Consider the following 72,089-nt stretch of genomic DNA (forward strand, 5'->3'; position numbering starts at 1 on the left):
TCAATACTGTTTAAATTATTTCCACGTTTAAGCAAAACTTGTTTTTAAAAAGTGCAGAGCTTGAAGGGAGAAGAAAATTATTATCGTAATTGTTAATAGCCCCATAGCAAGTATTTTAAGCCAAGTGGAATGCAAGTTCTCAGCATACTTATGTTATATAGAAGATCCTTTTATTCTTAGTAATAAAATATGCATAAGTAGCTAGTCCTAGTGTTATGTAACTGCATCTCAAACAAATATTGGAATTACAGCTTTAAAGCAGGGTGCCTAAAGACTCATCTCTCCCTTTAAAAGCAAAGAAGATATCAGCAACTTGCAGAGGAGTAGCAATGCTCATTTGTTGCTTTGCTACAAAAATCAAGAGTCTTGTGGTGCCTTAAAGACTAACAAATTTATTCTAGCATAATCTTTTGTGGACTAGAGTCTGAGTGGACTCTAAATCACAAAAACTTAGGCTATAATAAGATTTGCTCATTTTTAAGGTGCCACAAGATTCTTACTGTTTTTTCTCAACAACTTGGTTGCTGATCATAGCTGGCAACGTCAGTCATGATTAATCGTTTTTTTTTTTCTAGTGACTCATCATCAAATAAGCCTTACCTAGACAATATGTCACAGTCAAGTGATCTGATAAATACCCGCATCATCAGTAACACAACTTCTATACTCTTGAGGAACACAGTAAAGCTTTTTTTATTGTTTGAATTTCGGTTACATTTAGGATGAACACTCACAATGCAATCCTATCAAAGCAAATGGAACATACGGTAGTCTGTTTATTTTATTTTATTTTATTTTGCCTGCTGGGCTTATGTAAAGATTACTTATCTATTATTATAAAAATAATGAGTAAAAATATATAATGAAGTAGGATCAAATTTCAGTAACATCAGTTTATTCAGATTTCGTATTAAGCATTTATTTAGCAGGTGTGGTGGTGGGGGGTGGGACCTCCTTCAGCGTTGTATAGGATCAGAAGACCAAGCAGTCAGCTTCTCAGATGGTTCTAGAGTTCTCAGTGTTTGATGAGGTAATGATACAGATATGAAAAAGCTATATAGTCACAGCATCGAATGGCTACGTTTATTCCCAATTGGTTAAGAGGACTGGGGGAGGGGAGAAGACGGCACTTTCATGTTTCTCCTCCTGTGTTGCCAGAGCCAGGAACACAAGGTGCTTCACTTATGGAGGAAACTGTAGTGCAAACAATACCAATCATTAATGGATACAAAAGTCCATTGAATTCCCTGCTTCAGTTCCAGTCACGTGTGTGAAGTACGTTGGCTAAATTCTCAATCTCTCTGCTATTATATTTGCATTTGCTACATATTCTTGAACGCCCCTCTTCTTTTCACAAACTACAAACTTGAAGAACTTATACCACTAAGCGTATGGTTCATTTAAGTGCATTTCTGGCCCTTCAGAATGAGAATAGCAACTGTTTCAAATTAAGAAAAAGGGGGACTAATGGGAAAATAACTCCAAACATGATTTTTTTAAAAAGAAACAAGACCCAAATATCTGAACTTTGTGAGAAGACACATGTAGATCAAGAGATTTTTCTCCCTATATCCAAATTCCACACCAGGCTGGTCCTCCCATCACAGGAAGAGTCACCATTGTTTTTTCAAACCCGTGAGCATATTTGAAAAAAGAGGAAGTGTTGCTGCCCCCATGAATGCACTGCAACTTGGTATGCTCCACAACCATGCACACACTGCAACCACATTGATGACAATCACACACACAGAGACATACACTCACTTTCCCACTGCTAGCGATTGGGCATGAAAAAAATGCCTTGCTTCTTTTTAGGCTAGAGCTTGGGGGGCAGGATATCTTCCTAGAGAGTTAAACTTCCTTCCTGAGCTGCACTATCCAAGAAGATGGCCCATACCCAACATTTACACCTGGGGAAAGTGTTCTATTGAAGCCAATAGAAGGCATTTCCCAAGCCTAACTGTAATGAGGGAGCAACTGTTGGGGAATTTGGTGATCCTTTCTTCGCAGCTGCAACCCACCCCTCAAAATAATCCCATTCTAATTAGGCTTGTGAAAAGCCTTCTCTTTTAGTCAATATAATAATTTTCTTTCTAGCCTAATTGTGACGCAGGGGACATTTTTGGCGCGCTAGGGTCACACCTGGAGAAAGATCCCCCTGCTACACATGGTGCAGTAGAGCTTGAGAAAAGCTTTATATTGGCTACAATAGGAACACAGGAAGCTGACTCTGGTCCATCTACGCAGGGTTTCAGGCAGGGGTTACTAGTGGCCCTGCCTGGAGATGCCTAAGGACTTTTTGCATGCAAAGCAAGATGCTCTACCACTGAGCTATACTTCTTCTCCAAAAGATGTTTCTCTCAAGTCCAATTTCAGCAGGGTGGGGCAGAGGAAACAGAAACCTGAGGGCACAAGGAAAGGCCCCGTGGGCACCCACAGGTGCTGTATTGGTGATTCATGCAATAGTTTTATATTTGATTGGCAGGCTTAAAAGGTGGGTAGCATTCAGCTATTTTTTGTGATATATACAGGGTGAGTCTTTTAAAAGAGGCCCCATGGAACATGTGTACTCTGTATCCATGGAGCCTCTTTTAAAGGACTCACCCTGTATATATCACAAAAAACACACTACCTGGCTTTTCTGGCTACTCTCCCCATAATGGTAAAAAAAAAAACCCAGCAACTTCTGAAGACTTTTTGTGAAAAACCATAAGGTTCATTGCTTAAACCTCTCTTTTTGCACCCAATATTAGCAAATACTGGAACAGCTTCTCTTCCAAAGTCATTAAACTGAATTTGGGCTGAACTTAGTAACTTACACACACATGTGCTGGTATTTACACACACATGTGCTGGTATTTCTGCAGCATCAAGGACTTTAGACAACAGAACTGTTGTGTCTTTGTAATAGCAACTTGATTCTACAGATAAATGAGGAAAGAGATGCACAGAACAGGTCTTTTCATAAGATATTTCATAAGAACATTTCTTTCATAAGAAATAGCACTAGCATGTGTATCTGTATACTCTGTATTACAGACAGTGTACAAGTCTGTAAAGTACAGATTTTCCATGTATAGCAAGCCTCCTTTAGGCTACATACATCTTTATATTTATCCTCTTGCTTTACCCTTACTGAAAGCTAACAATTTACATTTTGGAAGTTCTAAGAATGAACATTTCTGGATGCACAAATATATCTGCAAAAGACAGTTACAGTACTGCCATTCTTCATTTGACATCTGAACAAAAGCCTACTGGGGAGGAGAAGGAAAAAGCTTTATTCTGAAGGGGTTTGGGATCAAGACCCTCCCACCTGGTGAAGTTCTTATTAAAACAGGTTTTACTATTTTTAAAAGTGGGGACATGTAAAACCAGAAGACTTTCTTGCATGTATTATATAATACAGGAAGATGTAACTGGATCTTCTAAGCACTATGCTTATTCAAAGCAGGGAATACTATATAAAACCTGACCTTTTTGCACCCAGATATTAGGCAGACAATTGGGGAACTTTACAGTTCTCCAAATACTGAAGCTGAAGATAGAGTCTTACTGCAGACAGTGTTAATAATAAGAAGTGGCTGTAGTTAAATTAATTTCTAACTGCTTATCAGAGTTTTTTATGAAAGGGCGCACAGAGGAGGGAATGGAGTGAAATGATGAAGAAAAAGAAAACTGTACATAAGATTTCTTACTAGAGAGTGTTCCAAGTATTATTCTTTTGAGAGGGGGAAGACAGTACCCTACTTAATGGACCTAATGTACTGGTAACCTGGAGAGCTGAAATGGGAGGAATATGCATGTGAAATCAGTGCAAAGGAAAGTTGCTGTGCATTTATTTGGTGGGCAAAAGTCCTTTTCAGAAAATAACTAAGATGGTTGATTTAATGTGTCATTTTAGCTATGATGGCTTCATAATCAGCATCAATGTAAGGATTAAAACACCAGCAAAACTGGGTTGGTGAGCAAAAGCAGATTTAGGTTTAAACGGCCTGTATGTATTAACACACATATTATCAAGAGATTTGTGTGTGAGTCACTTATTCAAATATGCAAAATGTCAGGAACATATAGCACTAAAATGAAAAATGGAAGCAGCTTGCAAGCTTTGGCACTCAACTGTGCAGGCAGACATGCATGTGAAAACACACTCACACTCACTGTTTGATTTGTGGGTTACAATCTGACAAGTTGTTAAACAGAAAAGACACAAACAAGAATGAGTTGCTTTTCTCACACTGAGTTCTTATTTGATCCCCCCGTCTCCTCCTATACTTGATTTGCTTCCCCAATGTTCCTCAAACCCATTTACTATCAACAAGTCAGGGAGTTCTCGCCAGACTGTCAATGCCTATTCTTTCAAGGTCTTGGCTCTGTAGGACAAGTAAGGTTTTGAGCAGCATGCACAATTCATTTGCAGTCCACTCTGCATAGTCTTTAAAATTAGCAAGCTAGCAGGGAAAAAGAGGAGTGAAACATTGGCGAAAGCCTTTCAAACACAGATGGCTGAGAGGCAAAGGTCTCCTAGCAGAGGAGACAGGATGACAAACTTTTAGTTCAAGTGCAGTCACGCTGGATGGAGGCGTCTCCAAAGAAGTTGTCCCAAAGCAATCCAATTCCTACCACAGTGGGTCTACAAGGCATAATCCAGGAGAAACAATCATTTTTTAAAGGCCAAAACTACTTTTCTTCAGCAATTGTTAATAGGAGTATAATAAGATGCAGCAGCATTTTTAAACCAAGGCTCAGAAAGAAGCTACTTTCACTCTGAAAGGGAAGCTACACTAGGCTTGCATGGTTCTCCTCTGCACCAAACTCTGCCATCCAAAGTACCATTTTTCCAGAGACGAAGTAACATGGTAATAATGATCTACCTACCTGCAGAACCAGACATACAAAATGCATTCAAGCCCTCCTGCCCTGGAGAATTAAACTTAACTGCATTCAATACTCAGCTTGTGCACCGAAACCGTACCAATTTATGAAATGCCTGTTTGAAGTCTTCATTGGACATGGTGTAGATGATGGGGTTGATTAAGGAGTTAAGATATCCCAACCATGTGAAGAAGTCAAAGATGGCCATGTGAAACCAGCAAGCATCTTTACAAATAGGCAACACCAAGGTGATGATGAAGAAGGGAAGCCAGCACACAATGAAGGCTCCTAGAATAACCCCTAAAGTCTTGGTAGCTTTCCGCTCTCTGGCGGCAGTCAGCTTCTTTTTTTCCAGCAGTGCATCAGACACCTTCACTTTGACTTGGTTCATGTACACAGGAGACCCTGTTTCACTAGAAGCCTCCGAAGCTTTGCAGTTTATGGACGTGACTGATGACGTTGAGCCCGGGGAATCTGTTATTAGGTGGGCTCGGGTTAACCTTTTGCCTGTGTTCTTTGGTGTCTGTTTCAAAATCCGAGACCTGGCTTCCACGTAGATCCTTCCATAGAGGATGATCAGAAGCAAGGTGGGGAAGTAGAAGGCCCCCACCGTGGAGTAGACGGTGTACAAGATGTGATCCGTGTTCACCACGCAATCTGCCACCTCTTCTTCAGCTTTTGACTGGCGCCAGAACAAAGGGGGCATCGAGATGGAGATGGAGAAGACCCACACCAGGGCAATCATGACAGCCGCCCTCTTGGGAGTCCTTTTAGTAGAGTACTCCACCGCATCCGTAATGGCCCAGTACCTGTCCAGGGCGATCACACACAGATGGAGAATGGAAGCAGTGCAACAAGTGATATCCGAAGAGAGCCAGATGTCGCAGACGATCTGGCCCAGGGTCCATTTCCCAGTCACAGTGTACATGGTGCTGATGGGCATGACAAGGATGGACACCAGGAGGTCCGTGACAGCCAAGGAAGCGATGAGATAGTTGGCCGGCGTGTGGAGCTTGCGGCTTTGGTAGACGGTGGCAATGACAAAAGCGTTGGACAGCATGGTGGCCAAGGTGATGAGGGCCAAGATGATGGTCAGCACCACCTTCCAGGAGAGCGGGGTGCCATCTTGGTAGGTGGCGCTTTCTTCTGCGCCGCCGCTGCCACTGCAGTTCCTGGCGTGGTGGAAGGAGTCATTGGTGTGGAACACATCCACGGAGGCTGGGCAAGGTCTGGGCTGCTCCATGCCTCCACAGAGAGGCTCTGGACCGACGGGGCTGCGGAGAGAAGGAGGAGGAAGGAGGAGGAGGTGGAAGAGGGCAGCGCCCTCACAGCACGCTACATCTCCAGAGAAGCCCGCGCGCCAAATGTGAGCTGGCAGACGGGAGTCTGGGCGGATGTGCGGGGGAGGGCATGCGCGCGGGGCTCACCCAATGGGGACGCCTCCCGCGCCCGGGCGGACAGGGTCTCGCGCCGCCGCCATCACGCGCTCGCCCGTCCGCCTACCTTCCTGCCGGCGCCAAGCCGCCGCCGCCTCAGCACGTGCGGGCTTCCAAGCGAGGCCATCTCGGGTGGTGGTGGCGGCGGTGGCGGCGGCAGTCCATGCCCTGGTCGAGGCGAGGCAGCATCTTCCCACTTTCGCGACGGCAGCAGCGAAGCCGGCGGACGGAGAAGTTGGGAGCGGCGGCGGCTGCGGCGGGAGTAGGAACCCACACGCGGGCTTCTCGGAGGGCGGGAAACGGCGCCACGGGCGGCCAGAAGCCTCTTCTCTTCTTCTCCGCGCCTCGCCCAACAACTTTTTCCAGGCGGCGGACGGAAGAAAAGTAGGCGGCAAGGCGACCCCTGTGTTGGGAAATGTTCCCCGGGTCCGTCTCTCTCTCTCTCCCAGGCCAGGAGAGCGAGGGTCCTCCCGGCAGACGCAGCCGGCGCCTCAGTGAGCGAGCGCAGCGCCAGCCTCGGCTATATATACGCCGCCCGCCGCAGCTCCGCTCCGCTCGGCGCGAGCCCACCTCGGCAACTCGTGGCCGCTCTCGCCCAGCTCCGGCTGCCGGCCTCTCTGCCCCGCCCCGCCCCTCTCGGCCCCGAGAGGATCCCGCCGGGTCCTAGCGCCCTCCCACCGCTCCTGCCACTAGAGGTTCAGCTTTCCCCTCGAACCGAAGCGGACTTGCTTGGGATCGCTAGTTCGCCTTGTCTCTTTGCTTGCGCCTTCTTTGGACGCGGACGCCTGACGGGCTGCCAACAGCATGGGGCACCAGCGACATCCAAGGTGGGGCAAGATGGTGATGATGGTGTTCAACCACGAAGAGGTCGCTGCCGTTAGATGGGGCGAAATGGCCCCTGGCCTTGAGGGCTCCTTCGTGCAGGGTAGGTTTATCCACAGCTCCTAGCCGTAGCCCATCGTGGCTAAATGGAGCCTCCAGTGTCAGGAGCAGTGTCGCGCGCGGGAGAGGTCTGTTGCCCTCGCGTGTTGTTTGTGGGTTGCAGGATGCTGGACCCAGATGGGTCCTTTATCTGATCCAGCCGGGCTACTGCTGTCGTGTCTGGATCGCTCTTTTCTTTTTTGTGTGCTCCTGCCTGATCCACAGTCCAATTATGTCCTTTGCGCTTTGATGTAAACCAACTTTACCCCGTTGGTTCCGCTGGCTCGACTCCAAGCCCTTCGGCTTTTAATTGGGCAGCGTCGCGAATCGGGTGGCTGCTCTTGCTGTTTTTTGGAAGGGGGAATTCTCTGAAAGTCTTCCCATCGGCTGAATGGGAACTGCTTTTATCTCCAGCCGCGGAGGGTTTGCACGCACGCCGAGTGCAAACGTAAGCATTCCGCCTTCCTCTGCCCACCCACCCGCGCTTTGAAATCTGCAGTCTAATGACAGGCATTTATGGGGACTGGCAGAACCAGAGAGCATGTACCCAGGACAGAAGCTTAATAATACTCCTCGTTCTCTCTTACGCGCAACACCCGATCCCCATTATATGAGAGTCTAGGGAGACTTACTCTTGAGTAAGCACGTTTGGGATTCCTCTGTCTTTTCGCTCACAACCTACTCAGGCGCCTCGCAAGTCGCACTTGCCTTGGCTAGAAGGTCCAAGCTCTAAGCTCTCTGCGTTTTTATTTCGACTTCCTCTCATTCTGGGCTGGTTTTGGAGCCCAAGGCGGTTTGCAATGGAAACAAATATATAACAGCAGTTGGCCGTTAGAAACAATTGCATGGCCGAACGAAGACGGCGTGCGCGCCGCCGCTCTTTACGCGCCTTTACTCGGAAACCAGGGTCGCTGGGGCTTTTCCGTAGCTGTGCGCGGATCGCAACCTCCCTTCGAGGGTGATTGCAACGCACGTGCAGAACCAGACCTTCCTCCTGAGCTCTGTTCACACGCAGCAACAGTGCACGTCTGGCTGAAATCAACAGGCTGAGAAAGGCAGGAGGGTTTCTTTCTTGGGCTGCGGGGGGCGTCCAAAAACTCCATGGAACCAGACTGATGAGAGGGCTCCGGGCCCCCGGGATATCCTCAGCTAGCCTGCCTTTGGCAGAAGTAGGAAAGCAATATTTATCGTCGCCTACAAAGTGCTCTACCTGTGTGTGTGTCAAGCAATCTTCCAAACTCAGTTGGTTAAAGCAGGCACCCCCAAACTCGGCCCTCCAGATGTTTTGGGACTACAACTCCCATGATCCCTAGCTAACAGGACCAGTGGTCAGGGATGATGGGAACTGTAGTCCCAAAACATCTGGAGGGCCGAGTCTGGGGATGCCTGGGTTAGAGCGTAGTGCTGATAACGCCAAGGTTGCAGGTTTGATCCCTGTTTGGGACAGCTGTACATTCCTGCCTTGAAGCGGGTTCGACTAGATGAGCCTCTTTACAATTCTGTGATTCTATGATCTGGTCAGTAAACGCCGGAAGAGCAACAAAATCCGTGACTATGGAAGCCTTTATCTTTTCCCACCGCCCGATCTTGGCAGGGAGGGAAACAGCTCGGCGTGCTGACTGCAGAACCGCGAGCTTTTATGGACTACTCAGGCAGTGCTGTTACGTGTTTACGGTGTGGGTTTTTTACAGTCCGAAATGCGATCGTTAAAACATTATTGCGCTGCGTCTCGGAAAAAAGGCTGCCCCCTCAACGCGTTTGCTCAGGAGTAACTAACTCCTACCGAATTCCAGGGGGTTGAATGCGATCGCACAAGTCCCGAGCTCCACCCTACAAGCGAAGAAGGGACGGATCTTGGTAGAAGTGGCGAGTTGGAGGTTCGCGGCAGCCACGGGCCAGCTCGTTCCCACAGGCTTGGGTGGCCGCTTGCATTGGTGGGCGACAGATTGCCTGAATGACGCGAGCAAACAGGGTGGAGAGGGAAGGTTCTCCTCCCGGATTTCTGTATTGCATGCGTGGCGCACGCACATCCCTAATCTACCGTCATCACCTTTACAAGGCAAGTGATCCACGATGCATCAGAGAGGTGAGATCTGATTCCGAGCCCAACTGAATTCTGGCACTAAAGTTGGCCGTGGGCATGGAGTGTGTGCACTCAGCAGTGAACTGTAGGCAATCACAGCTCCCCTTGCGAACAAACCTCCCTTTCTTGCTTTCACATGTTATGCTTTCTAGGTGCACTTAAAAGTAATCCGTGAAGCGGCCCTTAGTTCGGTAGAAATGTGTTCCCTCTCGCCATCAGCGGTTAACTGCTGCCAGGAGCTGTGTTTTAGGTTACAAAACTGCCCTCGGGTTTCCTTAAGGCACCCCAGGGAACCAGCTCTCTCCCTGATGCTTCTGTTCCTCAGGGGAGCCGCAGACCATATTATACCATGGCCTTGTCTGTGGCCATCCTATCGCACATTCAGCTGGTTGCTCATTTTGCCTGGGAGCCCCAGAGTATCCTCAGTGTCACCCCACCTTCTAGGCTCACCCTTTGTTGCACTTTCCATCCAGGGCAGGTTAACAGCTTTGGTCCGGACAGCATTGTGAAGGGGCCCTTTTACTCGTGCTCAGAAAGAAACTCTAGCAAGCCCTCGTTCTTCTTTCAGTGTGAAGTATGGTTTCCTGCCTCCTGAAGCTCAGCACCAAAGGAAAGCAGTTTAACTTTGCCCTTCCTTTTTTCCTTGCTTGTTTATTGCTGCAGCTGCTTTTTTCTCCTTTTCCAAAATTCTGTAGGACTTTTGTGGACCGTAAGCCATAATATAGTTAGAACTGCTTGAGCCTTGCTTGCCTCAACACAGTAAAATGTCCAAAGTTCTCTCCCTTATCTCCTCACATTTCTAAGGAAAATCCACGAGCCCCTTAAATCCGTGCATGTGCTCTTAAATGGGCTTAGGGTGCAATTCACAAACAGAAGTCTTCGTTTTGATGTAAGCCAGTGGCACTGCTTCTAGAGTGAAAGATTTGAGTATCATACCCTGGCACCTCTGGTTTCAGCAAAACTTAATTCCCATTCAGAATGCCCAGATGGAAATCATTAGGAAGTTAGTCCCACTGGTTATAGTGGCACTTACATCTACCTGATAAATGTGTACTTAAGCTAGACCAGGCAGTAAGAACCATCAAGCACAGTGTGGCTTACTTCCAAGCAAACATACAGAATTGTACTCTTATGATCTCCAACCTTAATGCAAGCTGATCTGAAAGTTGCAGCTGATGTGATTTTTCTGGACTGGGTCACATCTGGAACTGGGTTGATCAGAGCTGAGGTGGGGATTATCTATTAAGTCACAAGGCATCTCCCTGAAATGGTGAAGTTAGCAAATTTTTGACACCCCCTCCACCCCACCCCACCAAAATTACCTTTATATGATAATGTGTATTATTTCAAAATGTGATAACGTAGCCCTGCTGTGTTTGGGTCCCTTCCTGCTTATTCTGGGGCCCTGGACTTCTGCTCCCTTATTTGCCCTGAAGGCCCCACTGTGCTGCTGATGTAGATCCCAGCAAGGTTTCCTTTAAAACACACACACACACACACACACACACACACACACACAAATGGATCACAGACCAAAAATAGGAGAGGTTTGCTCCATGTCTCTGTGGCTTTGCAGCAGCTGGTAAGGGAGCTGTCCAGCAAACAGAGCTCCTGAAATGTCAGCACACCCAGTGTGTTTCTGGAGGGTTGGGGCTGACGATACAGACTTCAGTCTTCTCCTAGGAAGAAGGCAGAGCTTCAGAGATGCTTAAACACCTCGGCTTAAGCTTCAAATACTTGTTTGTGAAAGCATCAATCCATCTTCATCAGGTTAGGAATGCTATGGGACTTCTACAACATGCAGCTTCTCAGAGCTTCTGTTTGGGTTAACTGGGGTATGTTTGTGCTTGAGGGCAGCAAGCGTATTCTCTCTCTACCTCTGTGAATCAACATCTAACATGTGATACATACCCAGTACGAAGATAATAGACATCTTTGAGGTTATGCAGGGTTGCTTAGTGTCCTCTCAAACTTGGGCCACAATTCATCTTGCGCCGCATGGGGACTGTCATTTTAAAATGCAGCTGATACAATAATTTAGAGTCCCATTTGTGTGGCTAATGCCTTGTGACCCACACAGTGTTTTTCTCTCACATGGCACCATTAGTATCAGCTTTACAAACTTAGATCACTCCAGGTGCTGGGATTACTAATGGAGAACTAAGTTTGAAGGTAAATTTGCAGTGACATTATTACATTCTTAAACTGTAGCCAAAATCTGCCCTACAGCATGCTAACAATGGTAATCAAGAAAGATGTGTTAAACATAACTGAATTAAATCAAAGGAAAAAATAAAGAGTGAAAGCACACACAAGGAAAATGAACCCACATTCCCAGTAAGTGATTTATGAAGAAATTTTATTAATTAAAATTTGGACATAATATAGCTTGTGGTTGTTGATTTACGTAAGCAATTAGGTGAATTTGGAACATGGCATAATTCAGTAGAGAGCCAGTGTGTTGTAATACCTAGATGGGTGGGGGAATGTGCATGCTACATGGAAATAGTTTTCTCAAGGATTGAAGATTCGTGCCCAGGACAATTTTCAATCCATACATAGTCTTGATCTGGCTGTGGCATAAATATTAAATAAGATACAAGCAAAATTGAAAAAAATCCCCAAGCTCTGGGAAAATGGAAAAGATAGTTTTTTTAAAAAAAAATCAGAACACCTGAGTTTGTTTTCGTTTAAAAAAGAGTCAGGTATGATGTATTGCAGAGGACTATAAACGCATCTTATTCATGGACCCAATCATGTTTTAATTAAAATAATATGTTTCCCTAGAACTCAAAACTTATATTATATCTGAGTCTCCAGATGGAGACTGCATGTTTCAAAGTTTATTCATCAATAGGCAGTGTTGAAATCTCATCCATTGTTGCTTCAGGCCATATTTTACCTTGACAGTAAGACGTTCTGGCAGAGGGTTAATTTGTTACTAAATCTTTCGTAGGAAGAAAGATTTCAGAGGTGGTGATTTATTAATCTATAATAAGCATCTTCCAATATAGTTAAAACAAGATAGAGGGGGACATATTCATATCTCTCATGGACCAAAGAAATTCTGATGTTGTTGTAAATTGCAGGACCAAATGTGTATTTGACTAAATATTGCAGCTGCTGTTTGCATAGTTAAAAAACCCCAAGCACAACAGGACCAACTTGCACATCCATGAACAAGGAAAACTGATCAATATTAACTGTGAACTAAGAATTCCCTCAATTAAAGAGAAGTTTCCATTTTGAATGTTTTTTGGCACTTAATGATAGTTTAAATTTCCATCTTTAGCACCTCTACTTGGAACTAAATTCAGTTTCTGCTCTACATAAACTAATTGTGGCTTGGCTTAAGAGGCTATTTTGCATGAGCATCATTTAAAACACCTAACTTCATCCTCATGCCATTCAGTAAAAAACCCACATATTAGCAGTATGTCTGAACTTAGAGATTTAATAATAATAATAATAATAATAATAATAATAATAATAATAATAATAATAATAATTTATTATTTATACCCTGCCCATCTGGCTGAGTTTCCCCAGCCATGCTGGGCGGCTTCCAATCGAGTGTTAAAAACAATACAGCATTAAATATTAAAAACTTTCCTAAACAGGGCTGCCTTCAGATTTTCTGTGGAGTCTTGCAATTGTTATAAATATAATCCAGTATACATGAGATTGTATATATAACCAGCTGGAGTAATCATAGGAAGAAGTTAAGAGACCTAGGCCTCATTAGCCTAATAATGAAGAAGTAGAAAAAAATGTTTGATTGCATTCTATAAATAGCAAGAGAGAGGGGAGCAAACTCTTAAGGTGTGTGTGGGAGGGGTAGGTTAGAAAGTCAGCTCCATGCTATGTTCAAAGCATAAATTCAGCACTGGGCATCATGTGTTGGTGCAGATGGGTATCTTTTCCCCTTGCTCCAACATTGCTAGCATTTGGTAAAGCACAAAAGGCATTATCATGTTCAGAAGCACTGCAAAATGCAGGGGGGGGGGTGGAGAATGAAAACAGGGTGATGAGTGGGTTGAGAATTCAAAAAGTTCAGTGGTGATCCATGGGGTCAAAATTGATTTCTGAAGGCTTTGGGAATATCCCCATCCTCATAGAGTTGTTTGTTGGCAGGTGTTTGATACTAGGAAGGGATATGAGTTAGACAGCTGTAGTAGGTACAAAAATGCCAGTGACCATAGTCAATTCATATTGAAAACACTGGGTAGAATTCGTCCTATCAGAGCAAGCATTGCAACTTGACAGGTGGAACAATCCCCTCTGCCCTCCCTCCCCTTATATGCTGTTCTGCAGGTTCTCTACCCCAGCAACTACCCCAGCAACTGATTTCGGGGTGGGGGGAAGCCCTATTGTGCGAGTAGAAACTCTCATGCAGACAAAGGACTTGTTAAGTGAATCCTGGCTGCTATTTCCTGTGCATCTCTCCTACAGAACACTTCTTCTTCTTCCTCTTCTTCTTCTTCTTCTTCTTCTTCTTCTTCTTCTTTGGTTGAAGTCAATAAGCTGTATCCTATTTGGCCACTTAATCTTCCCAACACACCACTTTCCTCCATTATTTCATCAATCTGACTAGAGACGGTATATTGGGTGTGCCTGCTTGGAACACCACTAAGAGGCTAGGAAGAACATGAAGCACATCTGTCAAGGGCAAACGTTTTCCATAGCATTCCATTCTTGTTAATAGTTCTACATAGCTTTTTAAAAAATGTACTCAGAACATGTTTTCTTCATTTTGTTTATCCTTCAGTCAGCCCCATCAGGTCAGCCACTTTTGTTCCTCTTTTACAGAAAATAAACTGAAGCTGAGATTATAGCTCACTGTACAATCCTTTATACACAATACTTGAGCTGTACAAACCAACAAGTGTACACTCCTGCACATAAATCTTTGTCCGTGTGTAAAGACAGATTGTACCTGTGTTCAGTGTAACATATTACAAAACCTATTGTCATTTCTCAATGAGTGTTTGGCTGGGCAAGGCTGACGCAGTGACTTTGTTGTGGAACAGGTAAGAAACATGTGGAGATCTCTACTAAAGTGTAGTGGCTAGGAGGCTGAAACCTGCAGTTTCCCAGTCAAAATCTCATCTCTTACATGAAACCATTATGTGGACTTTAGCCAAATTAATATCTTCAGTCTCAGTTCCAAATCTGCAATATGAAGATCGTAACCTTCATATTGTAGTAACCATCTCTGCAAGGTTTTTGTAAGGCTCAAAACTAGATAATCTTTGATGGCTACTAAAACTTCCACCCTGAATCTCAGTTTATTGTACTCAACAGCACTTCATTGGTTTCATTTTGGTGTTTTGTTTTGGATTTTGAGGTTATTAATTTCTTGGTGAATTTTAATATGTATGTATGATTTTATTGTTGATTTTGTTGTACAAATACTCTGAGAGATATTTTACCTAAAAAGTGGTTAGGGGTTTGGTGTGTGTGTCACCGGAAAGTGTGGTAGATTTCCCTTTCCATTACCCTGACCTGCCTTGGGGCTTTTCTAGACAAATGCTTTATTGTAAAATGAATGCACAGTTACAACTCAGTTGTTTCAGAGGATCTAAAAATCTCTAACAATCACACCTGCTGTGGAAAACATCTGCATCCAGGGATCAATATTTATTATGTTTTCAATGGGGAAATGTCATGTCCTTTTCTAGCTAGTGTATCAGATGATATAGTGAGTTCAATGTGGGGGAATGTGTCTCATCAGTGTCAGTGAACCGAATGGTTGATACTCCTTCATATTTGTGCCTTTGGTGGTGGTGGTGGGTTTAAAAATATCTATATCTAACACAGGTAGATGGAAATAGACACATATATTCTGTAGTAACTGATTACTCCTCTATTGTAGCATTTAAGTGCAGGAGTACACATTCTGCATTTTAAAAATTAAAGAGATATGGCCATAGCTCAGTAGGAGAGCATCTGCTTTGCATGTAAAAGCTTCAAGGTTCAATTCTCAGCGTTTCAAGGTAGGGCTGGGAAATACGGTATCTCTTCCTGGAATCCTGGAGAGCCACTGTCCATCAGTGTACACCAGTGTTCCCCAAACCTGGGTCTCCAGCTGTTTTTGGACTACAGTTCCCATCATCCCTGACCACAGGTCCTGCTAGCTGGGGATGATGGGAGTAGTGGTCCAAAAACAGCTGGACACCCAAGTTTGGGAAACCCTGGTGTACACAATACTAAGCAGGGCAATACTTGCCCATGAGGCAAGGTGAAGTTACTGTCTCAGCCAGCAGGATCCACTGGGCCAGCAGATCCTGATGTAGTTCTTTGTTCTTCCTATGCTCCTGATGTAGATCTTCACTCACATCTTCTTACCAGGCGGGGCAGCATTTAGTTGTTCACCTAAGGCACCACAATGTATTGGGCTGGCCCTGATACTGAGCTATATAAACCATTGAAATTATTCTGTACAAGGCAGCTTCCTATGTTCCTAAGTGGCAGATGGTAAACCTCTGCAGGGTTGCTGTTTTTCCCCCTGCAGCAATGGCCCACCACTTCCTGACATTTTACCTCCCACTACTTAAAAAAATGTAGTTGTTTGAATCTTGCACCCTTCCTCCTCTCCAATACTGCAGTGCATATCTCCTCTGTTCAATTTAGAACATATGTGGAGGAAAGGAATTTTAGGCCCCTGGCTATAGTCATTGCACAAAACCTTCTTCCACCTATTCTAAGGAAGAACAGACACTGCAGGGCCGGATTTAGGTTTGATGAGGCCCTAAGCTACTGAAGGTAATGGGGCCCTTTATATGTCTAGCTGTCCTTTGTCAATAACAAATTGTTGCTATTTTTTGTGTTGGATAGATGCTATATGGTAATTTATGGACCTAATAGGTATCTAAAGCCATTTGCACATAACAAAATATGTATTTTATCAAAGTAATTGTTGAACTGAAATACAATTAAGAAGTATATTAATAGGGAAATAATTATTAAGTTCTAACTGTATGTAGGTTTTATTTTATTTGTTTTTTATCTTATATTTTGGAAATCTAAATCCAGGTGTTTTTTTCTTTTGTTTTTCTGGGGGGCCCAAGAGAGTGGGGCCCTAAGCTATAGTTTGTTTAGCTTATGCATAAATCTGGCATTGAATCACTGTCTCTCCAACTTAAGCTTGCTCAGAGTCACTTTGAGGATAACATGGGATAAGGTTGGTGTAGACGACAAATGCAACAAATTCAGCAAATTCTGGGTTTTTTACACTGTGGTCTCGAAAGATCTATGGGGCATAATAGTTTTGTTTTGGGTTATTAAAATATACCTATGCATTGTGTTCATTTTCTTGTAACAAAACTAGGCCATATATCATGCAGCAGCAATAATGTAAGCAATTCCCTGCATTGGAAATTCTTTTGCATAGCAATTCTGCCACTGCAGTCCTGCAACATCTTAAAAGTTGCTTCTGTCAAGGCATTCACTTTTGCTCTCTGAAAAGTGTTTCACCTGCTCTCTGCTCTAGCTCTATAGAGAATAATTTATCCTTCCTTATTTTCTCGTTGTATTATAACATACTGAATCTAACCACCAGAAAGGGTATATGATGGGCCAGTGTATCGGATTCATCTGCACTGATTCCACAGTGCAATGTGATGGATTTATTTGGGTCTTAGCAGTTATTCCATCAAGCCTTAATTGAAAATACTGTCAAACTGGAAATATAAGGATCTTTGGTGTAAAACCTTCTGGAGTACAACTTTCTAACTCCAGCAAAGATGTTTTTGAGCCAGCATCCATGCAGTTTGAGAAATATAGTCTCTGTGAATGAGTATCACTGAAGCATTCTAAGGAAACACAACTGTTTGTACTTCTCCTGGGAATTAAGAAGAGAGCTTGTATCGAAATTCTTATTGCACCATCTGTATTGTGCATCAAGTGTGGTATAGTGGACGAAGTGTTGGAAAGACCTTTGTTCAAATCCCTACTCACTCGTGAAACTGACTGGGTGACAGGTTCTGTCACTCCCCTTCATCTAAACCTACCTCACAGGGCTGATGGGAGCAGTAAAGGTGAGAGGCACCATGTATGGAACTCTGAACTCTGTGGAGGATAAAAATAAATATATGATAAAAATATAAATAGTAATACTGCATGGATGAGCTATAAAATCACAAAACATGCAGCAAAGTAAAGCCTGGAATTATAGATTGTTAGACCTTTAAAATAACCCCTTCTAAGTTGTTTCCAAAGTTCCCCACTTCCCTTAGCATAGAGCATAGATTAAAAATGGTTTATTTCAAACTCTTCAAAGGTCAGATTCATGTGCTTTTCCATACAGCAGCAAGTAAAGACAGGCAGTATAACTTAGGATCCAAATTGGCAAAGGTTTCTAAATTATTTGTATAGCAACACAGAGATGGTTTGCTGAAGCCACTTGGTTTAAGCTTGGAGCATCCAGCTTCGACCTCTTTACTGGTAGGTTCATATGGTGGAATGGGGGAACAAAGGCTTGATAATCCTTCCTCCCAAGGCGAGGGGGAGTGACCTAGCTAGACCTGGCAGGACAGCTTACGGTATGGTCTTAACCCCTTCATGCATTAATTAGAGTTAAGCATGTTGGTTATATGAGGCTGGATAACCCACATATAGCTCCCACTGATATAAATGAATGTAATATATTCACTGGCAAAAAGCAATGCATACCAATTAACTGACTGGTTCTTCCAGCAACCATTGTATCATAGCTATTTTACTTGAGTTTCACAGAAACAGATATGCTTGAAAAGTACCGGCTATTCATTCAGCACCTGGATTTTCTTCTTAACTCCAGTAAAGAGTTACTGGAGAGTAGCATCATCCTCAAAAAATGCACCTATAATTTATGCCTTTGTCATCTCCAGGACTGATTACTGTTGAGTGCTTTGCTTGGGGCTGTCCTTGACGTGTGTCTAGGACTGTCCTAGTAAATAGCTTGGGAGCGTCATCTAGTGTAGAAAGAGGAAATGGAAGACATGCTGATCTTGTTGAAACTGCACACCAGCCTGCTAGCTGACCTATAAAGCTCTAAATGGCAGAGCTGTGCACACCTTAAGCTCAATTTCCCATTATAGCCTTCTGGAGACTCATTGGTACCTAACTCTTCCAGCATCCAAAACGCAATGGAAAGCTTTAAATGTTTAGACAGACATTTTGCACTTAGAATCCCCATAAGGAGGATTGTTTTCTTTTAGTTTTGTATGTTGATGGGGTAGAGAGCACCATCCATGGAGCTGCCCTGGAAGAGAACTCAGAAACTTCAACCGGTCCAAAATGTAGCAGGTTACTGGCTGGGGCTCCATTTAAAATACGCAAAACCCTGAGTTAAAACAGCAGCACTGGTTGCCAGTTCATTTCTAGGTCAATTTCAAGCTCACATTAGTGTTTAAAGCTGTTCATGACTTAGGCTCCAAATAGCTGAAAGACTTCTGTCAGAAGTTTGGAAGTCTGTGGCACCTCTAAGTTGTAGAATTCCCTCCTCACAGTGGTGTGTTTGGCATCTTCATCATGTACTTTCTGTTTGATGCTGGCCTTTGATATGTGAGAAGTGTGCTTTTAGGAACCATCCTATTATTATGACCCTTGCCTATGAAAGTTTATGTCATGATGAATTTGTTAATCTTTCAGCTGCAACTAGACATTGAATTTTATTTTTGATAGAACAAACCATCATCATTATATAAAGTTTATTAAGTTCCAACTTAGTTTTAAGAGCCACGTGCATCTTTGTATGGGGGTGACTTTCACTTTTACGTTCTTGGTAATGAAATTCCAAGTCCTCATGAATAACCTTCACTATGTAAATCAATGCACTGGTATTTTGTTGGGTTTTCCAGCAGGAAAACTCCAGTGCATGTCTGAAGTTCCCTTGTGCTCATTTTGAAATAAAGCTGAAGCTGTTTAAATGTCAGCATTTTAAGTCACCAGTCAACATAAAAATTCTCAGTCTGGGTTACTGAAATTTAATTATTAGGGACAGCTGGGGCTGGTTTTGATTTTTGACTCTGAGGATCCATAAAAAGAAATTCCGTCTCCTCTCTGTCACACACACAGTCAGTCAGACTTTCAGCTGAGAATGGTGAAGAAGGTATTCATTTGTAAAAATACAGTGGTACCTCGGGTTACAGATGCTTCAGGTTACAGACACTTCAGGTTACAGACTCCGCTAACCCAGAAATATTACCTTGGGTTAAGAACTTTGCTTCAGGATGAGAACAGAAATCGTGCTCCGGTGGCGCAGCAGCAGCAGCAGGAGACCCCATTAGCTAAAGTGGTGCTTCAGGTTAAGAACAGTTTCAGGTTAAGAATGGATCTCCGGATTGAATTAAGTACTTAACCCGAGGTATCACTGTATTTTTATTATTTTATTATGCATAATATAACATATGCAACCATAAACAAGTAACATACCAACAAACATCCTTACAAGATTGCAAGGCACAAATTTATACAAGCTTTATATAATAAAGCAAGACTTTTTGAAAGGAATATAGGTATCCCTAGTGGTTTGAGATATTCTCCTCTCCTCTGTATCTGTGTATAGTACTGGAAAAATGGATACCAAATTTCCAAGGAACTGCTACATTTGGCTTTCCCCCATGGCAACCTGCTGTGATGTGTTAAACATCAACACTCATTTTCCATATCCAGTTGATCAAGGCTTGACTAGAAAAGCCACACTGTGATTTCCAGTTTGTGGGCTATTTCTAAGCTAGCTGGAATAAGCAGAAGGTGAGCAATCTCTTTATGGAGCAAGCACTCAGGCCTTTATATGTTCTGGTGAAAAGATTCAGTTCCTTGCCCACTTTTCATCTCTTTAGTTCTTAAATGCATTCAGATTCCAAGTTCACGACATGCTTAATAATTACTTGGGAAAAAGGAGATGCCAATACCAAAAGTTAAGGGCCCTGATCTTTGATAGAGATGTGTATTTATTATTTGCACCTACTGCCTGTGTGTGTGTGTTAGTGTTTGTGTGTGCTCAGATCTCTTTTGTTGGATTGTAATGAACATCACTCACTTACTGACTCTAAACATTTATGTATTTTTTGCTCTATAAGACTCACTTTTTCCCTCCTAAAAAGTAAGGGGAAATGTGTGTGCGTGTTATGGAGCGAATGCAGGCTGCGCAGCTATCCCAGAAGCCAGAACAGCGAGAGGGATTGCTGCTTTCACTGCGCAGCGATCCCTCTTGTTGTTCTGGCTTCTGAGATTCAGATTTTTTTTCTTGTTTTCCTCCTCCAAAAATTAGGTGGTTCTTGTGGTCTGGTGCGTCTTATAGAGCAAAAAATACGGTACACTGTTATGCCTGCTTGCAGTACTGAGATAAAGCCACTACAGTTTACATATAGAAGCAAGCTTGCTGCTGTTGTGCTCCTGTGGTTTCCAAAGCAGTCATGGAATGGCGCAGTAAGTCAGAGAAGCAAAGTAAAGGGCAGAGGTGGAGAATGTTTCCCCCCCTGTTAAGGTCCATATTCTGTTATGGGAAATCTGATGGGCAGCACATCCTGGCATCCAACAGTGCATGTGGCCACAGGACTCTCTCTTCTTTCTGCCGCTGCCACCGCTTTGCCCATTTTTTTCTATCCTTGCCATCCACAAGAACTCGGGCCAAGGCTTCATACAGCCCTCGAGGATCAATACTATCAAGGATCAATATTATAGAATAGCTTCATGGATTTCACTCTGTCTCCATGTGCACTGTTCAGCTGTAGCTAGCAGCAAGTATCACAAAGCAACAGCTATTTTTGTAGACAATTGAATAGGCAAACAAAATTTTGCAAAACAGATATTAGGAAGGACGAAGCAGTTGCCCTTTCAGTTGAGATCTTTAGAGATACTTCACCCCAGAGTATAAACAAAATGCATTACTTTCATAGCCTTTTAACTATGTGGTTGAATACTGGCTATCCTGCAAGATTCTCAGTTATTTTCACAACAGTTATTATCCTTTCCTTTCCCTAGTTGTTTATAGTATCAATGTTTGCTCAAGCTGTAGACATATTAACAAAGGAGATGCCCAATTGTAAGAATATAATTTTAGTGCCCAAATTAAGAAATAATTTTATCAAAGGAAAGGGATTATGGAGTTGTTGTTTTTTTAAAAAATGACAGCAGCAGCAGCAGAATCGTTTCACTTGCTCTCTGTTCTTTGCCCAAATTCTAGTTAAGACATAAATGATTTTAGATTTTCAGCTTAAGGTTTCTGCTGAGCAAGGCAGACAAAAGGAAACTGAAGATTTCATTTTAATCTGTTAGCTTTCATATAGCACCTAACACACTCCATTATTCCTCTTTGTTAGGTTATAAGTCATCTTTAATGATTTATTGGCTGCATGCTTCTGTCATATATAAAAAAGCTTATTTTATTTTTCTCTGGTCTCTTTGTGAAGGCAGGTGAAGACATCTTCCTTTTATAAGGTATTTAGCTGGATATTCTTACCCTTGCTTTTATGAAGTTATACTTTTATCCTATTTAAACTGGGTTGAGATTAGATAGATAGATGATAGATAGATAGATGATAGATGATATAGATAGATAGATAGATAGATAGATATAGATAGATAGATAGATGATAGATGATAGATAGATGATAGATAGATAGAGATAGATAGATAGATAGATAGATAGATAGATAGATAGATAGATGATAGATAGATAGATAGATGATAGATAGATAGATAGATAGATAGATAGATAGATAGATGATAGATAGATAGATGATAGATAGATAGATAGATATAGATAGATGGATGATAGATAGATGATAGATAGATAGATAGATAGATAGATAGATAGATAGTAAGTAAGGGACCCCTGGATGGTTAAGTCCAGTTTGGGGTGCGGCACTCATCTCCACTTTCAGGTTGAGGGACCCGGCATTTGTCCACAGGGTCATGTGGCCAGCATGACTAAACCGTTTCTGGTGCATGGAACACTATGATAAGTGTCTGAGTGCACAGAAATGTTGTTTACTTTCCTGCCACAGCAGTATCTATTTATCTACTCATGCTGGTATGTTTTCAAATTGCTAGATTGGCAGGAGCTGGAACAAAGCAACAGGAGCTCACCCCATCGTGCGGACACACACACACACACACACACACACACACACACCACTTTGTGAAAATAGCTTCATTGTTCTACTCAGTGATCTGTGTACTAATGATATCCAGGTTAAACTACTGTAATGAAGTCTACATGGGGCTACCTTTAGAGATACTTCAGAAATTTAAACTGGTGCAAAATGCAGCAGTCTGGCTACTGGAGGTTACTAGGCAGTCAGAACATGTGGCACCTATATTGTACACCTTGCTCTAATCGCCTGTGTGCAAACATAAGGGGAGAGGAACATTGCCAAGTGACATTAGCCATCAAAAAGATTCCTTCAATCATGATTTAGCACTATAAATTAATAAAGACAGTCATTATGGCCAAATGGATATCCAAACAAGATTGGAAAGTCTGGACTAGATGGGATGCACGACCCCCTGCAATTAGCAGTCCATGGGAAAATTCTACTCTATAAAATAGATGGAAAACCAAGCTTCCAAGAGATTTGGTGTGCAGTGAGTAATAGAATAGAAGCAGTGGGAGGCTCAGTGCAGGGATGGAAACATCCCCAACATGATGGATGCACTGGTACTCATTTATCCTAACCTTTATCTGAACTAGCCAAAGTCTTCCTATAAAGTCCCCTTGGAGTCCACTGGACCCATGCAGTCAATTCCCTCCTACTAGATGTTTTTAGCCAAGGGATAGACAGGGATCGAGAAGGCATGTAGTCAGTTCCACCACTGCAAAGATCTTGTCTACAGCCTCATTATGTATCCTGCATTGCATGTCTGTGCTTCAGGCTGGTCCAAATAACTAATCCAAAGGACTCAGAAAATCTTCTAATCGATAAGGAGTGACCTTTAGTGCAAAGCTTTGCCTTACATTTATGTAGAAAAGGTGCAGAAGTTGTTTCAATTTGATGGAAGCTTTTGATACAATTGCTGCTTCACACCTTTGTGAATGGATATATTACATGAACAGAAATAACTCAGTCTGTATGAGTTTCACCTTTCTAGTTCCACCATGCTTTCTGAAGACAGGTTTATGGTGGGCCTGATCCAGCTTGCGACCTCATCTTTCTATGCTGCTCATGTGTGCCCTGCTCAACACGTGGGGATCTGTTTTCCAGATTAAAACATGGGCTATTGGAAGTGAGATAACCCTCCTAAGCTGGGCTCATTAGCACACATACTTAGTTCAGGGTAGTTGTTTTCAAGTACCAGCACTACATCTGCCCTTCATGCTCTGAAAACTCAATAGCATATCTATAGGATATAATGAAATGCCGAATTTCTATGAAGTGTAGCCTCTCTCAATGGCACTGAGTCACACGGCGGAGTAAATATCTTTCTGGATGATAAATATTCTCTCCAGAACTTCTGCCAAAGTGACTTGGTTGTTTCTTACTGGTTTTTGGTTAAGTTAAAAACAATGTGGCAATGATTCAACCAGTACAGAAACATATGGGGACAAAAGAAAAGGAAACGACTCTAGAGGCTTATATTTGCTTTGCATTTTTTAAAAGCAATGTCAGTTTTCTCGCCCTCTGCAATTTGGGGTACTTCAGTAAGGATGATGAGGCAAATTGCATTGCAGTGCCACCTTCTTCCTTGAGTGCTTCGAGGGTAGGACTTGCCAATTAAAAGGATCAATACAAGATGTTACAGTGCCCATTTTCACTGAAGTAAGGTGTCCTTCCTTTTGTTTTGTTACTGATGGAATGCATTACATTTTCCTGGAAATCACACACACAGCTAAAAGGAGAGGGTGTTCTCTCCCCCCGCCCCTTGTGCTGGATTTGTTTAATGCTGAAAGTGGAGGTTTGGGGTTGCTTCCAGTGTTAGTGCTACGCAGAACAGACCCACTCAAAGTAAAGTTCATTAATTTAAGTGGCTCCACACTGAGTTTAACTTGGTCAGAAACAACGCTTGGAAAAGCAGTCAGGTTTGTTGGGCTGTGGGGCAAATACCGTACTGATCATGCCTTCAGGCCAGTAATGTTGCTTTTTCTTGATGCCACATCATGTAAGTCTGCTGTGGTTTCTGCTTCCGCCCTGCAAATATATGGAAAACCAAACCCTGATTTATCAATTAATGCCTTGAGCTTCTGGCTGCCCAGGGAAATGGCAGCAATAAAAACCTCTCATACAGTCCTGCCCATTTACTCAGATCATCACCAGAGGCCAGGCAGTTAACAGCCTGGAGACAGGGCCTTTTCTGTGTTGGTACTGTGCCCCCGAAACACCAGTCCAGAAGAAGTGAATCTGGTGCCTGCAGTGTTATTTGATACTCCTGTATTTTTGTTGAAATTGTACTTAGTGTTTCTGCTTCATTTTTCACTTGCGATTTTAATCTAGACCATGATTTTTTGATCTGATAAAAATAAAATTACATGTGGAATTCAACATTGTGCTATGGGGAACATCCTGTCAGTGCTAGCATTCTAGCTTGCCAAACAGAAATATCTCCCTTCTGCTCCCCCATGCTCTTCTTGGGGTTCCCACAACCCCCCAAGCCAGTTTTGGGGGTGCCAGGAGAGGGAGAAAGCCCCATTTGTGCAAGTGGAAGCTCTCATGCAAAGTTTGTGCTGATGGGATCGGAATCCCACCCTATATGTTTATGGGATGGCAATTCCACCCTATATGGCTTTTTTATTTAAAAAAATGTCCCAGAATTTTTAATTCTGGTTGTTTCAATTCGTTACATGCTTTGTACTGTCTGGAAAGCAGAGTATAAGCATTTTAACTAAACACAGCAACATTTGCTCATTCTTCCTCCCAGTTGGCATTTACTGTACGCAAACAAGCCAAGCTTTCACCTATTTACCCTTGGGGATTTCCTTGTTGGCTTTTCATTCTTGTCAGGGAACTTCCATCGGAGCCAGAGGCAGAGGGAAGGCTCCAGAGGGATGCCGGAGAGGGTCCCAGTAGGCAGAGAGGCAGCCCATCTGCTGGGGAAGGAAATCAGCATAACACCAGTGGAGAAGGGGGGCAGATGGGGGAATCGGAGAGGAGGCTCCAGGACTCCTCGCCGGAGACCAGCGGGGAGAGCACGGGTACTCCGCTGACCACACCCTCCCTGCACAGAAGACTTCTGCGCAGGGAGAGTAGGAGGAGACTTGGCGTCAAAGAACTTCTTTGCTGGAAGAAGTTAGAAATGCCCACTGACGGATTCTGCCAGTGATTGAGGCAGCCACGGGTGTGAGGCTGTCCAGACAGAAAGTGTTCAACCAGGTAACCTAGCCAGGAGTGGTGACAACTTACGCACGAGCAACCCCTAGAACCATTACAATTCTCTACCAACCACCCCACCCCCACCTTGCTTGACACCACTAAGGCCATCCTAGGTCATTTGCTTGAGCTGACAGGGTTTGAATCCCACAATATCTGGAGGGCCACAGTTTCCTAATCCCTGCACTTTCCTCAGGTTGAGTGTTGCTGATTATCTAATCACCTGTATGCTTCCTTAATCTTTTCTCAGATGCTGTGAAAGTTGTCTCCAGACTTCTGAATGCCACCTTCCCCTCTCAACCATCCTCTTTGCTGCGTCTGATCTTTCAGTTGGCTTTAATGTAAGTACCCTAGGAGAGACTTGCCTTTTATTACAGACCACGCTGTTTTTTGAGCTGTTACTGCCTTTGGAGCCACTGACTTGCTGCCTTGTCTCTTGTGCTTCTCGGAAATCAATCTTTCAGCAACACCGGCAAAGATTGCCCTGCACATTTTCAGGTAACTAGACTAAAGGAAAAGCAATTGTGAAATTCAGACTGCAAGTTGGGCTCATTATACCAGATCAATCTGGAGCCAATGATATTCTCAAAAATAAGCTACTATACCAATAAGCTGCCTATATAAGCTGCCCCATCGATAAATGGAACAGTGCAGGTTATGCCTTTCAGCTAAAATCTCAACACTATCCAATCTGAAACCATACCTGTCCTACTTTGTAATATTTACGAAGCACTTTCAAACCCACTGGGACATAAACACCTTATTTTGTTGCTGCCGTTGTTAAACAGGAGCAAGGCAACATTTTCTCTTTTGATCTTGCCTCTCAATTCTTTTTTAAGCCTTTTAGCATCCCACCTTATGGGAGTATCAGAAGCTCAGTGAGCCTCGAGTCTTCCACAAACCTCTCACACAAGCCTCGTGTGTTAACTTTGCTGCTAACTAATTTGTTGCAGCTTCAGGCAAGGTGCCCACCCTTGTACCTTTGGACTCCTTTCCAGGAAATTCGTAATGGAAGAACAGCCCCCCCCCCATCCCTCATCTCCCTCTCGCTTTTCCCTTTCTGCCTCTGGGACTATTAAACTACTATTTTGTCATTCTTTCTTATTAAACTCAGTTCCTTGAAAAGTTCTGATATTTTTCTCATCTTTGGGCCCATCCAAGTCTGTGACTTCCATCAGTACCCACCGTGTACACCAAACAGGTTTTCCACAAGTTGACGTTTATTCTGGTTCAGCGGTAAAGAGCGGAATTTCTTGGGGAAAGTGGTGGGACAAAAGAAAACCCTATTGGGCCCATGCCTAGAAGTCATGGAACAAAGGGAAGACACGCAAGACAAAGGGAAATTTAGGCGAGCCCTGAGTACTACCCTGACTACTCTGCTGCCTTGACAAAACTGTCTGAATTTATTTGATGCTGGCTCTTTTTGAGTTTTGTTTCGAGTGACAGCTTCAAGGGCCAGCCCTACCACTCAGACAGCAGCAGCCTGGCTCTTAGAACACATCATTGAGCAAAGTTCCCATTCATGCTCTGGAAGGACTTATCATTTGAACATGAAAAAGTGTTCTGCAGCTGTGTTTAGAGAAGAAGTGGCCTGTGAAAGGGTGGTAACAATACCGCAGATATGGGGAAGGAGTGGAAAACCAAAGGCTATGCTTTGTGCAAGGCCCTTTGGTGAATGCATGATGAAAGACTCCTCTATAAATGTCAAATGATGACCTGGCCACCAACTTGCTTTCCAAGAGGGACAGAAGAAGAAGAAATGATAGCAGGGCAGTGGTGTGTCTAAGAGACCTGCACTTGTTCCTGAATTGGGATCCCAGTAGGTCCTGTTTTCACAGCTACCACTCTTTCCATATACTTCCCTTATCTCTAGGTTGGCAAAAAGGTTGGCGGTATGACCCAGGGACCCAGAAAGGTCCTGGGATGCAGTTCACTTGCTGACCCCTTAATCTAATGGTTTATAATATACTAAGGAACAAGCTACTGGATGCAGATGGAAATATTGTGCTCCCGCTGTCTTATCCAAAAGCTTTTAACCTTTATATTGCTGAAGCTTGGAAACAGTCATTGACTTAGATGAATTATTTCCAAGCCACTAACAGCTGTAAATAGCTGCTGTTTCCTGGAGGTCCTTACCAGGGACAGAGAAGCATGTGGCAGCATAACAAGCCTTGATTATGATAATTTTCCTCTGTTTATGATAGCAATAAAGGAGGTGATCCCTATTCTAATAAGTATTTCTACTGCTGTCAGTGAAAACCTCCCTTGCTCAATGTCAGTCAGTATAGATCAGCCTTTCCCACACAGTGTCATTCAGACAGGAAATGAACACAACATCTGCAGAATGACATGGTGCATTAGCACCATCTGTGAAAACAGCCTACCTTCATTGACCTCTTCTTTTGGACCAAAAGTCATGGGAGCAGCCTTACGTACAAAGTTGTTCTGGCAGAGGCAGTGAAGTAGCGTTCAGAATTCCCCACTGCCATCACCCTGAATAATAAGAGTATCTAACAGACAGGATGTGCTTTGCAGAAGTTATTTTTTTAAAAAAAAACCATAGGTCAGCAGCTCATCCACCTATACACAGTGGGTCAACCACAGCTGCAATATCCAGAGGATTGGCTGCATCATCTACAGAAGCTGGCCCGCGCAAAATGGTGAAGTCTGGACTTCCAACCTGAATAGGAAAAGTCCAAGAAGAATTGCCACATTATCTTCTGGTTGCATGAACCAAGCTTTAATGAGCTTTCGGAAAAGACACTGCAGTGCTGTCAGTCCATGGGGTGACATGACTTTCAGTATAGTTGGCGGAAATGCAGGAAGTTACATGGTTTGTTAGAGGGGAAATAAACCAAAATAGAGTTCTGGTATGTGGTTTGTATATAACACAGTTTTGAAGCTTGGGAAAATTGATCCCAGAGAGCCTCAAAAAGATTCATGTAAAGTTATTTGCATAGTCACATTTAAAAGCTACAAGCACTTTTAGTCAGGCTTCCCACAGACTTTTGGCTGGCCACTGTGAGAACAGAGCACTGGCCTAGATGGGGCATTGGTCTGATCTAGCAGGCTCTTCTTCACTGCACTCTAGTTATCAGAAAGCAGAGCATTCTCTTTGTTTCTCTGTGCGACTTACTAAAAAAAGAGCTGTGTGTATGTCTGTGTCCTGTGAGTTAGAAATAATGAAAGAGGAGAAATTCACCGTGTTACACAATGTATCAGTGTGGATTTCAGTGCAAAGTCAGTTCTTTGGATTGCAGTTTGCAAGTGTAACAGTTGGTGGCAGCTTTGAAACAATTTTTGCTTTTCCAAGTATTGCTGCCATCTGCATGTCTTCAAAGAACAACAACAGAATACTAAATCACTCTTTTTATGTTGATTTAATTGAATGGAATGATACAAACACTCTCTGTTTTCTTGAACCATTTGTTACAAACAATCCTGTGAACTAAAATTTGATGGTTCACATTTACCAAAGTGTCACAAAGTGCTTCTGAGCAGAAGGGAAGAGCTAATGTCAAAAATAAGTTGTTGTTGTTGTTGTTTTAGAAAGCAAATGGAAGCAATAGCAAGCTAAGTGAATTCTGTGTAGGACTGTTTTAATGTCCATTGAGCTTACCTACTCCAAACACGTGACAAAGAAAGTCCAAAGACTGGTTTTTGTGGAGCACCCTACTATCACGTAGTTTGTGAGTCTGTCCTTTAAAGTATACAGGAGTTAAAGGCTGAATGAGACAAAAGTAAGCCCTACTGAGTTCAATGATATATGTATATAGCAAGGATGGGGAACTTGCTGTCCTCAATATGTTTTTGGACTTCAACTCCTATGAGCTTCAACCAATATAGCCAAAGGTATGGGATGATGGGAGCTACAGCCCAGCTACATCTAAAGGACCACAAGTTTCTCACCCCTGATTTATAGGAGTGCAACCTAAGCAACCTGGTCTCATGAAGAATGTTAATATCATAACAAAGAATTCTTAGGCTTTCATTAGAAAACCAGTAAATGTCTAACCTGAGAGCTATTGGCCCTGCTATTAGTATGCAGAGACAATGCAACATCTACAATAATATAATATGGGCAGAAATGATTGTCTGTGCATGCCATCTGAGGGCTGAACATGCTGCTAAGGCCTGTTCCTCTTTTGCATGAGCAGGGTGGGAACTGTTGCTGCTACAGCTGCTACGGCTCCCCATACCAGTACGCACCCCAAGGCCTCATGGGAACAGCTGACGACTTTTCTTCCATTGCTAATGAAGGGGGCAGACTAGTACAAGTGAACAGAAGATTATTGAATGAGAAATAACCAAATTTTCAATGCATTTGAGAGTATACAGCCCATCTTCAAGGGGCTACATCAAAGAAATAAAGAGACTATCTATAGCAGGGGTAGGCAACCTAAAGCCTCGGGGCCGGATGCAGCCCAATCTCCTTCTCAATCCAGCCCAAAGGACGGTCCGGGAATCAGCATGTTTTTACATAAGTAGAATGTGTCCTTTTATTTAAAATGCATGTCTGGGTTATTTGTGGGGCCTGCCTGGTGTTTTTACATGAATAGAATGTGTGCTTTTATTTAAAATGCATCTCTGGGTTATTTGTGGGGCATAGGAATTCGTTCATTCCCCCCCACCACCACATGGTCTGAGGGACGGTGGAACGGCCCATGGCTGAAAAAGGTTGCTGGCCCCTGATCTATAGGTATGGGTATGGCCATCTCAGTTTAATGGCACTGTGCTCTGTCTTGAAGAAAAGGTACAAGAGACTTCCTCTTTCCACCTGCACCAGGAATGGAGGTCTCTCTCAACACCCCAGGGAGAGGCAGATGGAGATAAACAAAGAATGATGGGGGGAACTCTTTCCTTGAATTCCTCTCTGGGTGGGAGAGGAACAGGCTTTCACCCATGGATTGGTCTGGCACTCGCTTCCCTACAGAATGCGAGGGCAGGCAAAGACACTGGGTGCATGCAGCACTCCGACTGACGTGAAACACACACACACCCCAATCCATTCCTGGAAGCAGAGGATATCCTGCTAATTGGGCTTTAATTGGAGTAATTCACAGGCACGTGCTAGAAGTGATGAGACGACAAACTGCAGAACATCTCGGCTACAAGGATTTAAAGGTTGGAATTGAGATAAGGTTTCATTTGGTGCCATAGACGGTGGGGGGAGGGGAGCCTATGGTTGTTTTTCAAAGTTTTTCTTCTACATTTCTGATTTGGTAACCCTCCCCAGAATGCAAGGTTAAAATATAATATAAAAAGTGAAGGTGGAAGAAACTGGATTAATAATATGAAATTTAACATCAAACTGGAAATGTGTGTGAGAGAGGAATGGAATGGAGAGAGAGTGAAAGGAAGTTTGGAATCAGACTGCTCTTTCTAGGTTGGAAAAAAAATGGCGAGGACAGTCTATTTGTTGGAACAGAGGAATCTCTAAAAAGCTCTTGAATCCCAGCATTGTGTGTTTGAAAGGGAGGCTTGCTTTCACAACCAATCAGCTGATTAGCAGTGAGACCAAGCCAGCTGGGATTGGCTGAACTGCAGAGTTCACTATGCAGGGCAGCCAATCCAAGCAGAAAGTAGAGCTTGTTGCCCTCAGGTTGTCTGCACTACAGTGTTCCTTTGGAAGTGAATGAAAGGTAGGGAAGAACTTCCTTGTCCATATATTCATGTCACACAAACTCTTTCTCTGTGCTGTCCTTGAGGTGGACAGCTCCACAATTCCCTTTCCCCCAGTCTTTAAAAGAGCAGGCCAATTTAGTAACATGGATAATTTATCTAGCATGAAGTACTCTATAAAGTTCCCATGGCTATGACATTATCAGATAATGACAGTCAGCCTATCTTTGGGAATCTATATTCATTGCAGGTTCTGAGAATACTGCAGAAGGCCAGCAAGTCATCAGAACTACAAAGTTTTGCCTGATGTTGCCATTTAGACGCACCGAAAAAGAAAGTTTGTGTATAGAAAGATCAATGACTTTGAGTTGTCTCTTGTTTTTAGCTACTCTTGGGACTCCTGTACTAAAATGCGTTGGAGTTTTCCATTTCTGAGTACCGTGGTACCTCGGGTTACATACGCTTCAGGTTACAGAATCTGCTAACCCAGAAATAGTACCTCGGGTTAAGAATTTTGCTTCAGGATGAGATAAGAAATCGTGTTCTGGCAGCGCGCTGGCAGCAGGAGGCCCCATTAGCTAAAGTGGTGCTTCAGGTTAAGAACAGTTTCAGGTTAAGTACGGACCTCCAGAATGAATTAAGTATTTAACCTGAGGTACCACTGTACAGGAATGCAGGCACCTTTTGGTTATTGTGGTGTTTTTGTCACAGAAACATTACATTTTTCCAACACTTATTGCACCAGGGGTGGGCAAAATTTACTCACAATTAGCACTTCTGTTGGTGCTTTGAATGCTAGAGGTGTGATACCCAAAAGGTATATGCTTCCTAGAAATATTGAAATTATAAACTTTTCAGAAAATAAAATGCTAAACTTTGTGCAGTAATGTCTATGAATCAATTTTTATTATGATGATCATAACACAACAATGTTGATAATGCAACTTTGTCTTAAAGAGTTCCAAACTAGGTTTTTTTTCCCCTTTTTGCCATTTTGTAATGCACTGCTTAGTTTGTCAGAAACCATGATGTTCAAATTTGATAATTGGACTCCCTCTGGCAGTGTCACTCTAGACACCCCTGTGCATGACAAGCTGACAGTGTGGCTTCTACTTTAAAAGAAACACAGCAGTTGTAACCAATTGGAGGCACTGGTTATTAGGCAAAGGCTGCTAAAGGGATGGTGATTGGTGAATGACTTGTTTTCCAGAAGACTGATGTGGAAATCATTGTGTTGAAGGCAGCTAATTTGGCATCATCACCAGAAGGTTCAACAAAATGTGATGGACTCCAGGTCAGAGCTTGGTGTCTGGCTTAGCTCATTGGTGGTGGCTGTCGGTAGGGATAGGACCACTGATCAACAGGTTAGTAGTACAGTGGTACCCCGAGTTACAAATGCCTCAGGTTACAAACTCTGCTAACCTGGAAGAGTTACCTCAAGTTAAGAACTTTGCCTCAGGATGAGAATGGAAATCGTGTGCCAGCGGCTTAGTGGCAGCAAGAGGCCCCATTAGCGAAAGCACGCCTCTAGCTAAGAACAGTTTCAGGTTAAGAACGGACCTCCGGAACGAATTAAGTTCGAAACTAGAGGTACCACTGTACTGCTAATCTCCTGACCAGCAGAAAGCTCTTGCAAGCACTTTATTGAGCTTGGTCAGTACCTAATTCTAGAAAAAGAGATGCCTGGGCAACAAATATTTCTAGAAGCACCTTACTTTGATTGAGAGACACAAACCTTTGATGCATTTAAATATACTAAGGAATAGTAGGATAAGTTACACATAGTTGAACCCTAGCACTGAAAACTTACGCTCAGGCTGAATGATTTTGAGTCCTTGCAGTGCTAAAACTTTGAGATTGTGGTCTGAGATTGAGACAGACAGAGGCAGAAGAAAAAGGATGCAATGGACCCACAGTTTCTGCCGGCATCTGTTTCTGGAAGCAGCTGTGGGTTGATTGGCTCCAGTGCTGCCACTGGAACCAATCAACCCACAGACACATCCAGAAACAGATGCCGGCAGAAACTGCTGGTCTTTTCCAGTATTTTTCTTCTGCCCACATCTCCCTCTGTTGGCTTCCCTCCTCCTCCCTTCCACTGTTGTCTCCCCCTCACTGCTGCTTCCTTGTCAGTCATGGCAGCTAAAGGAGTTGGGTTGCTGCTCCATATTCTTTCCTCCTCACCATGACCACTGTTTTTTTAAAACAACAACAATAACAACATTAGAGTGTGCCTAGGCACACCTGTCAAACCTCATGCACACGCCTATGTCCTGGAGGAGGGCATGGCTGGCTGAAACAGTGCACAGTACACTTTATTGCAGGTCCCATCTTTGTCTGCATCTCCTAGGGTGCACACTCACAAAGTCTGCTACAACTGCATTCAGAAAAGAATAGACATTTTCATTAGGACCTCCTAATGAATATCAGAAAATATTAGTAATTCTCAATAGAGAGCCCAAATAGTGGAATTTAAAGAACTCTCCCTTGCCATTTGGTTTTTTTAGGGGGGAAGGACCAGGGGGTTGCAAGTATGGCTGGAGTGTTCTCGCTCCTTACCAGCAGTGGGAAACAATGCCCTCAGTCTGATCTGAGACTGACAACACATAACCAATCAGATTTGATTACTTACCAACCTCATCAAGCCAAATTAGGTGAGGGTAGGAGCTCCTGCCCTTACTCTGATGCAACTAAAGGGGTGTGTGTGGATAAGTCAGATACCAGAACATCTGATACTTGTGTTTTAATAACGCCCCCCCCCCATAGCATCAAAGCCACATTTGCAGGATCAGGACGGCCAGTGTAAAACAAGAACTCAGGTGGTCACCACAGTACTAGGAGGTAATGCGTGTCTCCAAAAAGCTGAGCCTGAACAAGATCTTTATGGAGGCTACTTCTAAGGCTGCTGATCCTGCTTGGCCAGCTTTATAAATAGCTAAAATGTGTAAATCCAATCTTAAGGAGCAATCTGTGAAAAAATAATATTCTCTCCACCACCAGCAGCACACTCTTTTTCAGTGAGATAGCAAATACAAAGAACCCCCGGGGATTAAAAAGTGAAAACTTAAAGGCATCCAATTCAAGGAAAGATGCATAGTTTCATATACCAGGGATAACAGAAAAGTAAAATACCCAGCAGTTAATGATATTTTATGCTGAGAAATCCCTTTGAAAAACAGCGAAGTCTTCTGTGGGCAGCAGAGAGAAAAGCAACAATTGTCGCAGAACACTTAGTACCAGTCATTCGCTAGAAGAGTAGGAAAAAGGGGAGGAATTAAGTTCAAGCTACTGTACTCTGAATTAGAAGAAGAAAAAGTAGTATGAGCTGGGGGAGCAGGGCAAAATAACTAGCAACCTAGAATTACAGACTACCCAGAACTTTCATCATCCTCTAAGCCAGCCTCCCTGAACCTCCAAATATTCAGCTCTCTTTAGACCCAGCCAGTGATCAGGGATGATGGGAGTTGCAGTCCAACCTAGTAGGCTGCTCTGCAAAGAAATATTTATGAGCATGCTCAGAATGGAAGAATGATTGCAATTGGCTTGCCAAATTGCCAGGGTGTTGGGGTCAAAAGCTCAGGCATCTGGGGAGCAGGTCTAGGTGGCTGCTTGATAGCTCCTGTGCTCTCATAGGTTGGATTGCCTATATGGATGCAAATTAAGGTTTTTAAAAACAACAGAAGTAAATAGGAGTGCCCTAGCCGTTGCTACATGGATGTGTTTTTCTTCCTGGAGATGGGTGGCAAGGACTCCAGGCCATAGCAATAGTTTTGCCTTGGGAATGGCTGAGCAGTGGAAAGAAGTGATTGGCCAGAGAATGGGAGATTGGCATAAATGTCTGAAGCAGTTCAAATGTACTGCTAGGGAGCATGCAAGGATCAGAAATCGTGTGCTTTTATTATTTTGGGGAAAACCTTTATCCCCACCCCCAGCTTTAAACTTCATATGATGGAGTAGTCCTAAGATATGAACCTCCACTGCTTGTACAGCATTGACAGTCTTCCAAAGAACCCTGGGAACTGCAGTTTGTTATGGGTGCCGAGTTATTAGATAGCCCCACAGTGATACAATTCCCAGCAACCACAGCAAACTACCAAGCCCAGGATATTTAGGGAGGGCTATGACTTAATGTAAGGGATGCAGGTGGCGCTGTGGGTTAAACCACAGAGCCTAGGGCTTGCCGATCAGAAGGCTGGCGGTTCGAATCCCCGCGACGGGGTGAGCTCCCATTGCTCGGTCGCTGCTTCTCCCAACCTAGCAGTTTGAAAGCACGTCAAAGTGCAAGTAGATAAATAGGTACCACTCTGGCAGGAAGGTAAATGGTGTTTCTGTGCGCTGCTCGGGTTCGCCAGAAGCGGCTTAGTCATGCTGGCCACATGACCTGGAAGCTGTACGCCGGCTCCCTCGGCCAATAAAGCGAGATGAGCGCCTCAACCCCAGAGTCAGTCACGACTGGAACTAATCGTCAGGGGTCCCTTTACCTTTAGGTAAAGGTAAAGGTACCCCTGCCCGTGCGGGCCAGTCTTTTTTTATATATATATAATATTTTTTATTAGTTTTATGAAATACAGAAAAAAGAATAAAGAGCATATTATAAAAGTAGAAAAGGAAAGTTACAAATTTTTCTTACTCTTTTTTCCAAATCTGTTGGACTTCCCCACGTCCTCCCAACCCTGCATTCTCTGTGATGCATAACGTCTGCAATTTGTTAACTTTTTTCAATACTTATTGTATCTTCCTTTTTATCATGTTACCCAATTTCAAATATATTATGGCCCAAATCATGTACGTTTTCATTTTAACACAATAAAGTTGTTTCATTATTCTATCTCTGACTCCTTGTACCTTAATTTCCATTTCTTTAATTTAACACTACTGAAGCTAGAATTTCCTAAAAGGTGCGTTTTTTAACATTCATACAACTTATAATATTTTTCTAAATAGTCTTTAAATTTTCTCCAATCCTCCTCGAATGTTTCTTCTCCCAAGTCTCGGATTCTGCCAGTCATTTCGGCCAGTTCCATGTAGTCATCCATCCACACCAGTGAGGTGTATTGGTTAGTGTGCTGGACTAGGACCTGGAAGACCAGGGTTGAAATCCCACTCAGCCATGAAGCTGACTAGGTGATTTTGGGCCAATCACTCACTCTCAGACTAACTTAACTCACAGGGTCATAGTTGTGAGGATAAAATGGGGAGAAGGAGATGTATGTACATCACCTTGAGTTTTTCAGAGAAAAGGTGGGATAGAAATGCAATCATAAATTTAAATCAATCACACACACACATAGGTATTGGATTGCAGCCTAAGTAACCAGAAGCCAGCCTGACATACATTCTCAACACACTTCTTAAAAACAAACATTTTAACACAATCACACAGATTCTCCAACCGTGGCACAACTGTCATCATGTTCAGCAGAAACCTCAAGTGTGCAATCAGTATCTTTAAAGAAAAGGGGCAGAAATACAGAAATCATGGCTAGGGCTTATTTATTTGCACCTGGGTAATACAAACTGCATGTAGACATGGGGAGTGGCTTTCTCCTTTTGGAACAATGCCCTAGATGAACTGATGTTAGTTTATCAGCAGTACAGAAAAAAAGTATGCCAGAAAGTTTAATGCTTGGGAAAGTATATGTTTCACAACATATAGGGTTTTCATCTGAACCTCTTGCGCCAGTTTTAATTCAAAGTATCTCCCTGGGTGGGACAATCACTCAAAACAAGGATCAATTTCATCGATCAACATCTTTTCCAAAAGTCTAAATGGGCAGTTTTTCATTCCCTGCATGTTCCAAGCTGATCTGCAAGCAGACATTATACTTACTTACACTGCAACTGCCTACTGTTTGCAGCCGTAACACTTTTGTACTGGGAGTTGTGCAGGTTACATAGGAAGACAAATATTAAGTGATTTTAGTTGCAAGAGCTGATGGCTATCATTTCTGGAAAGAAATTCATTCGCAAGTCTAAATCAGCAAATTCCCCGCCAAATTGGAATTTCTTGCTATACGGAAAGCAACAGCAAAATACACTAGACAGTGTTGATTAACATTTATGTAATGCAACATTGTCTATCCTGCAGCATTGTCTATCCTGCAGATGAATGAGAATAATGCTCAATAAAGAGTTGATGTCATTTGATATCCCCATAAACAAACCAGGACAAATGATCCTTTAAAATGTCACCTGGAAGTGACTTTAAATGTCATAATCTTCCATGTTCCATAAATATGTGGACATTTTCATTTTGGACTGCTTTCAGTGCCCACTATACTGATCTATGTAAATTACATAAATCCTACTTTTTATTGTAGTCCAAGGTAATATGCAGCTGAGGCATCAGATAATGATCAACGACACATTTAAACTTAGTAGTTGACAAAGTCTCATCCTATAACATGATACATTGAGACAACCTGTGAAAAGGTTATGATAACCTGGACAAGCTTACCTTGCTATAGGCAGTTGAGCTTCATGTATTTCTTTCTGTTACAAAACACTGAGGACATACAGTACTAATAAAGTGGCTAAAGTGTTTTATCTGCCATCTGTTTCTGGATATTTTGTCTTACCATTTTATGACAATCACTCTGAATCATCATCAATTCATCCAACGACATTTGGGAAGGAGGGAGATTTTTTTCCCTTTTTTTCTTTTTTGCCGTTAGGCATTTGGAAAGGCAGGGAGATTTCAGGCTCATGTATATTTCATAAAAGTATACTGGAAGCTGCAGATGATATGCCATTTGAGGCTACATTATGAGAAGCATTGTATGCTGCACATAGGAGGCAGTAACATCGCAACTGTTCTCAGCCCAGATTATTGTGTCCACTTCTGAGTGGCTACATTTTAGGAATACAGATATACCACTTTTCATCACAGATAATTCAGAAAAGAGAAGCAAAGCTGTTAAAAGATTGTGTGTGTGTGTGACACATGAAGAAAGCTTGCCAGGAACTATACCTTTGATTAGTGCTGCTTCAAATCCCTGCTGAGAAACCCATAATTTTCAGTTCATTTGATTTTTCAGTGAATAGGTTTCCTCCAGAATTTCCGGTTCATGATGAAATTCATTGAATTATTGAGTATGTGCACTTTGTAGAGTGAGATCTCTCTCTCTCACTTTCTCACACAGAGATAGTAATAGAAAATTTGTAGTATTTTGGAAGATAGTAACATTTGGATTACTGTTGATTATTTGATGGGTACATATACTGTATTTGGTACTGGGACTTAAGAGCATTGATTATGATAATTAAGGACACTGAACAGGGCAAATTAAAGCATGCACATACATGGTAAAGAAGACTGGTTTCCTTCATTTCTCCAATTTTGTTTCACTTGTACTGCTCCACTCAATTTTACATCAGCTCACATAAGTCTATTTTATTAACACCACCTCCCTTCCTTGTCACCCCTTTAATTTTCTCCTTTCCTTGATATCCTTTGATTAACTAATTGAAGCTTTTCTTCTCCAAAGTACAAGCTGACCCTGTGTATTAGTACTTTGTGCTAAAAACTTTCACACTTATTCCCCTGTTTTCTTTTGTTGCCTTTTGCTTCTATAATGCCATTTCGTTTTAATTGATTTCTGCTTCCAGCTGAACTTGATAGGCTCTTTTTTTACTCAATAAAAAGTTTACATTGATAAGTAATACAACTTAGGAACAATGAATCTTAAATTTCATTGCTGTCAAGAACAAATGCTCAATGCCCAAAGATCACACAGATTTAAAAAAAAGAGGTGTGTCTACAATACAACACATGTTTGCATAAGGTGCAGGGGGAAAACTGGTTCACATGGGGAAAACACATAATATTTTATGAAAACCACAAAGGAGAGACCCAAACTGGCAGAAATCAAACTCAAATCAAGCAGTTCAGGCTATAGCCTCCATTATGAGGCCAAATGAGGATACAAAGAAATTTCATGTGAATGGAAATGGCTCAAAAAGGAGCTCACATTTTTCACAGCAACATCTGTGCCCCTGAGGTAGACATGTACTGCCCTCCACATGCTGTTGGACTCCAACTCCCATTAGCCCCAGCCAACCTGGCCAGTGGCCAGGGACGATCAGGGTTGTATTCCAGCAACATCTGGAGGAGATGTTGGCTCCTCCTGGTCTAAGAAGGTAACCCCACACTTTGATGTGAGCAGCTTTTGAGGCGAGAGTTTGTACAGCCTTTGACGCAGGCCTCTATGGCTCAAGTACCATATCCCTATCATTTCTTAATTCTTCAAATGGCTATCCTGCCTTTTCTTACCTAGCACTCAAGGCAGATCTCCACAACAATGGAACACAATTATATATTGAAATGATTATCGAATCGTAAATATCAGAGAGAAAACTTTATGAAAGGAAGTGTGTGTGACTTAAGTTTCATTCATTCATTCATTTATACAAAGTGTTTATATACGGCTATTTATCAAAAACATCAAGTGATTTACAACTGTTTTACATAAAACCCTTCCAATAAAAACTATGTAAAAATCAGAAATTAGCTAACTTTTATGGAAAGATAGAGTCTTAATTGCCTGCATAAGCTTGAGGGAATATACATGGTTTCAGCAGGCATTTAAAGCTCAAAACAGAAGGTGGCTACTTATTTTTATTTTTTAAAAAAATGTCTTAAATAGGTTGGTATTTTATGTTTAATTTAATTGTTTTGCTATTTTGTTGTTTTCCAGTTCAGACTCCTTTGGGAGGAAGGGTGGATAGAAATTAAACAAACAATCAAACTCACAGTGAGCTCTGACTTTCTCAGCCCGCTTTTACAGATCTGTTTTTGGACTTTTGCCCTACAGCTGTTATTTATTCATCCTAGATAGCAGGTCTTCAAAACCAGTGACCTAGCCTATTCAAAGTATTTTTCATTCATACCGTACACGCTAAACAAGTAAACCACTGAAGCTCATCAAATATTAGCAACTTCTTTCTCACCCCTGAACAAAGGCTGGAACTGTTTATCAGAAAATTATCTGAATGTTCATAAAAGGCTGTCTTCCATACACTGTGAATTTTTCCTTGGAGTTGAGACCAAATCCTGACATCTTTGAATTCTGGTTCCCAGGCTTTGATGACCTGTCAGCCTTCCTGATCCATTATCACCTTTGCTTTGGGTGCAATTCAGCATTAGACCTGATCCTGTTTTCTCTTATGGGTGCTGAGCCCCTGCAAATGGTGTCCTGGGAAAGAGCTCATTTGACATGGATCTGCAGACTGAAGAAAATGAGCAATGAGCAGGGGCTGGGGTGGGGGGGGGGGAATTCTAGAAGGGATGAATAAGTAATTAATTTGGATGTTAAATTATTAAATTATTGAAAATAAAATATGGGGGAGGGGCAATATGGAAAATGAGCAATGGCAGGAGTGACGATCTAAGCCAGATTCAGAGGAGTCAAACAATGTTTTTGCATTGCTATGCTATTAAATTGTCATAATGCAGCACCAGCTAAGCTATAGTGTAGGCATAGGCAAACTCGGCCCTCCAGATGTTTGGGGACTACAATTCCCATCATCCCTGACCACTGGTCCTGTTAGCTAGGGATGATGGGAGTTGTAGTCCCAAAACATATGGAGGGCCGAGTTTGCCTATGCCTGCTATAGTGGGACTGGCACAACTTGTGACCCATCAAGCTGAACATGTCACACCCTCTATTCCAAGGGTAAAGGTAAAGGACCCCTGGACAGTTAAGTCCAGTCAAAGTCAACTATGGAGTGTGGCACTTATTTCACTTTTCAGGCTAAGGGAGCTGATGTTTGTCCACAGACAGCTTTCCGGGTTATGTGGCCAGCATGATTAAACTGCTTCTGGTGCAATGGGACATTGTGACGAGTGCCAGAGCACACAGAAACGCTGTTTACCTTCCCGCCACAGCAGTACCTATTTATCTACTCACACTGGTATGCTTTCAGACTGCTAGGCTGGCAGAACCTATCCCAAGGACTTGATAAGCATTTTATTTTCTGCTTGCAAATGTAAAAAGGAGGGAGCCACAAATAGTGACCTGACAAGCCACAACACATGTCTCATGACTGAGAATCCAATCCAGGGCGCCATTATGTTAGTGCCTCAATTAGCCCCTGCTTGAAATGAGATATGGCTCTAGCATTCTTTTCAGTGCCATGCTACACTGATAATTCCACTGGGACGTCAAGACTTAAATATATTTAATATATTAATTCCAGGGCTGCTGGAAGCTAATTTAACATTTCAGAAACAATTATAAGTGAAAAATAGCCCAAGTCTAGCATTGCTGAAATAGGTTCTCCCCATCAGAAGAGGTTGACAAAATGGAGTTAATAAGAGGAAGATGGTTTCTCTTCTTAGAAAATTGTAGTAATGAATTCTGGGAGAACCATCCTTATGGTAACAGACTCATTTAATGAATAGGAATTAGAGGTTCAAGGGGTTGGAAGTGTGTTTCTGCTCTGTACAGTGGCTGTGGAATTACTCACTTCTCACAAGGAGAAGCTCTTTCATTCATTCATTTATTTTGCAGAGCCATTGAATAAAAGCATGGGTGGCCCAGATGACATCAAGGAAGGGGAAAAATTTATAACTGGATTCCACTAACAGAATTGACAATAGAATTTAGCCAGCAGGGCCTTTTTATTGATGATAGGAAGAAACTGGAAACTAGTGTGCTCATATCATCTTTACAGAAGTGGCAGTGGGATTTTTTGTCGTTGCTTTGACAACCTGGTCTTTTGTCTACGTAGCCAAAATTTTTGAATTTGAGTAGAATGAGTTCCCATGCATTTCAACAGCACTGAGACTGCAATCCAGTAAGTAGAGAATTTCCATGAGGAAGTTCAGGTTAGGATGCAATTCTAATCCTACTTACCTGGGAGCCAGGCCTACAGAATTCAACAGGGTTGTGTATTCCTAGCAGTTTAAACTGATTTTAAAAATCAACATAAAATCATGTTAATTAACTGTGGGTGTACTGAAGTAAATCAGTACCAAGTGCTGATTTCCTTAAGAAATGTGAATAGTTTTTTGTTTTGTTTTTTAATATGGGTGGTGAAGTTTTGATGAGCACCATCTATCACCATGCTTCTTATTTCTGTTATTGAAACACCCCTGGTGAGGCAAGAAACTTTTGTTTTTGTTTTGAACCTGCTCTTTTGTGCATGTCTAGGACTTGATGATCAGAAGGTCGGCAGTTTGAATCCCTGCCACGGGGTAAGCTCCCATTGCTTGGTCCCTGCTCCTGCCAACCTAGCAGTTCAAAAGCACATCAAAGTGCAAGTAGATAAATAGGTACCGCTCCGACGGGAAGGTAAACGGCGTTTCCGTGTGCTGCTCTGGTTCACCAGAAGCGGCTTAGTCATGCTGGCCACATGACCCAGAAGCTGTACACCGGCTCCCTCAGCCAGTAAAGCGAGATGAGCGCCACAACCCCAGAGTCGGCCACGACTGGACCTAATGGTCAGGGGCCCTTTACCTATGTTACAGAAAACAGGATAAATACAGTGATGGCAGAAGGAATCCCAGTATGTTGTTGTTATTCCAAATGAAATCTGCTTATGCTGTGAGATTTCTGTGGGCTAGTCTCCAGTTCAATATATATAAGAGTGCATTGTGAACAGCTTTTAGTACATTCTGTCTGAATGCTGGATGTGAGATCTCCCTCAGGAGGATATTAGAAGAACTCTCTCTGGAGGAAAGAAGCAAGTGTACATTCTGTTTTAATAAGGGGACCAGTGCTTTATGTTTATTTATATTGCTGTATGGGAATACACTTTTGTACCTGATACCTGTGTTGTGATATCTTGGGGTTTCTTGAAAATAAATAGATCTGATATCTCTGACTGATCCTTAACTCTCAGCACTGACTTATGCATTCTAGCCTGCAGTAACATCTGCACACTGGGAGCAAATACCAGACCTTGACAGAGTCATGATTCTATTTGAAGAGTGGCGTATTCCGGAGGAGGAAGCCTCAAGTACAAAGAAAACATTCTCAGTATCAGAATTAATGTCACCAGAAACCGACATTTGTCCTAACACTCTGAGGTATGAAGTGCATACATTTCCCACATAACACACTCCTTTCTCTGTCAACAAAACAACCACCAGAACTTAGTGCCCCTTTCCACAGTAAACAGCTTCTGGATTATGGAAAGAGAAGGGGTGGGGAGAGAGAGAGGGGTATTTGATTTCTGGACAACCTGAGGTCTGGGTGTACTGGATAAATGCTGGACCTGCAGTTTAGTGGGGCATTTTTAAAGAACAGGACTGTGTTAAAAAGCTATTGCAAATACAACAACCACAGGGATAGGCTAGAACCTTTGTCTCTGCTGGACTTGCTTCCTTATTTGCATGGGAAAGTATTCAAAAATTGTGTGCCTCCCCCCCCCCCCCGGGCTGTTATCTAGAGTAGCACGGTCCTCTAATAACCCCTCAGCATTCAACCACCTCACTCCACTGCCTGTGTAGACCTAGATGCAAACTAACTCTTTTTGAAAATAACTTCTGTTATACTACTCACTCATACTAGGAAGTAAATCAGCTATACAGCAACAAATGAAACGTTTTGAATGTGTTGTAAAATGCAATATACAAATGTGACACTAGATGGAGATAGTGAGCTATGCCAAATTCGGTGTATTTTTCAAAACTTTTAAAAAAGCATTTTCACAGCATTTTTTAATATGTAGATCCCACCCCAGCTAATTCAGAGGTATTCTTTTTTCAGTAAACCCTCATTACATGTCACCTTAGCTTAAGGCCATGCCAGTGGGCCTTTCATTTTACTCTACAAATGATGCATTTTATCCTAGCAGGTTTAGATCTACATACTAGAGAATGTAACATTTTCCTTAGCATTATGCTGTAACACCTAGAGTTATAATGCTCAAACCTTACCTTTAGTTAAAACAAGTGGCATGGTGGAGATGGGCAAAGCTTCCACCAACATTATAAGCCTCAAAAGTCTATTTGTGTATAAAAATAAGCCCCGTTGAGCTCATAACTTGAAACGCAGCACACATGATCTATTTGATGAGGTCTACAAAGGCAGCAAATGTCAAACTTATCCAGTAACATTGCCACATGTGCAGCAAGGTTTTTTTTTAAAAAAAAGTGCTGAAGATATTGCCTTTGCAAATTTTATACAGGCATGTCATATGTTTCAATTGCGCTCTATTGCCTTATGAACCATCTGAGCCTTACTGTATTGCCAGAGAATGAGAAAAAGGTGTGACTACATGGAGGGTAAGCTGTAAGCGAGCTCAGTTTCTGACATCGCACAATATACTTGCTGGTCACAGGACACATCTGTTAAAGCATCGGCCTTAGCTGCCAATTTCCTGGCTTTGTGGAGTTGGAGCCAAAATGAGATAGCCTTAATTTTGATCTTAAACTAGCAGGGTTTTTCCCCACTCAGGCTGGGTTTTTCATTGAAAGTTGCTGCTTTTTCCTTTTAATGGAAGTTTGAGGCTTACAGTGGACCTCAGGAATATCTCTGTTAAAACATTCTCTCTTATAAACTTATAATGACTTTTTAATATAAAAAACCACCACCAAAATTCTTCTTTTCGCCAACCTAGCTGTTTTGAGGCCTGTATTCTGGATCCATTCCAAAGTGTAGTGTATTTTTCCATCTGTCAATTGCAATGGAAAACATCTCAGACATTCACAATAATCTGTTTAATTATAATTACTAATATTATCATTTTTTAGAACTGCCATTTTTTCCACCCTCAGAGGGAAATCTGCATGCCAAAGACTGACACAGAGAGGCAGAAGGGTATTCTGAAATGTAGTTGAAAGCTTTAGTTCACAAAATAGCTTATTCATGTTATTATCAGGGAAAGATCTAAATCAGGGGTGTTTATGGACTCTGATTCCTAGCCAGGTAGTGGTCAGGGATGGATGATAGCAAAGTAAAAAAATTCCTTTCAGTAGCACCTTAGAGAGCAACTAAGTTTGTTATTGGCATGAGCTTTCGTGTGCAACTATGGCAGACCAACACAGCTACCTACCGGTAACTAGGGATGATAGCAGTTGTAGTCCAACAACTTTTGATGACCCCATACTCCACACCCCCACTCCACAGCTCCCAATGGCTTCATATATATGTAAAAAGCACTGGAGACAAAATGGAACCCTGTGGAACCCCACAGCAAGGCACCGAGTAGAAGCTGGTTCTGCAGTTAAGAAAGGAAACACTGTAATGCTCCCAGTCTACAGAGCAGTTCCAGGAGGTTACTATGGTCAATGGTATGTAAAAGCCCTAGAGAGATCAAGAAGAACTAACAGGGTCACATCGCCCCTCTCCTTCACAATAAAGGTAAACAGAGCGACACAGGGTTTGATAATCAGCTTCATCCTGACACATTGATGCTGCCTCGCCATTCCACACAGACGAGTCCACCACACAAGAGTTGAATTTTGCTTCAGCAGTAGTGGTACAACAACAGCTGAGGGCAGCAACAAACTTAGGGCAGGCTGCTGCAGGGCACACAGCACTGGAATTTGGGGCAGGGGCGGAGTTCAGGAGCAATCTCAGGGGTCCTGCCACTGCTACACACCCCAGCACCTACCAGCTGAGGCAGTATCTTCTCCCTAATGATGGCGTTGACTCTGCCCCCATTTTAGATCCCTTTCTGGGCTGCAGTACCAGGAAACGTCTTGTTGCTGCTGCTTTCCTGCTGCCCAGTCACCCCGGAGCTGCTCTGTACAGCTTCTCAAAACCAACAAATTTGACTTGCACAGGGAGCAGCACAAAGTTTTAAAATTGCAGATCCATAACTAACAATACAGGCAGAGTACACTCTCGGCCATTTTCATAACTGACAGCTATATTACGCGGGCAGCTGTATCGACATGGCCTTCTATCATCTTGTAGAGTATTGACACTGTTCTTGGAATTTATTACCACAGAGAGTTTGACTGGAAAATTAAATAATAGGAGAGAGGGGGGGGGGGGAGAGAGAGAGAGACTCTTGACTGGTTAATATGATTACATGACTCAAACTCTGGCACAGCTACACTTAGGATTAAGTCCCTGAGCTTTGTAATCATCTGGAAATGTCATTACTGACAGTTATCTCCCCTCCCCAATTAGACCTTGGCAGTCTCTTCCTGTCATCCAATTAGAATGTAGCAGTTTCTCAATAGTGCCGTGCATTTAACATGTCTAGATAAGGAATAGGCAGTGTTACGGCATTCACCCTGCGAATAACATGCTTGCTCAAGCTTGATGCCTTAGTATTTTACTTACATGATATATATCAAAAGGAGGTTGCCTGAAGACTACTCTCTTCCCAACTGGTTTGGAATGAAGGTGCTTTCAACCAAAAATAGCCCACTCCCCAGTTCCACAGGCAGTTCCACAAAACTATTAAATAGATTATTAAGGAGGTCAGCATTAAACTCAGAGTTGATGAGTTATCTCAAGCAAATGGTTACTGTCGTCCTTATCTTATTAATAATAGCTGGCCTTACAGGGTTGTTGTAAGATACAGTTGCCTGGGCATAGCCGGGAATCAGCCATCAAAAACAGTGTCCTGGTGGAAATCTCTAAAATATCTGGACATATGCCAGTCAGTGGCGTCGCAACTGGGGGGAGAGGCGGTGCACCCCGGGTGCTATGTCTGGGGGGTGGTGACAAGAAGGCACCCCACGGGGGCTCACAGTGGTGTGAGCAGCCGCAGCTGCATGTGGAGGATCCTCCGTTCACATCTGCAGTCGCGAGCAGAGGATCCCAGTGCTGGTGGCAAAACGCTATGTACAGCACATGTGCAGCGTTGCACACATGCACTGTACGTAATACTGCTGCACATGAGCTCTACGTAGTGGTTTGACGCCGGCGCCGCTTGAGTGCTGTACAGACAGCGGTGGGATCCCTCCGTTGCCTCTACAGCTCCAAACGGAAGATCCTCCGTTCGTGGCTGCAGCCATGAGCAGAGGATCCTGGCATGAGCGCTGCCGCCAGCAGACCGCTATGTACAGTGCATGTGCCGTCCCGGGTGTCACGACGCCTTCGTTCACCCCTGATGGCAGTCCATTTGGGAAAGAAAAAAGCTCAACAACTACAGTGGTACCTGTAGACCTTCCTATCATCATAACAAGGAATAAAGCCTTCAGTATCACCAGCCCAGTCTTGTGGAATACTCTGCCAGTAGAGATTCAGCAGGTACCTTCGGTTTTAACTGTTTCAAACATCCTGCTGAAAATGTATCTGTTCCATGCAGGCAATTAATAATATCACTGTACCTCGGGTTACATACAATTCAGGTTACAGACTCCGCTAACCCAGAAATAGTACCTCGGGTTAAGAACTTTGCTTCAGGATGAGAACAGAAATTGTGCTCCGGCGGCGCGGCGGCAGCAAGAGGCCCCACTAGCTAAAGTGGTGCTGCAGGTTAAGAACAGTTGCAGGTTAAGAACGAATTAAGGTCTGGAACGAATTAAGTACTTAACCCGAGGTACCACTGTATCAATATAAGACAACAGGTTGATGTCTTTTAATCCTAAGAGGTGCATGGTGATGATAATAGTTTCTACTTATATGACAATTTAGAGGGTTCAGGACTTAAATGGAACTTGTACGTTTGCAATGGCCTCTGTTATCATTTCCGTACCCCCCCCCCCATATAGCTTTTGTTCAAAACCCTAAACCCAGGAAGTCTACCACGATAAAAATGCAATTGTGATTAAGGAAGGAAGAGTTCAACATGAGGACCTATCACCACAATTCAGAGCTGTAGTAAGCCTCAATCAGTCAGAATCGTCTGTGCTTTTATGTGCTAATTGGATAAGAGTTGGAGGTTGTGGTATTGTCAGCATGATGGATTAGGTACACACACAAAAATCTTTTTACCTCCTCATTTGTATTTTAATCAGTCAGCTGCACCTGATAGACTCTTCCAAATGGTCTTTTCGTTTCTCATAAACAGGTTGGAAGCTTACAATTATGTAATATAAATATGTCAGATGCTGCCTGATTTGCCACATCCACCTGATTTCTTTTTCACAGGTGCTAGTTCTCTTTCTTCCTCCTCACAGATAGCAATGTGGATGCCCAATTCTCTCTCTCTCTCTCTACCTCTCTCAATTAATTAAGGCCTTGAAGGATCATACATTCATTTCAGGTTTCTATGCGCTTAGTATTCTTAGTATGGTCTGGTGTCAGACTGACCTTTTTTAATGTTAGCTTCCACATTCTGAGAACGTTTCTTAAGAATTTCTATGCTTCTTTCCTGATTTTAATGGTTGTGGCAACTATCTTTCTTGTGTTTTATTCTCAACTGACTCCCTATACTCATTCTTTGAGTCAGTATTTTGGTTTTTTTGCTTGAATTTCATCTTCAGGCTTTCTAGCATTTGTGTTTGTGTGTGTGTGTGTACACACACACATATTTTCAATTCCTGCCTGCCAACAATAAAACAAAAAAGATGAATTATTTTTATTGGTGTCAGTGGTTTATAAAGTAATGGCCACTGGTACCATAATTCAGACACATTCTGTTTATTTAGCTGAGTCAATGGATATATTTGCCAAAGAATTCAACTTAGTTTGTTGACTAATTAGGTTCTTCTCTGCATGCTGTAAAAAGAGATGAATAATTCCCTGACAGATATTTTAAAAAGGCATCACTAAATCTATCTTGGTTTTTTAATACGAGACCATGAGGTGACCATTCCTTTTGATCTCTGAGGCTGGACTAGCGGGTGTCTTGGAAAAGATGTCACAATGAGCTGATGAGGCAGTAAAAAACCAACTACTGTCTGGGATGTACCAATTCAAATGGTGCTGGGATGGGGAGAGATTCCTATGGCAGGAAGTTGTCTCACTAAACATTGTACCCTACCAAAAACAGAACAGCTTTAAGCTTTTGTGTAAACAGGGGAGATAATGAAGGGTTTAATGAAGAATAGCAGCTGTATTTTCAGCTTCTTGTGCTCCTTGCGGGGGGGGGGTTGTTTCTTCCAGTTGACACCCAAGTAGATGATATGTGACACAAATTCCACAATGTTGGAGTACTCAGTAGACATCAAAGGTCATGAACTAAGATCCTCTGTCCACTGTCCAAAGCCAGGCTGTGAAGAAATCTAGAGGAAATATGAAAGATATCAGTGGTTTCAAGTTGGTGGTGTGTGGACCCCACTTTTGATATATATATATCAAAAGTAGGGGGGCATGGCTTGGCTTTTCAATAACAGGGGGTCTGCAGTACTTAGCTAATTGGGAGCCACTGCTCTATATGATCATGGCTCATAATACTCTTCTATATAGTACTATTCTATAAGTGGCCTTGATGATGCCTGAAATATTAGGTCAAATGATATTTCACTTGAAACTATGCTGGGTAACCAGAGTCTTTTCAAAGAGAACTACTGATCTTAAGAGGCTGTTGCTGAAGGAATGTTGTCATCTATGAACATCTATTAATTAATTATTGAATTAGCCTCTCGAAATAATAAACACCATGAAGGTTTTGCTTTATTCATGTTGAAAACAGTGATATTTACACTCAGTCTCTCTATGTGTCTTGAAATCAGAGCTTTGCAAACTACCAATTTAGGTTCAAAAACATTTTACTACATTCAGTCTGTTAGATGTCTTCATGGTTTACAGCCCAAGCTTCGACTTAGCAAGCTCTCTCTATTTGTTTGTCATCTTTGCTTCATTCTCAGAATTGTTTAGCAGGGGGGAAATGCTTAATTTTACATTTTAATTAAAACAGAGAGAATGATTCCCGGTTTCTGTTCTAGCTGTTGAAAGAAAATACTACCCCCTGTGTAATCTGACTCTCTTAATTATCTTATGAAAATTGATCCCCCTTTTACCTGCTCAGACTTTGTTCTTTCTTTCTTTTGCAGTTAGAACTACCATCAAATGTGAGAAGCATTTATGAATGCAGCTGTACTTTGTAAAGGGCATAAAGCTATGTCCGTAGACTGAGAATCAACATTGAACGGTCAGAGAAGGAAGAACGAGGGGGGAAATCGCCAACATGGATAAGCTGACACTTGCGCTTACTCGTGTGTAGAAAATATAGTATACAGCATTTAATGGAAGAGCATTAAGCAAAGAAAACAACCCCTCTCTCACCTGCTGCATATTTCTTTTTTTGCCATGACAGTTGTGACACATAGAAGATACCGATAGCAGAAGTAGATGCAGTGATGATGGATCTTCATACTTCCTTTCTTCAGAGGCCATCTCTTCTCAGGTTCCCAGCTGTATGGGCCTGTTTTCAGGCACTGGTCCGTGGCTTGCATAGCTTTTTCTGATGCTATGGAGAAATAGAGCTGCATGACATCCGCATACTGATGTTTTGGGATGGGTGAGGTAGAAGCTGGGGCTGTTGAAAGGCAGGAGCTCTGTGACATGGAAGGGGATCACCCAAATTTGGGTTTGTACAGAAATAAGCAGAGCTATTTTCCAATTCTGCACTATTTCTCCATTCAGCTTATTTCTGAACTCAATATGAAGAAGGTTTGTGCGCCTGGAAAGTGGGGACTATTTAAGTTTCTGGACAGTGTGTTTTGTTGGGAAGAAAGGGCACAATGACCAATTATATGTGTGTATGTAATAGTAGAAGTGTATAGATTTCCTGCTTCAAAAACTGGAAGAGTACAGCAAATTACATCTATACTATAAATAAATATTTTTTATTATTTATAGATAATACTATAAATATATACATAAATAAATATATAAATAAATAACACTATAAATAAATGAATGTCAACTAACTCAAATCAAATGCAACAGCACCGAGACACAAGACTCTTCTGCGTTCCATGGTTCATTAGGTGTGCATTATTTATCTCCTATACCATCTTTGCACATTTGCAAGGCAGCATAACAGAAAGGGGTCACTACCTTGAGAGAAAGTGGGGGTGGGGGGGAAACAGCAGGGATTTAAGTGAGCCCAGGCAGTCACCATGCTTGAATGTCAATGCTGCATACATAGTTATTTCTGGCATTTCCACTCCCAATGTAGCTAACAAGGTATATTTGAAACAAACAAACCAACCAAGTAATGAACTACAAATAACAGAAAATTAGAAAAACAAAAGCCAACAACATAAAATCGCACCAGCAATACAAAACCAGTTTCAATGAGGTTTTAATCTTGGGCAAGCTCAGTTGGTTGGTTGGTTAAAAGGAAGGACCTTCAGTTCATGCAGGAGAAACAATAAGACTCAACTCCATTTGTTTCAAAGACAAGTCCCCACTAGCTAGAAGCAGCCCCACCAGTAGCCACAAGCAGTTGTGGACTTGGGGCTCTCAAATGTCATCCGAGCACTGTGTGATGCTAAATTTTGGCACCCCCCTCACCTCTTGTGCTCTGTTCTACAGCATTGTTTTGTTGACCCCTGCGACATGGCACCCAGTGCAACTGCACCAGTCGCCCCTACCCCATAACTACCTCTGCCACACATTTAACCTCTGGGGTGGGCAGGGTCAAGAGAAGGTCCTCCAAATATTATCTGGGCATATGGAATAGGCAGGTTGATGTAGCTCAGGGGCAGCCAGGGGGGTTGCCCTCCAAATGTATTTGCACTCCATCAGCCCTAGCTGACATGGGCAGTGGTTTGGCAGATGTAGTCCAGCAACATCTAGAGTAGGCACGTCCAGCTTCCAAGAGACTGCGATCTACTCCTACTATAAATAAACTGGCAGTGATCTACCCAATGAATTGACCAGAGTTGTTGAGTTTTTTGCAGAGGCTTCTTCAAAGTTGTTGAGCTTTGTTTGGGGGCGGTCTGTCCTTGGTGTAGCTGGTGTCTCAGTTTCATTGTGAAGTCTTTATGAAATGCTGCATGTTAACTTTTTTCTTTCAAATGCCTGGTGTCTCATTTAAATTAGGCCTTGTAGAATTTGGAACAGCATCAGACATGACAACCAATATGAGGTTTTGCTTCGTGAGAACATTTTAAAAACCATAAAGCCAAGATATAGTACAGTATTTATGGAAATAATTAAATTGCTTTTTGTTAGCATCAAACTATGTTGTGCAAAGTGCAATGGCTTTATTATTGTACTGCTATGCATCTGTTCTATTTTTCATAAGTTGCCAAGAGAAGAAAATCATAAATCATTCCTTTTGGTACTACACTAAAGTTAAAATGACTGTCATAAGTTTATTTGCTTAGACAAACTATTTCATTAATCAAGGTAGTGCTAACTTAGCTGAGCCTCAAAGTCCAGTTAGTTGAAATGCCAAATGACTAAGGAGATGATATATCTGAGTAAATAAACTATATGAAAACCTTTTGAAAAGATCCATTAAATCCCACTATTACATCTGTTACTTGGTATTCATATATTTATGCCTCCGTGCTCTGCTGTTTCATAGAAAGACACCCTTAGAGTCTTTCAATATGTGCGTGATTTGCTATTTTATGCTTGTATTGTTATATAAGCAGTTCATACATTCATATTTATTTATGTACAAGTTGTCTTTCGTGAGGTTGCGTGCAATCAGTCTTTGTTAGGTTTGTTACCTTTAGTTGGTACATCACTGAATCTGCAATTCTGAAATAGTTGAATTCAAGTCAATTTTCCCCATTCAGGTTGGTCTGTTCCTTTCAACCATTAAAAGTTTCTGCCTGAATACAGTGGTACCTCGGGTTAAGTACTTAATTCATTCCGGAGGTCCGTTCTTAACCTGAAACTATTCTTAACCTGAAGCACCACTTTAGCTAATGGGGCCTCCTGCTGCTGCTGTACTGCCAGAGCACGATTTCTGTTCTCATTCTGAAGCAAAGTTCTTAACCTGAAGCACTATTTCTGGGTTAGCGGAGTCTGTAACCTGAAGCGTATGTAAACTGAAGCGTATGTAACCCAAGGCACCACTGTATGCTACTGATGTTACTGGGGCTGGAGAAGCATGTTCTAACCAACCTCTTTGGGTACCACTCACTGCGATTCTGCTAGCAATACAAGTTTAAAACATGACTGATCAAGGGGCAATAAAAGAAAGAGGTAGTGTGAGCACAGTAGTTTTACTCTCTTACTAGCTTCAGAGGATTAAGTTAGAACTGCAGTAATATAAGACCATGCAGATCCTCCCAAAGCAGTGGCTCACGTGTCAACAGGACAAATGGCACCTTAAATGCACAGGGAAGCAAATGAAGGTTTCCCTCTGATTCCCCCACACCAACTTCTCCTAGCATGTGCAAAATTTGTACGTCATGCATCTAGCTTCTAGCCAGCTTCCTATATGGAGGGAAGTTGTGGTGTGGCGGAATGTTTGTACAATCTCCCCTACTGATTTTAGTGTGGCAACAGCTTTGCACACACATCGCCACTGCATGCAAGACATCCATTTGAAGCATCAGAAACAGCATAAGAGAAGCTAAATAGGAAGTCTTGTTTCACAGCTAATTAAGGTATCGTACTTGGTTCAGTAGCCCAGGCAGCGAGGTACTGAACAAGTGAAGCAGTTTCAAGGACTGGACAGGTAAACTTCAATGCATTTTGAGAGTCCTTGTCACCTTGCAGTAATAATAATAATAAATTTTATTTATACCCCGCCCTCCCAAGCCAAGGCCAGGCTCAGGGCGGCTAACAAGCAATAATAAAAACAAGTTGAATGAATAAAACTTCAAAACAAGATTAAAATACAACATTAAAACATTAAAATGCAGCCTCATCACAGGAGGAGAAAGGAAAAAGAGAGAGAAAAGCCAAAGGGCCTAAGCCTGTGGGTACAGCATGTATGAATACATGTGCGTGCTTCACACGCATGTTGGTCCAGATACATGCACTGACTTGGCAGCCTAGCCAAAGGGACCAATGGCATCACTTTTAGAAACTGTGAAAGAACATTTGCTTCAATAAGTCTTGGTAGCTCTGGCCACATTTGACATCTAGCTCGGTGATTAACTGTCATTTACCAAATGCCCCGAAGTGTTACCTCAGAGGCCAGGAAGACGCCAATGTCTCTCCTCAGAGGCCCTCCTCCTTCATGCTACGCTGCACTGACACCTTGTCACCATGGTCTTTGCAGTACGACGAAGACATCGGCTCATCGGTAGTGCTGCTGAGACATATCCCTGCCACAACATCCATCACTGTATCCCAGCCCTATGTTCAGTACATTTGTCCTGCATTAAGAGTCCCTGTGACCATGGGACAGGGGTAGGGGTGGGATTGGCTACAGCACCTTTCAGGCACAACACTTTACTGTCACTGTTTGGTGATCAAGAACCAACCTTTAATCCCAGACTGTGATGCAAATCTTAAGATCTATATAATAGACGGGGGGGGGGGGGGAGGAATCTTATTTGTACATTCTTTCCGTTTCCCCAAATGTAGCATTCAAAAATTTGTACAAACAACTCACACATTCTAATCTGACTTCTTTCCCCCCCTTCTTTTTAAAGGTATATGTCTGTGCCTAAATATTTAATGTCAAGACAGGTAAGAGAAAAGGCAGGCTGCAAAAGCAGGAAGCTGGAGCAGAGAGAAATCAATTCTATGAAACTATTGCTTTTAGACAACTTCCATCATTCATGTGCCAAGTGGTGAATTATTTTTCCCACATTACTTAGCCCCAGCAGCATTCTCTGACCCAGCAAGAACCACCATATCTATTCTGACCCACCCCAAAGCCAACTGCAATTTTAGCTATCTCCCCCCAATTCAAAAACACAAGCAATTAGTTTTACTTTAAAACAGAAATGAATTGTGCAAAAAACAGTGAATTAATCTCTTAACTTTTATGTGAATCCGTTATGTGTGAATATAAAAAGACAGCCCGATCCTATTGTATGTTTACATAGAAATGATCCACTGTGTTTAATGGGGCTTGCTCCCTAATATGTGTGTATAAGGACTGTGACCTTATATATTATGACCTTCATTTATATATTCTTGCTATATATTAGTGTGTTCTCTATATATGTAGAACTGCACCCATAGTTACCAGACATGTGATAGGACCCCCCCAAAAAAAAATAACACCCCAAATGCCTCTCAGAGTCCTCTTTAGCCCTGGTTTTGGTGACTGTGAGCGGCTGCCAGGACCATATAACACCTGTCCTAAAGGATCTACATTGGCTCCCAGTACATTTCCAAGCACAAATCAAACTGTTGGTGCTGACTTTTAAAGCCCTAAATGACATCGCCCTGTAAAGCTGAAGGAGCATCACCACCCCCATGAGATCCAGCTCTGAGGGCCTTCTGGCAGGTCCCTCACTGCAAGAAGTGAGGTTACAGGGAACCAGGCAGAGGGCATTTCGGCAGTGGCCCCTCCCTGTGGAACGCCCTCCCATCAGATGTCAAGGAGATAAAGAACTACACAACTTTTAGAAGACATCTGAAGGCAGCCCTGTATCGGGAAGTTTTTAATGTCTGATATTTTATTATGCTTTTATATTTGCTGGAAGCCACCCAGAGTGGCTGGGGCAACCCAATCAGATGGGCGGGGTAGAGATAAGATGATGATTCCTTCAGAAAGCACCACAGCCGGATGTCCAAAGTTGAGACAAGTGGAACATTTGTTATTTAATTAACATATTTATATCCTACCTTTCATCATTCAGAAAGGCACCCAAGGCAGTTTATAATCAGAGGAATGCCATAATTCATTTTATTTAGGAAGATTGTTTCACTGATTCATCAAAGAGCTCCCTAAGAAATGCAGATTTAAAAAATTGTCTTGGGAAGGGGCTGAAATTCAGTGTTTTCCCCAGGTTCAATCCCCAGCATCTCCTGACAGGACTGGGAAAGACCCTTGTCTGAAACCATGGAAAACTGCTCCACTGTTGATAGTACCAAGCAAAATGGGCCAATGGTCTGAGCCGGTATGAGGCAGCTTCCTGCGATTTTACAAAGAATTACGGAGCAGGTCTCTAGTTAGGCTAGAATATATTCTCTGCCCATGGCGGCACTCTGCCTTCCAGGAGTCAGATGAGGGTGTTACTTCGTCCTCTATCATGATGGGGGGGGGGGGGGACAGGGAAAGTGGTAGAAGTTACAATTGCCATCTTGTCAGACAACAGTTTACAATCTATGATTACCTGCCAGAGTTGGAATATGTCTTTTTTATTCTGCTTCACTCAGTTCAGCTCTCAGCCACTGCTCACTGCTAAATATAAAACTTCATAGATTTGAAAGGTGGACACACTAAGCAAGCATTTCCTCCCCTCCCCCCCAACCATGTGCCCCCATCCCCTCAAACTGGCTCAGAAGTGGGTTGAGAAATGCTCTGGAACAGCACACAAGGAGGATGTGAGGCTGGCCCCACCCTTCACTCTTTCTTGCTTGGCCCACGTTTAATCTTTCTTGTCCTTGGCTCCTCACGATAGCCCATTAACTCCAGGTTCTTTCCTGCTCCAGCAATTGACTATCCAACTTGAACTCATTTCCAGGTGGCAGCTGCTGATAGGACAAAGACTTGGACTGCCCCTAGAGAAGAAACTGCTCACAATGAAAGCCATGTTTGAGAGCGCATGCTGGGCAAGTAAACACAGAAGAAAACACCTATTCCTTCAAGGGACAGCCAAGGGCAGTGATTTTTAAATTTACCACATGTAGACTTTTCCCCATGAGCAGCTGAACCCAGGTACAGACAACTTTTACTCAGGTATTTGCAATTATCAGATGGGGCAGTGTCTACTTGAAAGTGTCTCTGCCCACAATCAATACTGAAGATATACCACAGTTCCTTCATTTGTTGTCAGCTTGAAATTTAACCCGAATCTCATGTACCTTGTGCATCATTTCTCCCACATACATGAAAGCGATGTGCGCCCACGTTCTTACTTAGCTGATTTTCAGTCAAGTAAATTCTCTCATTATTATTATTTGAGTGGCAGGTTGCTAGTATGTCTGCCAAAATAGTTTTCAACAATCTATTTGCTGGAAAGAAATGAACTAGCCTCTTTTGTACTTTCTTACTGGGTTCCCCGCCTTGTAGTCCCCCAGGCTGCAATTCTGAAATCTCTTTTTTAAAGTAGGTTTTGGTTAAGACTGGAATCAGGCCAGTTCCCTCCCACCCTTGTCTTTCTCCAAAAGAGAAATGGATTTATCATTTTGATTCTAAAGGGCCGTAGCTCAGCGACAGAGCACTTCCTTTATATGCAGATAGCTCTACGCTCAATCCCTGTCACTTAACGTTAACACAGATTTCAGAGATCGCCACTGCATCAAACCTTTTTGTCACTTGGAATAGGCGGGAATATGAAGCTAGCTGGTTTGGCTCAGTATCAGGCAGCTCTGTATATTCATTCAATTTATTTGTCAGTCTTATATGCCACCTTTCTCAAATAAGGCTCCAGGGCTGTGTACCTCAAAAAAGTACAGAAAAGACACACATACTGTAATAAAAGACAGTTCAAATGTAAGAAAAACTAATCCATGGTTTGAAGGCACAATAGGAAAAGGCAACACTGAAATATTGACACTGCTGAACAAATCCACCTAGAGGAGATCAGCTAACAATATGGCTCACAGGTTCAAACCTCTGATTCTGCTCACTACACAAGCTTGGTTTTTTGGAACAACTGGTGCCTGTTGCTACCGCTGCAGTTAACCGACTGTAATTGATGGTTCAGCCTGGCCATTCCCCAAGTCTGTTGCCTAGCTGCTCTTGCCCCTGTCGTGTGTCTGGTGCCATTATTTCAGCATTAATAGGCCTTCAGTACAATGGAAGAAAACAGCAGTGATCAGGTATCAACAGTGGCAGCAGAAGTGAGTGGCACAGATCCAGAAAACAGCTGATAAATGATGGACTAATTTTGGAAAACCCTTCCACTGATAACAGCTGCAGAGAGCACTCCTGTCCATTGGAATTAATTAACTTAGAAGACTCATTTATGGAGAAATGCAGGTTCAGCCACCAGGGGGTTATACAGGAATTTTTGGAACAGTTCTTCTCTGGTTCTGTCCATCAAGCAGCTTGGAAGTTACTGCCATGAGATAAATTTTTCAAGATCCTGATGGAATTTACTTTTTTAAGCAGCCATAAAAAGCTGCAATGCCATAGCTATTGAACCAGGAGCAAGCCCCGCTGAACTCAATGAGACATGCTTCTGTGCACATGCGTATAGGATTGTACTGTAAGCTTCTATGAAACTGTGACTGGCTGTTCTGAGTGTCCTCCTGTTGAGAAGTTTTTGACTGCCATAGGTCCTTTTTGTCTTATGGTACCACTGGAAAGTAGTTTCACCACCAATCCCCCACCAGGAATTGTAGCTCTCTGGAGGAAATTGGGGCCTCCTAACCAATGGCGGAGAAGGGGGTGGGGGTGGTTCGGCCCAGGTACCATCTCTAAGGGGGGGTGATAAGAAAGCACCCCGTGGGGGGATCGCCCCACTGCCCCGGACAGTCATTGCACCACCACATGTGGAGGATCCTCTGCTCATGGCTGCAGTGGTGACAGGATCCCACCGCCATCTGTACGGTACTCAAGCAGCACCGTTGGCAAACCGCCACGTGGCACATGTGAGGCACCACTACGTAATGTGAATGCATGGCGTTGCACGCTCATGCGCCGCCAGGCTGTTTGCCCCACCCCGACACCCCACACCAGGTGCTGGTTAGCCTTCCTTCATCCCTGCTCCTAACAACTCCTAGAATCCTTTGAGTGACGTCATGACTGTTTAAAGTGATATCATAGCGCTTTAAATGAATGGTATGAATATGGCCTTAGAATTCACCCCTACAGTGGTACCTCGGGTTAAGAACTTAATTCGTGCCGGAGGTCCGTTCTTAACCTGAAACTGTTCTTAACCTGAAGCACCACTTAAGCTAATGGGGCCTCCCGCTGCTGCTGCGCCGCCGCAGCGCGTTTTCTGTTCTCATCCTGAAGCAAAGTTCTTAATCCGAAGTAATATTTCTGAGTTGGCAGAGTCTGTAACCTGAAGCGCCTGTAACCTGAAGCGCCTGTAACCCAAGGTACCAATGTACTAGAAAACAGATCAGGAAACAGAAGCATTTGTTTCACAGCACCCAGAATAAGCAATCATTAAACACAGTCATTAAACTTCTGAGCAACTACAGTGGAACCTCGGGTTAAGTACTTAATTCGTTCCGGAGGGCTGTTCTTAACCTGAAACTGTTCTTAACCTGAAGCACCACTTTAGCTAATGGGGCCTCCTGCTGCTGCCGCACCACCGGAGCACAATTTCTGTTCTCATCCTGAAGCAAAGTTCTTAACCTGAGGTACTATTTCTGGGTTAGCGGAGTCTGTAACCTGAAGCATATGTAACCTGAAGCGTTTGTAACCCAAGGTACCACTGTATTTTAAATCGTTCTATATACATTCCTGTCTCTCTCTCTCTGTTTCGACTCTCCTTTAGCTCTAGCCTTCATGTGAGCCAACCTGTCATTTTCTATCTGCTGCTCCCAGCCTGCCAATCTCTCTAGCTCCACCCAACATTCCATTCCCCCACTGTCAGTCAACCCCATGGACTTCCCATCTGTTGCAATCTGAAAAACAACCTCCCCAACCTATTAAAGAAATGAAAAAAGCCAACAGGGATTTAGGTGCAGGCTACATATTAAGTGTAATATGCCGTTCAGCTCTGAAATAAAGGGGTTCTGTGTTCAATCCTCATCTCTGAAATTGTCCTTTTGAATGGCCTCAGAGAAGCCATGATCCTCAGTCCTGCTAACATCAATCCTGTTGAAAACAATAGGGCTTAAATTAATTGCTGTGCTCCATTGACTTTAATGTGAGCTCATCACAATTAACTTTAACAGGACTGGGGACGCACATCTGCCAGCCTTGGGTTCTCATCTGTTAAAAAAGAACAAAAATATTAGGAATTACTACTTCCCAGGGTTATCATGATGCAAAGCAAAATAAGACGAGTTATTCATTAAAACGGTTATATAAATTAATAAGAATGGTTGCCGCAATTCATAGCATGGTGCTTCAGCTGTTAAATGCCCCCCTTTTCTTTCTAAAATATTGCACCCTCACTCTCCTTCCCTCTTGTGTTGTGTTGTGTTGGTTGCTATAGCTACTAGCTATAGTACCATTCTAGTGACTTTTGTAGACTGTCGTCTTAATTATATTTTTCAAGCATATTTTTGCCCCTTTGTGACATTTCCGTGACTGCCAAGCACCCAGCATGGTAACTGGTACACTTCCATTGAACTGAGTGTGTTTTAGCAGCATGACGTTCATTGACTTTAATGGGAATCCGAAGGTTGAAATGTTGCTTTGATATGTAGGGTAAATGCTAAAAGTCTAGATGAACAATAACCCAGCAAGACTCTACACTTGTTAAATATATTCTTCCAAAGTAATCATTTCAACATTTACTCTTTGAAACCACTAGAGTGATCCTTTTCCACACGGATCATGTAACATCTCTTGCTAGGCACGGGAGAACTACAGAAATCCAAGAAATAACCCACCCCCACCCCCCGTTGTTCTGGAATGGGGGAATGGGACAGTATCAGGGGCATGCTAGGACGCCTAGTATAATTTTTGTTTGTTTGGGGCTTTTGTAGGGCTTTCAGATGTTTTAAATTGATTTCTGGCTGCATAATTACACAGTTGCGCTGAGAAACAGTCATTCAGTTGTTATTTTATTGTTGTTTTTGTTGCTATTATTATTATTATTAGTATTATTATTACAAAGGGTCAAAATGGCTTGGCTTGCAAAAGCAGGAACATAGGACACTGCCTTTTACTGAGTCAGACCATTGGTTCAGGGTACTAGGACAACTGGTAGTGCATAGCATAGAGAGACGAGTTGAGATGGCAAAGATCCAGAAGGGAGATAAGCCCAGTGAAGGAAATCTGGAGTTGTCTCACTGCCTCAAATCTCCTTGGTGGGTTTCTTTGTTTTCTCCTCTTGATGTTTGCCCCATCATGTGTGCATTAAAGCAGCTGCTTTAGCCTGCAACTGGTGGAAGGGCAAAGTCTTCTTCACCATCCCTGACTCAGCTCCTCCAGAACATAATCACAACAAACAGGCACCTATTGATTTAAGCTCCTGAACGAAGTGCTATTTCACACATGCATACTTATCTTTCCATGATGGCTGATACATCAAGTGGTGATTTGCATGTATGAATGCACCGATACAAGTTGCGGAAATGTACCATGAGCTTTGCATGCAAATGGCCTGACTTAGAAGAAGGCACTTTCCTATGTTCTTAAGTATACAGATAAATTAAATACAGATAAATTAATACAGATAAATCATGCATGCATACATGAACCAAAACCAAGGCACTCAAAGAAGAGATTCACCAGGTATTCTGACATATCTAGTAAGGAAACTTTTCATCTAAAGCACTGCATTCCTTTCATTAGATTCTGTGTACGATTGCCATGTGCTAGCTACCTTATTTGACCCTTATTTGACTCCATTTCATTGGTGGGAGAAACAATCCTTTATAAATATACATTAGAGCGATGCTGTGACTAGCTTAATTAGACAATTATTTTTTAAAACACTTGTGATATACTTGCACTAAAATCCTTACATAACCACACACTCATTATTATTAACAACACCAGTATGTTGATCTAAAAGGTAATTTGAATAAAGGAAAAGAGAGAGAAATAATAATACGAAACTTTCTGTGAGTCATATGAAATACTGGCATAAACTTCCCTGTTTATGGGAGAAGTAGTTTCCACACACTGCTTAAAAGACTTCTGTGAGGTCAAAATAAAATGGCAGCCACATTCAAAAGGATCAGGGATCAGAGATTAAAAAGCCAACATTCAGTTTTCTTGGCACAGTCATGAGCAAAACAGCATCCTCAAAGGAGACAGCTCCACATGCTACACACTTGCTCCATCATTAAAACCACTTCAAATGATTTGCATCCATGTCAGCATTTATGAATAACCTTGCTGGGGGATATCTAAACTAGTTTGGATATTGACTCTGATCTATCTCAGTTGGTTAAGGCATGGTGCTGATAGTGCCCTAGGTTGCAGGTTCGTTCCCCGTATGGGACAGCTGCAAATTCTTGCATTGCAAGGGGTTAGACTAGATTATCCTCAGGGTCCCTTCCAACCCTACAATTCTATGATTCACACACAACATTTGATGCAGGATTATATTCAAACTGGGCTGTGTGGAGGAGGATACCACATATTCACAAACAACGAATAACTTGAAGCTCGGCTAATGGGCTTTCTGCTGAATACAATCTTTTCTTAGTTGTTGATATTATTGTACATGCTCTTTGAGTTAAAATCAGATGCAAGGCCCATCCCCTGGAATATTCTGTAGAATATTCACGTGAATACTGCAGCTAAAATTCAGCAAGGAACCTCTGTCATGTGTGTGTGCAGGAGCCAGGCCCTGTGACCAATAGGACTTTGTAGGACTGGGGCCTTCCTAAGTTTGTTCTGAAGAGGCAAGGCGCGGCCTCACAGGTGAGGGTGATTGGTAACTCACCGCACCTGGTGGCAAGAGCTGGGAAGGGTCAGCATTTCCCTTCAGCTCTTTGCCACAACAACACGCTTCCTGCCTTGCTGCATTTGGCTTCTTGCTTCCTAATCCTTGAACCTCGGCTTCTTGACTCCTTGCTTCTTGATCCTTGGACCCCTGACTTCTTGACTCCTTGCTTCTTGATCCTCTGACCCTTGCCTTTGTGACTCCTTGCTTTCTGACCCTCAGACTCTTGGCTTCCTGACTCCTGGCTTCTGGACCCCCATTCCTGCTCACACCCCGCCATTTTGCCCCCGGTCCTGACATCCACTGCTGGGACTTTGATCACCCATGAACTGGACTGTGACAACCTCATCAATTGTGTAGTTTAAGAGTTGCTCCTGCAACAAGTATTCTGACTGTCTGAGCTGGCCCGGCCATTGGACAGTGTCAGGCCACTGCCTCAGGATGCAGAAGCCCCCAAGTGGCAACTCCCTCAGGGAGGTGCCCTGCCACCTCCACCACCGGTGAAGAATGCCACTGCCACTAGTGCCATTTCTGAGCCAGATTTCATCCATTTTGTGTGAGATCTCAGCCAAAGTGGCACGATCTTGCTTGAAATTGGCACCACCCGGCAGGGAACACAGCACTGACAGAGTGGGCAGTGTTAGTGTAAGCAGCAGGCATGATGTTGGTGGCAGGGGCAGCAAGGCAAGGCAGAACCAAGCAGGGCAGCACTTCCCATTTTGCCTGAAGCAGTGAAGTGGGATGCGCTGCCCCTGCCGACTATCAGTCACCAACAGTGCTAGGCTTTGTACAATATGCAACATTAAACCCATTATTTTCATAACCATTACAATAGCTCTGATGGCTGAGCCAGGATTATTAACAGGTTATAAATTTCTATATTGCAAATGGGGTGCTCAAGAGAAGAGTGGCTTGCCTAAGGCAACTCATTGGCTTGTACCTTTGTGGCTTCATAAATCATTGTTTATGAAGCCACAAAAGTACAGGCCAATGAGTTGCCTTAGGAACTCAGGAAAGAGCATCAGAAAAAGCTTAAACCATGGTTTATGAAGGCAGGAAGGAGTTGCAAGGTCCTCTTTCATCCCTTCTCTCCTTGGGTGACTGCTTTGAGGCAGGGATCCTAGCTTGTTATAAACCTACAGTACGTAATTACATCCAAAACAAGGAACTCTGGAGCCAGTGTGGTGTAGTGGTTAAGAGCGGTAGTCTCGTTATCTGGGGAACCGGGTTCGCGTCTCCGCTCCTCCACATGCAGTTGCTGGGTGACCTTGGGCCAGTCACACTTCTCTGAAGTCTCTCAGCCCCACTCACCTCACAGAGTGTTTGTTGTGGGGGAGGAAGGGAAAGGAGAATGTTAGCCGCTTTGAGACTCCTTAAAGGGAGTGAAAGGCGGGATATCAAATCCAAACTCTTCTTCTTCTTCTTCTTCTTCTTCTTCTTCTTCTTCTTCTTCTTCTTCTTCTTCTAATGTTGGTTAAATAACCAGAGTAATAGCCAACACTGAATGAGAGTTCCCCATGTTGGATGGAGCCCTCACTGTCCAAAGTTCTTTGACAGACACTTTTCAAATATGGTGGGAACTGGGATTCAGAATAAAGCAATCTGCTTATTCAATTTTTTTAAAAAACAAACAAACTAAAATCCAGGAATACTTTATGTGATTTGTTTTTTTTATTTTTGGTTTTTTTTAAAGATATTTATTGCGATTTTCAAACAATACAACAAACCCCACACTCAAAGCCAAAATAAAAAAGGACTAAAATAAAAGGGAAAAAAACACCATCACAATCAATCAATCAATCAAAAACAGAAAAATACAGCACGAAACATAGAAAACAAAAAAAGAATAAACCTAAAAAACCCCCCATATATATCCAGTTTCTTACCCATTATTTTCATATCCTTCTTTCCTGACTTCCTCACATCTCCTTTTTCTGTGTTCCCTTTTTACACCATCATATTCAGCAATGCCTAACCTTTTTTCAGATCTTCTTCTATGTTGTACCTTTCATCTATTATGTCTCCAATTTTTCCCCTTATACCCTCTTACTTAAGTTTGACATAATGATATTCTAACTTTTCAACCTTATTTCTCATAAAACATTTTTACATATTCCTTTCAACTATGTCACTAATGCCACATTTTCTTTATATCCTGCATCACTTTAACATTCAAATATTTTGCAATGTTTTTGCAGGTAGTCTTTAAATTTCTTCCAATCCTCTTCCGTTTGCTCTTCTCCCATGTCTCGGATTCTGCCAGTCATTTCTGCCAATTCCATGTAGTCTATCAGTTGCATCTGCCATTCTTCCAGAGTGGGCAAATCTTGTGTCTTCCAGTACTTTGCGATAAGAATTCTTGCTGCTGTTGTTGCATACATAAAGAAAGTTCTATCCTTCTTTGGCACCATCTGGCCGACAATGCCCAGGAGGAAGGCCTCTGGTTTCTTAAGGATACTTTATGTGATTTGGTTTAATATTTGCATTCCACTTTTCCAACAACAAATGTTGAGCTCAAAGCAGCTCACAAGAATCACAACTGCATTAAAAAGCAACATACATTGCAATCATTATAATATCAAACACAGTAGGATATAAATAAAGCAAAGAACAACAACAGCAAATTCACTAAAGCAATTCAGTTCAGTAAGGTCATGGTAATTATTGTCACCTATAACCAAAGCTTATCACCCTGGAGCATCAAAGTAATGTATATTAACATTATAGGCTTTACAGTGAAATCCCATGGTTTAGACAAAATGAGTCACACTGAAGTTTCTTGAGACATATCCTGGGGCTCCCAAGTTCAATCAAGTATGAGACAATGTGTGCAGAATTAGGTATATGCACGATGGAATACTGGGTGTGGGCTAGCACTATAAAATACTGTTGCATTGCCATTTCTATTGCCAACCTTCGAGTCTGCTTTCTGACTTATTTAAGGACTCTTATAAATCCAGATGGTTCCAACTCTCACATAGCAAAATCATACTTATTGATATTGACTTGGAACTCTTGTATAAATCAAGCGAGCAATTTATTTATCGTACTATTCAAATCAGATTAAGGGACATTGAAAAACAAAATCTAAATAAAATTTGCTCCCCCAAGTTCTATGGTTTAAATACAACAGATAACAGGGGCACTTATACTTCAAAAGTAATAATTCCAGTCCAATGCAGGGCCTTTACTTTAGCTCGACTGAATATTTCCCCTCCCACAGCTTCATTGTGGATGTTTTTTGAATGTGCCGGAGACTGTAGAACATATCATTTCCTACTGTCCATTGTACAACCATTGATACAAACACATGCTATGCCCCTTTTTTGTGTAGTCTAACATCACAGCACAACGAAAATATCAGATTCTGTCTGTCTGACATTAACCCGGAAGTAACTGCAAGGGTGGCTGAGTTTTTATCAATAGCATCTCTTAGAGTTAGGACGCGGGTGGCGCTGTGGGTTAAACCACAGAGCCTAGGACTTGCTTATCAGAAGGTTGGCGGTTCGAATCCCCGCGACGGGGTGAACTCCCGTTGTTCAGTCCCAGCTCCTGCCAACCTAGCAGTTTGAAAGCACGTCAAAGTGCAAGTAGATAAATAGGTACCGCTCCGGCAGGAAGATAAACGGCGTTTCTGTGCGCTGCTCTGGTTCGCCAGAAGCGGCTTAGTCATGCTGGTCACATGACCCGGAAGCTGTACACCGGCTCCCTCGGCCAATAAAGCGAGATGAGTGCCACAACCCCAGAGTCGGTCACGACTGGACCTAATTTTCAGGGGTCCCTGTACCCTTTACCTTTATCTCTTAGAGTGGTGAATAGCACTATTTAGTGGGAAGAAACGCCAATAAAAATCCTCATTAATGCATATTTTACACGGCTGTTTATTTGTATACGAAATTTTTATATATGGATGTTTTATGATAGCCTATATTTCTAATGCCTAATAAAGGTTTGTCAAAGTAAGACAAAATGAGTGCTGCTGCTGCACTAATTGTTTTTTATTTGCTAGGCTTGGGTTTATTTTTTAAAAGTTGAAAAATAGTCTGTCTATCTGCCTGTCTGTCTGTGTCATCTTCTTAAAAGTTGTATCTTCTAAGAATTAGCATGATTAACTACAATACACCATCACATAAATGTTTATCTTTGCTTAATTAGTCTCTCATTACCATGAGAAATCCACTTTACAGTATTTTAGCTTCTAATTGCTCGTGTTCATATCTTAGCTCGGAGAATATTTATAATTTATTTCTTATTTTCTGGCTCAAGGCAAGAACTAGACCAGCCCATTTTGATACAACACATCACTTTTGCATTTTTAATCCCCCCTCCCCAGCCTCTTTCCCTGAGAACACCTTAGAAGATTCTTCATTTTATTTCTAAGTCTCTAAGAGAGGGAGAAAAGATTTCGGAAATTAATATACGTTTATGTCCTCTTCTCATGAAGGAAAGAAAAAAGTATATAGCTTTGAACATTGAAAGGCAATGTACAAAACACCCCTTTTATGCTGGCCGTTTCTACGCATTTAGGAACATTGGAAGACAATGCCTAGCCAAAGGGCAGCATAAGTCAACAGGCTGAAACTGAATGCAAAAATATGGAGATGATACTGAAGGATTCTGAGGGTGTAGCGACTCATGATCTGGACAGTTGCTGATGCATTGCGACAGCTGCTTTGCTGAATATTTGGTGGCTGTTATTCCCCAGTAACCCACAACGCTCCACACCAAAATAGGCTTGCAAAACCAGCCCTCAAGTTTCGCCCTTGCTAATACAAAGAGCGCCACACGTAACAAGAGTAAGGGTGTATGTGTAATGAAACATGCACGATATTTAGTGGAGGTAGTAGAACAACCACTCAGAAAAGTGGCAGCCCGGGTGGGAGATTATGAAAATGTATTGCTGAATAAAAGAATATCACAGGTGGAAAGAGTGATGTATATGCATAAGGGGAAGCGAAAGGAAATAATAGAATAATATGCTTTAGAAAAGAACTTGAAAAGGAAAGAAAGCTGGCAATTCCTGAGGGTGGGTGGAAGAATAGGAGGGCTTTTGACTAGCATGGGAAAAAATACAGACCAGAGGAAGACAAGAAGAAAAGAACATTTTGTAAAGTTAAAGACAAGAGCTTGATTAAATCTTTGACTATGTCCCTAATGAATGTCAAGGCAACTGGGCTTCCACTTTATTTGCAGACCAGGAGTTTGCTGCAAACTTTAATATATTCCAATTGATCTGCCTGTATTTTGAATTCTGCACTTTTAATTACCTGCTTGATTTAAGAGCTGCGGTTGGGGAAATTAACCGTCATTACTGCCATATTACAGAAACCAAGGTATGTATAGTGACCGGGTTCAGAAACAGGCAAATTGACCCAAATCACCCATTCCTTTCCAAAAGATGTTCACAAGAAGAACAAACAAGTCAGGAGCAAAGGGAACGTTGGTATGGGAAGAAAACAGTTCCCCCTTTCTGCACGGTCCAAGCACAATACTCATCCATGCTCTTGTAGGTCTTTTCTTCAATGCATATCCCATGCATGGAAGGTGAGAATAGCTTTGCTGTGATGGAGGCAGATTTATATAGGTGAATTGATGGGCTGGCTATGCAAAGTACTGAGAGAGTCATTCTGCGTACATTCCCCAGTCCTCTTAAAAGGTAAAGGGACCCCTGACCGTTAGGTCCAGTCGTGGCCGACTCTGGGGTTGCGGCGCTCATCTCGCTTTATTGGCCGAGGGAGCTGGCGTACAGCTTCCGGGTCATGTGGCCAGCATGACTAAGCCACTTCTGGCGAACCAGAGCAGCGCACGGAAATGCCTTTTACCTTCCCGCCGGAGCAGTACCTATTTATCTACTTGCACTTTGACATGCTTTCAAACTGCTAGGTTGGAAGGAGCAGGGACCAAGCAATGGGAGCTCACCCCGTCGCGGGGATTCGAACCACCGACCTTCTGATCGGCAAGTCCTAGGCTCTGTGGTTTAACCCACAGCGCCACCCAGTCCTCTTGATTAGCATCAATTGCTTTCAGGATTCTATAGGTAACCAATTTCCAGCAGTACTTAATATCATGCGTAAAACCAGGGCAGCTTTGTCCTTGTGACCAGTTTACTGCATGGAGGCTGTGCCAGCAATGTGATGGTTGGAAAGTTTGTCCTCTGTTCATTTTTTTAAAAAAACCAAATTCACAAGAAAATATACTTGCGACCCAATCAACACAGGTTGGAATCAGTGGCGTAGCGTGGGTTGTCAGCACCTGGGGCAAGGCAAGTAATTTGCGCCCCCTAACCCGTGGATTTTACCTCTGCCAGAAAGGGGCAGAGAGCTGCGAGTGCGAGCACGCACCCCCCCCAGATGTTGCGCCTGGTGTGGCCGGCCCCCCCTGCACCCCCCACGCTACGCCACTGGTTGGAATCCAGCTTGAAAAGCATCTTGAGCTCTAGAATTTGAGTTTTGATCTCTAGGTGGTATCAACGTGGCTTTTCAGTTAGTTACAAAGATGACAAAACAGAACAATACAAATAAAATAGCACTCAGCCAAGGGTGTGTGCATATAAAGAATATTGTGAGGAAGGTCTCACACATATTTTTATCTTTGCAGACAAACAGTTCTTTGCATAGGACAGATGCTCAGTGGACATTGTTGTCCACTGTGAATCCAATTGTTGTGTTTCACAAAGTGAACCTAGCTAAAGCAGAATAACTAGCCAAACTTTTAAAAAAATGAAACAGGATATTAGCTGAAAAGTTCAACAATGTTATATGTGTTACAGGATACAAATTCGCTGGATGTCACATCATGTATGTTGGAAAAGCAAGCACCAACAATTATTCATACCCACTACAGAAATCTCACATCTGCGATCACAGCCAAGAACACAGGCTTCCACATACGTTAATTTAAATGGCCACAATTTTTCAGATTTGAAAACATTTCTATCATAAAAACCAAGCAATTCAGAGACATTGGAACAGATTTAACGTGTCTTAATTTGGAGGATAATAATAAATGATTGGTGCTTTTTCATTCATTTCTGAAACCTCTAAGAACATAAAAGTCCCTTCCTGAATCAAATCAAAGGACTCTCTGGTCAGCATATTGTCCTCACAGTGGCTACCCAGATGCCTCAAGAAAACCACTGAGCGAGCACAATAGCACAATCTGGCTTGTGATCCCCATTAGTTGGTATTTAGAGGCACACTGCATCTGATACAGGAAGCAATATAGGCATCATAACTAGTAGTTTTTACAGTCTTATCTTCCATGAATTTATTTAATCCCCTTTTAAAGCTTTCCAAACCTGTGGCCATTATTACTCCTTGTGGTAGCGAATCCCATGACTGAACTATGCACTGTGTGAAGTACTTCATTTTATCTATTGTGCATCTTCCCACATTCATTCATTTGACGATCCCAGAGGGGGGGATTTATATGCATTTTTCCACACTGTGCATGTGCCCCTATAGCCCCTAAGTGGAAAAGAACTAAACAAGGTAATCTTTCCTTATAGAGCTGCATTTTAGTTGCCCTTCTCCACCCCTTTTCCAGCTGTCTATCTTTTTGGCACTTAAATGAAGTGTATATGGCTGATGTCAGCTTTATAAGAATTCTCTCTATCACCAGCGTTCTTGGACCTCTGGCTCCCACTGCCTATTCTGAAATCTGGCTGGGTTACTGACAAAGGTTGAAGCCGATAGGTCTACAATTCAAGCAGTTTATTTACACACACACAGTGCTTTTTTTCTTTAAAAAATGTTTAGCTGTACTCTCATTTTGACACAAGAAAATCACCATTGTATAGTTCAAATCAGGAAAAATAAATACAGTAAATGGACAAAAGTACAAAGATTCACAAAATGTTTAGGGGTATGCGTACCCCTGCGTGCCCCAGAAAAAAAGCACTGTGTACACAACCATATACTGTTGAAAGCTGTTATGATTGGACTGCAATGGACAAGCATTGTAGCAGGAGTCTTGTGCTTTGCTTGCTTTCACAGACTGTTGTTGTTGCTGTGCTCTTACAGCTGTGCTAGGAAGATGGGAGTGTCAAATGTAAATAGGCTGGCTCAAGTGGGTTTTGGGTTGAGAGCCGAAAGCCCCATTTATTGTAGACTGCCTCTTTCAGACCCATTAACGGCAGTGACTTGTGCAGCGTTGTGCTAACAAATGGATACTGTGTGCAAACATCTCGACTACCTAAAGTGGGGACTTTCCATCTGCAATTAACAGACCTCAGCCACACTATGATTTCTCTGTGTACAAATAGGTACAGTTGCAATATCCAGTTTATACTGGGGGGAATCTGAAGAAGGTTGAGAGAGAGAGAGAGAGAGAGAGAGAGAGAGAGAGAGAGAGAGAGAGGAAGGATATGGTTAACCATTTTCAACCTTCATCCCAGGCACCTTGTGTAATTTCATACAGGGGTGGAAAGCAGATCTTAATTACTCTGGCCTCTGTGTATGTAAACTTTAGAGCTTTAAAACTCAATGCCAGTACCACAAAGTGGGTCAACTAACCAATTACATAACATGCAATATCAACATTATAAGCCGTACGGTTGGATTAATTAAGAGAGCAGTGGGCTCTGTGTATAATACAACAAAGCACTGCATATGTTAAATAATGACGAAGTGCGCTCAATTTTTCAGCGATCAACAAAATGCAATACATTTAGATGAAATAAATGGCAAAACCACAAGGGCAGGAAAGCAGCCTCCATCAGTAACTAATGCGCACTCTGCATACCAAAGCGGTTCCTTGCCGTAACTCTTAAATATCATGGTCAGCCTTGTTGACCTTTTTCAGCTCGTTCCTGTAATTGTGTGAATCCGGCACCAGGCCTAAGAGGATGACATTAATAGCAGAGCCACTCTTGTTGTTATAAGGACCCTGGAAATCACACCTTTCAATATGTTTCTGTTTCGGGTATTCTGTGCCTGGAAGAAATGCAGCCATTTTCACAGCAGCTGTACCGGTAAGAAATGACCAAAAAGCAGCTTGCAATGTTTATTTACTTATGGCATTTATTTCCTGCTATTTGCCCAAGGAGCTCCAGGTAGGACAAGGGCTTCCCCTTCTATTTTCACAACAGCCCTGTGAGGTAGGTTAGGCTGAGAGACAGTGACTGGCCCAAGGTCACCCAGCGAATAGAGTGAGGATTTGAACCCCAGTTTCCCAGGTCCTAGTCCAACACTCTAACCACTACACCACCCCTGACTCCAGTAATGCCCACCCACCTTTGCAACACAAATCCACCATTGCAATGGGACTTCTAGTTTCTCTTCTCCTTCCTTTAGAGGAGATTTGTGGTTGGTGGGAAGAGAAGCCCTGTTGCATAAGCTAATAGCCGCTTGGGCTACCTTGGATATCGGCCAGAGTGTTTGCTTCCTCTCCCCTGATGCTAACAACGCTTATTTGGATATAAGCACCATCTTTTTGCAGCAACAGTTATTATGGAAGTCATAAAATGAGCATCTGCTACTTTGTATATACGCAGCCTG

The 72,089-nt window shown here is 42.5% G+C and overlaps 1 protein-coding gene and 1 long non-coding RNA gene across 2 annotated transcripts; one reads left to right on the forward strand and one right to left on the reverse strand.

The window, feature by feature from the left end:
• Positions 1-2,843: 2,843 nt before the first annotated feature.
• Positions 2,844-7,894, reverse strand: HTR1B (5-hydroxytryptamine receptor 1B). Its single transcript, XM_083734037.1, has one exon. It carries the CDS (start codon positions 6,119-6,121, stop codon positions 4,955-4,957), a length of 1,167 nt encoding a protein of 388 aa, XP_083590163.1. The 5' UTR covers positions 6,122-7,894; the 3' UTR covers positions 2,844-4,954.
• A 17,971-nt stretch (positions 7,895-25,865) lies between these two features.
• Positions 25,866-51,251, forward strand: LOC310842316. The gene is made up of 2 exons (XR_014563068.1): positions 25,866-25,951; positions 50,077-51,251. It is a non-coding gene; the product is annotated as an uncharacterized lncRNA (long non-coding RNA).
• Positions 51,252-72,089: the final 20,838 nt, after the last annotated feature.

The sequence above is a fragment of the Podarcis gaigeae genome, assembly GCF_964106915.1.
Source record: "Podarcis gaigeae genome assembly, chromosome: 3".
Lineage (NCBI taxonomy): Eukaryota > Metazoa > Chordata > Lepidosauria > Squamata > Lacertidae > Podarcis > Podarcis gaigeae.

Bases quoted from the DNA above. Each gene is read 5' to 3' on its own strand.
- HTR1B (XM_083734037.1), bottom strand. From the start codon at position 6,121: ATGGAGCAGCCCAGACCTTGCCCAGCCTCCGTGGATGTGTTCCACACC.